Source organism: Malania oleifera, chromosome 5 (genome assembly GCF_029873635.1).
Source record: "Malania oleifera isolate guangnan ecotype guangnan chromosome 5, ASM2987363v1, whole genome shotgun sequence".
In the NCBI taxonomy this organism is placed as follows: domain Eukaryota; kingdom Viridiplantae; phylum Streptophyta; class Magnoliopsida; order Santalales; family Ximeniaceae; genus Malania; species Malania oleifera.
The window spans coordinates 110867696-110939784 of record NC_080421.1 but is presented as its reverse complement, the minus strand read 5'-3'; the positions used below and the strand labels follow the sequence as shown (position 1 = coordinate 110939784).

The following is a 72089-nucleotide window of genomic DNA, read 5'->3' as shown; positions in this document are numbered from 1 at the left end:
AATCATACTAATATTTCTAATCAATCTTTATTTTTCTAATCCCCACCCGCATGCTTGCTAAGCCTGATTTCTGACATGTCCTTAAGAGTTATCTGAAATAAAATATGATTGGGGTGAGACGACGTTCAGTAAGTAAATAAGATTATTATTAGTGTGTGGCTAAAATGAGCTTTTAAAGAATTTCATAAAATAATATTTAATACTATAATTTCAAGATTGCTTTTAGAATAGAAATAAAAAAATTTTTGCATAAAACTTTTGTCATCAATTTCAATAGTAAATTTTATAATCATATATTATAACTGCTAAATTAAACTTTTAACTTTAAAACTGTAAAAATATTTAATGATAGATATACATATACTTTTCCTTATACGTTTTCCTTAGATCGTCATTTAAGCACCAGAATGATCATTTTCATGTAAACTTATACTTTTCCTTCAAATCATCACTAACTTGTATACGTAATTAAATATGCATAAATATATATTATAAAAACCACCCTTAGGCCTGTTTGCCGTAAGTCATGTTTACCCCCATGACTGGGTTGTGTGGTCCGAAGACTGGACTTAACTGGTTGGCCGACCAAACTAAATCAACGTACATAAACTTTAAGTAAGATTTTCCTTATTAAGTCCTGATCCGGAACCAGGTGTGCACTCAGAAAAAATCCACTAACATAAATAACCACTCTGTAAACAGTGTGGGTGCACTCTGATCCGTATAAACTTTAAGCTGCGGTACCGAGCATCTGTAACTTTGAACTTTTGTTGCCATAAGGGATTTTAAAATCATTTTATTATAATTTATGCAATTTAATATAATATCGTGAAAATCTCATCTTTACTTATATTTTCATAAAAAATGTAACGTAAAAATAAACTCATGCCACACAATTTTTGTGTTAAAAATATATATAATTTTATTTTTGAATAGAAAGAAATGCTGAAAATTTACCCGAGGGGATTAAAACATTTCTTAACCCAAAAATAGGTGCAAGTCTATTAAAGATAGAACTGATATAATTAAATATGTGTAAAAATAAACTCATGGAAATTTTGTGGAACTAAATAACATAATTAAAATTTACATACAAAATAAAATCGGGTATGAATTTAAAATAAAAAGAAACTAATATAATCCAAATTTACTTACCTTCTTTTACCGCGTGCTACGAACACAATAACTATCTTTAAGAAATGAGATCGGAAAGAGTGGGTGATTGAGAATTTATTTAAAAATTCTCTCCCCACCACAATTTCTTTCACTTACTAATCTTTCTCTTCTTTGGAAAATTGTTGTGAAAAATGAAGGTTGAGAGCTCCCTATTTATAGGAAAATTTTGGGGAAAAAAAATAAAATTTATAAAAGTGTGGGGAGATGGGTGAAATTATAATTTTTAAAAATTAAAGAATGGGCAAGGTATGGGTTGAGTATGGGATGGGGATGGAGACCATGTGGGAGTGCTTGCCACCATTCCCATTAAATAATTTTTTTTTAATTAATTACTTACCTAATTAATCAATTAGTTAATTAATTATTTTACTATTTCATTATTTTTCTTAATCATTATTATCAATATTATTATCATTGTTATTACTTTTAAACTATTTTTAGTATTTCTTTATTTTATTTTTTGAATAAGAATTAAATTTGAATTTTAAAAACTCATGTGGGCCCCACATGGTCTTGTGGGCCCCACACAACTTCGAGACCCAAATGGATCCTACGTCACTCGAATAACTCTCATATGATTTTATGCATACTACATAGCTTTGAGACTCGTGTAAACCTCCATACGGCTTCGGGACTCATGTGGGCCCCACACAGTCTTGTGGGTCCCGCATAGGATACCTATATTATTATTATTTTATCATATATTTTTACAAATTATATCAGTCAAAACATTATTTTGTGTGCCTATTTACGTATATAAACAGTGTCTTGTGACTCCGGGACTCATGTGGACTCCACATAGTCTTGTGGGCCCCACATATGATACCTATATTATTATCATCTTATTTTGTATTTCTACAAATTATGTTTGTCAAAACACTATTTTATGTATATATACTTATTTACGTGTACAAACAGTGTCTATCCTGTTTATCCTATGAAATTCCATTTTGACTAGGCCGACCTCCAGGGAGCGACTGAGCCGCAATGGTCTCTGAGCACTCGCTTAAACAAGGTCTTTCTTAGGCATCAAATATGGAATCAAAGATCCTACAGAAAAACACTTATATATTGATATTAACTAAATGACCATTTTTATTATTTTATTATTATTGTACTTTAATCATATATATATATATATATATATATATATTTGGGTCATCACAATTATTATTATTATTATTATTATTATTATTTTGTTTTGATATGTGATGTGTGTGATATGAAGCCGATTGTGATCTATTATGTGACTGTCTTGATGGTTCTATGTTTCAAGTTTTGGATCTGCAGAGTTAGGGTTTCGGGTCACTAGGCTAAGGTTGAAGACGAGTGAACTCATCTCAACTTAGTGGGTGAGTGTCAGGGTTGACTCACATAAGTCAACCCCAGGGGGTGTGCTAACTCAGGTGACCTCGAATGGGTTCCACGTGTCAAGGTCAAACACGTGCAGGGCTAGATTTTTTGCTTTAGGGTAAATGGGCTTGGGGTGAAAGTTAAAATGGGCTTGGGTAATTTTGAAAATGACCATAGGCTTTGGTAATTTTAAAATGCGGGCCCAAGGGTTTTAATTGGAAATGGGCTTTGGGTTTTTGGTTTGAAAATGGGCTTTTGTTTTAAACTCGAAAATGGGCTTTGGGCATTTCAGCATTTGGGCTTGGGTAAGATTTTAAAAGGGGCTGGCCGGGTTAATTTTTACAACAAAATGGGTCGGGTCAATTTTGAAAAACGGGCTTTGGGTGTTTTTGAAAATTGGCTAGTTTAAATTTTCCAAAACAGGCCTAGATGGATTTTGAAAACAAGGCTCGGGTTCTTTAAAAGAAGGTTGGGCCTCGATTAATTTTAAAACAAGCTTGGGCCTTGGGTCTATTTTAAAACAAAATGGGCTTTGGATTGAGTTTTAAAAGAATTGGGCCTTGGGTTTAAAAAAAAACAGGCTGTATTTAATTTTTAAAACACGTGGGCTGGTTTAGTTTTTTAAAAAATGAATTTGGGCTTCGTTGAGTTTTAAATAAAAAGGTGACCCGAGCCAGGGTTTTTTTTTTTTTTGAAATGGGTCTGGGCTTTGGGTAATTTGGAATGAGGTTGGGGCTTTGGTCTAAAGGGTTTGAACCCGAGTTCGGGTTCAAGTTTGGGTCAAAGTCTAAGAGGTTAAATGAGTCACGGGTTTCAAGTGGTTTCTCAAAATAGGTTCAGATTCGGATTTGTATTCGAGTTAGGAGCTCAGGTTTGAAATTGGGACTCATGAGAGGGGGGAGCTCAGGCAAAGCTCAGGTTTGCTACCTCCGGACTTCTTTCTTTCTCCTCTATATTTATCTGGTGTCTGTTCAGTATGAGATTCTAGCGAGTTTTTTTGTAATATGCTTCTGTGCTCCTCTCTTTCTCTACTTCTATGCTCTTTACAATTTGAAAGAGCTTCTCTAACCTCTGAATTTTCTTAGTTTCTGTAGAACCTCGCCCCTCTAACTCTCAATTTTTTTCCTTTCTCTTCTCAATCCCATAGAATTTCTCTGATGCTCCCATTCTCTCTTTTTTTGTAGAGGTTTTCTATTTGAAATTCTCTTTTTCACTCTCAATTTCCCCAGGGTTTTTCCTTATGCGTGATCTACAGTGCGAGCCTCCCTATTTATAGGGAGGCTTAGGGGGTTGATTGGCGTCAATTTCCCTTTTGCCAATAGAATTCTCACTAACAAAATATTTTTATTCTGCGCACATGTAATTTATTTATTTATTTATTTTTGGCATTTTCAGTTATTTTCTAAATTCTCGGCTAACAAATTGATTCCAACGCTCTCTTGTGCGTAGGTGACTTGGGGGAATACCTCTAGTTTGGCCAAGTGGCAACCTAGGAGTGGCGGGCTTAGCATCTCTCTTATTATTCTTTTCTTGCTTTTGTAATATTTGTGTGTAATTTGTATGTACCCCTGTTTCCCATTGAACTGCAACGTTTGTTTGTACAATATTTTGTAGTTGCAGTTTCCTTTTTGTAACTGGCTGCATGGGTCCAAGCCCTTCTTCCTGAATAAAATGTTACCTCATGCTTCTTCAAATTTGACCAACAAAACGAATGTCACAATTGACCAATTTGACCCCATGAACAAATAGTAATAAAGTATGACAAAAAATCCCTGAAAATTAGAATATCGATTTTAACATTTGAAAGACTCAACATTAAAGGACTTATTTAAGAAATTAAGGACTCAAAGAATTCGAAACAAACTCAATTTAAAGAACTCTGATTTTGACTTTTAAGGAGTTCATCTATAATTTTAGAGAAACTCATATTAGACACAAATTTTGAAATTATTGGATTTGATTCACAATTAATTTTGGACTCAAAGGACACTTGACTAAGGTTAGAGAAATTCTTAAAATCAAATGGACTCAATTTTCTTGAAAAACCCGGCTTACATCACAAAACTTGGTTTAATAAAGGAGATTTATGTTGCAGCTAAAAAAAACCATACTAACTAATTTCAAAACCAAAATCAAGAAAACTCAAAATGAGTCACCATTAAAGGAACCAATTGAAAATAACCGGCACCTGGATTTTGAAATAAGGTCTTATTTTGACATTCAGGGCTTGATCGGATTTTTTTTCAAAAAACGGTTTCCCAACTCCAGGAATTTAAAGTCAATTTTATTACACCGGGTCTTCCTAAAAGGGTAGATTATTGTCTTTTTATCAAATCTCAGGTGAGGTCAATGTCTTTTACCTTAACTTTTAAGTTGTTTTTGTATTTCAAAGATGCAATTTTAGCTTTTCTAGAGTTAATTTGTATCTCGAGAGGCATTTCAATCCTATGCCTGGTCAAGATGTTTATGAGAATATTACAAAACTCAGAAAAAGCTTTCTTCTTGTTGGGGGTGCCTCAATCCAAGAATACAAATTGGGAAAGAAAAGTTATAGCATTTTTCTTGCAATGTGTACATATAAAAAGTTAAAATTAATAATTAATCATTTGTGAGAAAGTCAAAATGCATGGAACAAAAGAATTAATCACATATAGAAAGTCCACACTACTAACAAATTGCATGACTTGTTCAAATCAAAGCTGCAGTGCCAGCTGATGGAATGATAACCTTCTTATCTAAAACATTCAATTATTTAATTGTATGTAGAGGATATTTTAAGCTTAAATTTTTCAACTTTTACTCAGAAAAATGTATAATATTTAAAGTCTATTTAATTGTACAATATTATATATAGTTTTCATTCTATCATTTCCAAATTTTCAAAAAATTATTAAAGCAGCTGGCACATTGTTTTGTAATCATTGAATTGACATTTACATGAAAAACTTTAAATAAAATAAAAAAAAATTTCCAAAATTTTAATATGAATATTAAAAAATAAAAAATACAAGAATATTCTCGTAAGGTCTTAACAATTTTTTGATGAAAATCATTAAATTAAATTATCCCCGGGATATATATATATATATATATATATATATATGATTCTAATTCAATTACAACATGGCATTAATTTAATAATTTGTGAAAGTCAATTGAAATATATAGAAGCTGCCCAAATAGAAACTTGGAACATATAAAATACTTAAATATATATAACTAAACGCTTGTTTTTTCAAGTATATATTGAATCTACGTAAATGTACATGCATCCATACGTACATATACGTTCTCATTTATCAAAAACCACACGAAAGCGTGGAGGCAGCAGCCAACCAAGAGGAGAAAGCATATATATATATTTTATAATTTCCATGGCAATAGGATTTGGAGAGAAGAAATCAAAATTGAGACATGTTCAACATTAGAGCTATCAGCTCAGTCATCTCTGCTTACAGCTGCACACGTTTTTGGGTTTCTGAAGTAAAACCAACCCCCCACCTTCCCTCTCTCTCTCTTCAACCTATAAATGCTCCCATACCCACAGAACACAGCACATCCCTTTCTACAGCATACATATATTCAGTGATCACCACAGCCAGCATCACAGCACCCTCCATATAAAAGCTCCTGCATCTTCTTCTTCTTCGTCTGATTCTTCTTGTTCTTCGTCTTCTTCTTCTTAATTGGTTCCAGAAGGAATTTCCCAGCAGTTATCCCACTGCAGCTCTCTTGCTTGTGCATTTTCTCCCTTCTGCTCTCTGCAGCAATGGCTTGGCCTCACCAAAATTTTCAAACCACCTCCCTTCGAGTGGGTTTCTATTCATCAACTTGTCCCCCTGCTGAGGCCATCGTCCGAAAGGCCGTTGATAAATTCGTCTCCCTCAACCCCGGCCTTGCTGCCGGCCTCATTCGCATGCACTTCCATGACTGCTTTGTTCGGGTATGTTTTACTCCATAACTTTTTAATATATAGCTTAAATTTTTAGGTTAAGTGGTGATCTAGATCACGACTCTTATTTATTATTTGTACTTTTGTCTAGGGTTGTGACGCTTCCGTATTACTAGACTCGACACCGGGTAACATAGCCGAGAAAGATAGTCCTGTCAACAACCCGAGCCTACGGGGTTTCGAGGTCATTGATAAGGCGAAATCCCAGCTTGAGGCTATATGCCCGAACAAGGTATCGTGTGCGGACATCCTTGCCTTCGCGGCCCGCGACAGCGCGTCCAAAGTCGGAGGAATCCACTACGATGTGCCCGCCGGCCGTCGGGATGGGCTCGTTTCCCAGGCCGCCGACGTGCTCCTAAACCTCCCGGCCCCATTCTTCACTGCCCAACAAATAACGGACAGTTTTGCCAAGAAAGGGTTGTCCCTCGATGAGATGGTGACCCTCTCCGGAGCTCACTCCATTGGTGTCTCCCATTGTTCTTCCTTCTCAAACCGCCTCTACTCCTTCAATGCCACGAGCCCAATGGACCCCTCCATGGACCCGGCGTACGCGGCCTTTTTGAAAACCAAGTGCCCGCCGCCCAGCCCACCTCGCAACGGGACTGGGCCCGCCGGGTCCATCCCGGATCCAACTGTGCCTCTGGACTCCTTGACCCCCAACCGGTTGGACAATAGGTACTATGTGGGCCTAAAGATGAAGCGTGGGCTTTTAACTTCGGACCAGACTTTGCTTAGTAGCCCATCAACTTCGTGGGCCGCGAGGAACAATGCCATGTACAGCTCTATATGGGCCGCAAAGTTTGCTCGAGCAATGGTGCACATGGGCTCCGTTGAGGTGCTAACCGGCCGAAAGGGTGAGATCAGGAGGAACTGCCACGTCATCAACTAAGCACCATTCTTCAATGCTTCATTTGAATTTGTTCTTTTAGTTTCTATTTTTTTTTTTCTCGCGGCTGTTGGGTTTGTGTTTTCCAATTCAAGTGTAAATCATTTTCAATTATTTTTGAGAATTTGTTATTGTTTTATTCCTAATAAAACACAATTGTGCTGTGTTTTTTATTATAATAAATAGCAATGCCTTCTTTACACTATTTTTTATTGCACAATTTGTGAAAAAGTTATATGTGTGTTACTATTTTTATACATCAAACTATTTTTTATTTATAAATTAAATAATATAAATAATTTATTCAATACTATCGACTTTTAAAATATTAGCTTTGCCTACCCTTAATCAATCACAGGTAAGTCCCCATGTTCAAATTCAGCTTCTCCCTGAAAAATATGGTAAACCCATAACTGTCATTGCCTATATTGACACTGGTTCTTATAAAACCACGGTTGATCCAAAGGTCCTTCCCTCAGACTACTTACAATGAGTAAATTTGTTAAGCTTTCATTGTTCTTGTACGCACAAAGTTGAGATAAGAGAGTTAAAAGAATGGGTAGCTTGAAAGTACAGAATTCATTCTTTTTTTTTTTTTTTTAGAAAAAGAGAATGAAAATAGATTTTTAAAAGTGGAACTAGAAAAAACTAGTTTTTTTTTTTTAAATGAAAACCAAAACATCAAAATAAAAACTAAAAACCAGAAACCAGCAATCTGTTTGTTTAGTATTTATAAAAGTAAAATAAACTAAAAAACTGAATTAAAAGTTCTCACTTTTGTCTTTAAGTACTATAATGCAAACAACATTTATTATAATTATTTTACTTAATTGTTATACTTTTAAATTTTACTTTATAACAAAAATTTATTGGACATGACAATTGAAAATAGTAAAAATATTTTGTAACTAGCTTTGTTATTATTTTTCAAAATTTATGTATATTTTATTTTAATTATATTTAAATTCATGTGATTGTTTTATTTTAATTGTAGCTAAAAAGTGTATAAAATGAATAGTTCAATTCAAAAAAGCTATTTTTGGATATTAAAATTTTTAATAATAGGTTGTCAAAACAATTGAAAATCATAAAATTTCATTTTCAATTTTTTCATAAACAGCTAAAAGTTGATAACAAGAATAAAAAACTAACACAAACAAACGTACTTTTTCACTGTATAAAACACACAAACAAAAAGTAGAAAATATCGGCAAACTCATAGGCAGTGGCTTGGTTTAGTGAACCCGCTGGAGCCGTAGCAAAAACGAGTCTTCATATGACAATTGTCATCGCTTATAAACCCGGACTTGGGCGATCTATACATGACCAGGATGAAGCTTAACAACCATATCAAACAAACTTTTAGTTACACACAAAATGATACTTATAAGATTGATCATTTTCCATAAACAATTAGGTGAAAAGAAAGAATTTTAGTTGCAAACACACTTTTCTTCCTTCAATCACTAGTGCAATTCATTCGGCTTAAGAGTCCATCATGAAAAGACTTGGAGAGAGGGGGTGAAGGATTTATGATAGAATTACTTAGTTGGTTGGCTTTGCATTTTTTGATAAAATGCTTTGAAATTTTGTGCGAGAGAAATAGAGAGATCTTTATATATATATATATATCGAATTATTAAAAATTTATGAATTCTAAAGTTATTTTGAAATTGCTTTGCGGGGAAACTAATATTTTAGCTCTTCAAATAATTGAGGCTTTAAAATTATTTTATTCATTGTAATTTTCATCCTAAAATGTGTAATTAAAGTTTAGAAAACTCAATTGTGTAATCTAAGGGAGTCTGGTTCAAGTGGTGCGATTCAAGATAAGTTATGTTAATAGATGATACATTTTTTTAGTCATGGAGTATTTTGACAAGCACGAAAACAAAATTATAAGCTATTTCTTGACGTCATTCTGTGACTTAAGAACTAAGTTTTTATAAGGGTAGATTTATATTGACAAAAAACATTTAAGATTATCAAAGGGTCAAAATATTATTAGACACCTTGAACTACTTGTATCCTATAGATATATATATAAATTGATGGATCCACTAATTAATGTGATGGAACTCACACAAAGTCATATCTTCTACTTGTATGAGTTCAAATGTTAACTTGACATATTGTGATTAGAGATCTGAAATCTAATGTGAGGGAACCATTCTTTACAAGACTTTTGCGCTTGTTAAATTGATTTAACTTTTTTTTTTCTTTATTTCCCTGCTATTATAAAAAAAAATGAGAAGTTGACGAAATTTAGAGGTTCGTCGACGAAGGAAAGCCGAGAGATGGAAAATGGGAAATATCAGACTTCGTCCATAAGGCCTCCGATTGCTCGACGAAATGTCAGATTTTTCGTTGATGAAGACACCTTTTCGTCGACAAAATCCCTCGGGTCAAAGGTCTATAAAAGGATCTTTTGGGTTTCTTCATTGCTAAGTTATGGATTATCTCTCTCTCTCTCTCTCTCTCTCTCTCTCTTTCTCCGATTCCTTCTTCGTTTGTCGCCGGATTCACTAATCCAAAGTTATTACGAGGATCAGTGAAGGATTCTCTATGTTTCTACTAGATCGGAATCTCGTTTCGAAGGATTTTGGGTTTCGGGCCAAAATCGAGGTAAGGCTCGATTTTCATTTCTGATTCGGCATATGTATAGTAGTATGGATTGTAAGTATGTTATGCACTGTGGTTTGTAGATTTCGGAGTCTCGATTCGTAGTTTTGAGGACCGTAGAGTTCGTAGTTGGATTTCGGGTTAAGGTAAAGGGATTCTGTTTATATTAGTCCATTTTTGAAATCAGGATCGGTGAGCTTATAGGCTATGATCATATGTATGTTTTGACTACTTATTTGAGGAAATCTATTGGGTAAAATGCGGGTTACAGTTTTCAGGAAAAATTGAGAATTTCGGGTATCATCTCTATTTTGTTTGGAAAACTGTTGGATGTCTTTTAACTGTATTATTGAGGTGACCGTGATCCATATTTGCATAAATTGTATACTTGAATTCGTAAACGATAGGATTTGTCGTAAACCAAATAAGTGTGGTACGTATGGATGTATGTATGTGTTCCAGGTATTTGTAAAACAAGTATGTGGCAACTAATTACCGTATGCTAAAATGTATAGGAACATGAGTTCCAAAATGATTCCAGGTTTTGTGAAATCGGCTTGGGGCAGCTAATTACCGTACGCCGAGAGTGGCCGGCTCTATATCCGGGGTGTGAAATATCACCAGTATGATTCGGCTGGTCACCGAAGGTGTGATCTACACCGTTTGTAGCAATGGATTCACAGTGGGCCTAGGTCATCGCAGCGTAGTTTGCACGTGGTAATGTAATCGGGGTTAGACCAGGTGACCTTGTGTAGTTGCGTATGTAGCAATGGATTCACTATTGGGCCTGAGTCATAGATCTTCGTAGTTTCATGTGTTGGAACGTAACCGCTGTGAGACTAGGTGACCTTGTGTAGTTGCGTATGAAGCAATGGATTCACCATTGGGCCTCAGTCGTCGCAGTGTAGTTGCGTGTGTAGCAATGTAATCGCTGTGAGTTTATGGTGACCTGGTGTAGTTGCGAATTAGTGTGACGACACTAACCGTATGTATGTATGTATGTATGTTGGGTATCGTATGAACTGGAATGGTTTTTGTGAAAATACTGGAACTGTATGGAAATGTATGGAAATTTTTTTGAAACTATACGAATTGTTTCAAACCGTATCATATGTATAGTGTTATGATGTATGTAAATGACACTGGTATGCCACACACTGATATAACCTATTTTCTCCCTTACTGAGAGGTGTCTTACCCCGAATATATATAAATGTTTTTTTTTAGGTCCTTCGGGTAGCCGAAACTAGCATCCTAGCATTCAGAAGCGGGGGTGTGGTTTAGCTACTACTAGTACCTGATAGATACGAGTTTTGTAACCGGGTTGTTGTGATGGATTTTGTAGATACCCGTAGTATGTATGGTATTTGTAGGGATGTATAACCTTGTATGGTATAGACTCTGGTATGGTACAGTTTTATGTATAGAAAGATCGTATTCCGCTACGTATTTTGATGAGTATGGAGGATTGTATGTATGTATGTAGGGCTTCCGTTCACCCGACCCTCTTATTTGTATTGTATCATGTATGTTTAATTGATATAAAGACAGGTTAGGTCACTCGAATTCACCCCCGGGTCCTATTTCTGGGTTCGGGGCGTGATAGCTTGGTATTAGAGCTAACCAGGTTTCTAGGTCTTGTAGACTTGGTTAGGAGTATTGATGTGTACATACCAGAGTATAGGATGTGGGAAATGGGTAGTGTTGGTCGAGGGTTGTTCTGTTACTAGATCGGGACCGGCGGTATTCCGTGTTTTTCCTAGAATGACGATTCTAGAAAAGGCAGGGCAGACCATTGATGGATTCATGTTGGTGTGACGAGACAGGCTTAGACCTGTGAGAGTGATAGTTGACATGATTAGGTCTATGATTGTGTTAATTGCGTATGATATAGGGATTCTGAACGATTCCTATTCTGTTTTCAGTATGGAGCCCAAGGATAATAACTTGGAGAGTGGCTTCGAGGAGACGGCAAGTGATGAGTCTCCTTCTGTGTCTCGTGGTTTGGCGAGACAGGTGATCCAAGAGATTGAGTAGAGTGTTAGGAGACACGAGAGTTCTCCTACTGATGCGGGGTGTACCATCAAGAGGTTCACACATATGCACCCTCCGACATTTACGGGAGGACCTAATCCAATAGTGGCGGAGGACTAGATTGAGAAGACTGAGAGGATTTTGGGAGTCCTCCACTGCACTGAGAAGTAGAAGGTCTTGTACGCTACCTTCCAGTTGACTGGGGAGGTAGGGCGATGGTGGACAGCAATGAGTCTACTTGAGAGGCAGAGAGCTGGTCCATTTAGTATGACGTGGAGCCGCTTCAAGGTGGTATTCTTCGAGAGATACTTTTCGGTCTCCACTCGGGATGCAAAGGCTGATGAGTTTTCGGGCTTGACGTAGGGAAATTCGACGATGCATAGGTATGCTTCTAGATACATCGAGTTATCTCGATTTGCACCGTATTTGGTTCCGAATAAGCATGAGAAGGCTCGGAGGTTTGAGAAGGGTCTGAGGAAAGACACCCGCTATCTTGTGGGGATGCTGCAGATCCGTGAGTTCTCTGTTTTGGTGGATAAGGCCACCATAGTTGAGACCGATCTTCGGGCAGATGAAGTAGTGCAGGTTCAGGGGAAGAGGCCAGTATCTTCTGGTCCTCAGAGTGGTCAGCGGCAGAGTCTGTAGAAGAAGAAGAAGAATTACAGCTCCGGGTATCAGCAAAACACCGAGCGGCTGAGTTCTCAAAGGGATCCATCCTCCGCACCGTGTGCGAAGTGCCGTAAATGGCACGATGGCGAATGTCAGCTATTCTGGGGTGTCTGCTTCAACTGTGGCCAGTCAGGCCATATGGCAAAGTACTGTCCGGAACAGAGGAGGATTATGCCTACATAGAGTCAAAACCGTGGGAGTAATCAGATGCCTCAGGGGAATTACCAGGCAACCAAGGCTCCGGCAACGGCTCCGGCGAGAGTTTATTCACTTGCTCTAGCATATGCGGAACACACTAGGAACGTGGTGATAGGTACCATGTTATTGCTTTCGAATAGAGCTGTTGTTTTGTTTGATTCGGGGGCAACCCATTCGTTTATATCTGCTAATTTTGCGAAATTGTGTGGGGTTGAAACCCAAATTTTGGAGGAATGTTTGGCTGTGGCTACGCCAACTGGAAGTATAACGATTTGTAGTAAGATGTTAGGGCACTACCCAGTTGTGATTCAGGAGAGACTGCTACCTGCGAATCTTGTAGTATACGACATGTCAGGTTTCGACGTCATACTGGGAGTGGATTGGTTGTTCTCCAGTTATGTAGTAATTGACTGTCGGAAGAAGGTAGTAGTGTTCAGACCTCTTGGGAAGCAGGAGTATGAGTTCGTGGGATCGTGTGTGCGTCCAGCATCACAGATTCTATCGGCACTACAGGCGAGGAGGCTACTCTTGGACGGATGTCAGGGGTACTTAGCTTGTGTGCAGGAACCGCCGTAGAATGAGTTGAGACTCGAGGACATTCGGGTTGTCAGCGAGTTCCCGGATGTGTTTCTAGATGATTTATCTGGTTTACCTCCGGATCATGAGGTGGAGTTTGCAATAGAGTTATTTCCTGGCAAGGCACCGATCTCTAAAGCTTCATACCGGATGGCTCCAGCAGAACTTTGAGAGTTGAAGGAGCAGTTGCAGGAATTACTGGACTAGGGTTTTATTCGACCGAGTGTTTCGCCCTGGGGAGCTTCAGTATTATTTGTGAAGAAGAAGGATGGGTTGATGCGTATGTGCATTGACTACCATAAGATCAACAAAGTGACGGTGAAGAATCGTTATCCTTTGCCTCATATAGATGATCTTTTTTACCAATTGCAGGGGACACAGGTCTTTTCGAAGATCGACCTACGGTCAGGGTATCATCAAGTGAGGGTTAGATCTGAGGATGTAGCAAAGACCGCTTTCCGAACTAGATACGGCCACTATGAATTCTTGGTTATGCCGTTTGGGTTAACCAATGCGCTGGTAGTGTTCATGGATTTGATGAATAGGGTATTTCATGAGTACTTGGATCAGTTCGTAGTGGTGTTCATCGACGATATTTTGGTATATTCGAAGAGTTTAGAAGAGCATGAGTGCCATTTGAGGTTGGTACTATAGATTCTGCGGGAGAAGAAATTGTTTGCTAAGCTGAAAAAGTGTGAGTTTTGGTTGAATCAGGTCGCGTTCTTAGGTCATGTGGTGTCTGAGGACAGTATCTCTATTGATCCTAGCAAGACCGAAGCTGTGGTCGACTGGGCTAGACCGAAGAGTGTGCAGGAGGTTTGGAGTTTTCTCAAACTGGCGAGTTACTATCGTCGGTTCGTGGAGGCATTCTCTAAATTGTCTTGACCTCTAACACGATTGACTAAGAAGGGAGTGAAGTTTGAGTGGACCAGTGATTGTGAGCAGTGCTTTCAGGAGTTGAAGCACCGTCTGGTTACGGTTCCCGTTTTGACCATTCCTTTAGGAGTTGGAGATTTTGTGATCTATAGCGATGCATCCCTGAGAGGTTTGGGTTGTGTGTTTATGCAACAAGGTAAGGTGGTAGCTTATGCTTCTTGTCAACTTAAGGAGTATAAGAAGAATTATCCTACGCATGATTTGGAATTAACTGCGGTTGTTTATGCCTTAAAGATTTGGCGACACTATTTGTACGGTGTTCAGTGTGAGATTTTTACTAACCACAAAAGCCTCAGGTACTTTTTCACATAGAAGGAACTGAATATGAGGCAAAGGTGGTGGCTAGAGTTGATTAAGGACTACGATTGCACGATCAGTTATCACCCGGGAAAGGCCAATATGGTAGCTGATGCGTTGAGTCGAAAGTCAGAATGTGTAGCGGTATCTACAGTTGTAGCTCAGCATCATGTCATATGAGATCTGGAAAGCCTTGGCGTAGAGTTGGTGTCTGGTGATCATCAGGCTTTCATTGCTAGCTTGGTGATCAGCCGACTTTGTTTGAGCGTATTAATGCCGCGCAAGCTAGTGATGCAGAGTTGGTTGAAATTGTGGAAAAAGTGCACCAGGGTTTGGCTGTGGATTTTAACATCTCTGAAAGAGGTGTGTTGAGGTTTGGTACCAGACTATGTGTTCCAAATGATGATGAGATTAGAAAGACGATTCTGGAGGAAGTGCATTGTTCTTTGTATACGGTACATCCAGGTAGTACGAAGATGTATCGAGATTTGCTCGATCCTTCTGGTGGTTTGGTATGAAGAGGTAGATTGCTTAGTTTGTGGAGCAATGTCTGACGTGTCAGCAAGTGAAAACTGAACATCAGAGGCCGGCAGGGCCATTGCAGCCTTTTCCTATTTCGGTATGGAAATGGGAGCATATTTCCATAGATTTTGTGATCGGTTTGCCACCAGCGCTTCATGGGCAGAATGCTATTTAGGTAATTGTGGATAGGTTGATGAAATTTGCTCACTTCATACCGATGAAGGTTAGCTATCCTTTGAGTAGGCTGGTTGATATGTACGTGCATGAGATTGTGAGAATACACAGAGTACCGGCATCCATTGTTTCCGATCAGGATCCGAGGTTTACTTCTCGATTTTGGAAGAGCTTGCAGGAAGCATTTGGGACGAAGCTTACTTTCAATATAGCGTTCCACCCCCAGATTGATGGATAGTCGAAGAGGAAAATACAGATCTTGGAAGATATGTTACAGGCTTGTGTATTGGATTTCGGTGGTAGTTGAATTCAGTTTCTGCCACTAGTGGAGTTTGCCTATAACAACAACTTCCAGGCTAGTATAGGGATGGCACCGTTTGAGGCTTTTTATGGTTGGAGGTGTTGATCTCCTTTGTACTGGGTTGAGGTCAGTGAATGTCAGGTTTTAGGACCTAAACTTGTGCAGCAGGCGTCTGAGAAGGTAGGTTTAATCCGGGAGAGGATTAGAACAGCTCAGCGTCGGCAGAAAAGTTACGCGGATGTTTGCCGCCGTGAGTTGGAGTTTGAGGTGGGGGGTAAGGTATTCCTTAGAATCGCTCTGATGAAGGGAGTAATGAGATTCGGAAGGAAGGGCAAGTTGAGCCCGAAGTATATTGGACCATTTGAGATACTTAAGCGAGTGGGTCCGGTAGCCTATAGAGTTGCACTACCCCCAGCACTCTCGAGGGTCCATGATGTATTTTACGTATCTATGCTGAGAAGGTACTTGTTGGATCCATCACATGTTATCAGTTACGAGTCCTTGGGGCTTGAGGATACTTTAGCGTATGAGGAGATACCTATTCAGGTTTTGGACTATAAAGTTCAGAAGCTTCATACCAAAGATATACCGTTAGTAAAGGTATTGTGGCAGAACCACGAAGTTGAGGAAGCTTCTTGGGAACTAGAAATGGAAATACACCGGAAGATCCACAGTTGTTTTGAGTAGTATTTGGATAACAGGGTGGTAAGTAAGTATGTATGTATGTAATCCTCTGTTATCATATTGTATTAGCGGTTAGCCTCTAGGAGAGTCCTGTTGTATGTAAGCTCTTGAGGCTATGTATGTATATAACCACGATGTTCCTCCACCAAAAGTGTGGGAATGTATGTATGTATTGTAATGGGGCTGCGTATAAATGGTCGTCGTATTCTCTAGAGGATGTAAGTATGTATTGTAACGGGGTTGCGTATAAATGGCTGCCGTATTCTCTAGAGTATGTATGTATGTATTGTAACGGGGCTACGTATAAATGGTCGCCGTATTCTCTAGAGGATGTATGTATGTATTGTAATGGGGCTGCGTATAAATGGCCATCGTATTCTCTAGAGTATGTATGTATGTATTGTAATGGGACTACGTATAAATGGCCATCGTATTCTCTAGGGTGTGTATGTATGTATTGTAGAGGGACTGCGTATAAATAGTCACTGTTTCACCTTAGAGTATGTGTGTATGTAGTAGTATGAATGTGATTGTAAAGAGAGATTGCAAAATTTCGAGGACGAAATTTTTGTAAGGAGGGGAGATTGTAAGAACTCGTACCGTGGGATGTGGAATCATATTGTAAAAGAGGGGTAAAAATGGAAATTCTGCAGGTTTCGTCTACGAAGCCAGAATTCGTCAATGAAGGTAGTAGGATTTTCGTCGACGAAATTCAGAGGTTCGTTGACGAAGGAAAGCCGAGAGGCGAAAAATGGGAAATATCAGACTTCGTCGACAAGGCCTCTGATTGCTCGACGAAATATCAGATTTTTCGTTGACAAAGACACCTTTTCGTCGACGAAATCCCTCGGGTCAAAGGTCTATAAAAGGATCTTCTGGTTTCTTCATTGCTAAGTTATGGATTATCTCTCTCTCTCTCTCTCTCTCTCTCTCCCTCTCTCTCTCTCTCTCTCTCTCTCTCTCTCTCTCTCTCTCTCTCTCTCTCTTCGATTCCTTCTCCGTTTGTCACCGGATTCACTAATTCAAAGTTACTGCGAGGATCGGTGAAGGATTCTCTACGCTTCTATTGGATCGGAATCTCGTTTTGAAGGATTTCGGGTTTCGGGGCAAAATCGAGGTAAGGCTCGGTTTTCATTTCTGATTCAGTATATGTATAGTAGTATGGATTGTAAGTATGTTATGCACTGTGTTTTGTAGATTTCGGAGTCTTGGTTCGTAGTTTTGAGGATCGTAGAGTTTGTAGTTGGATTTCGGGTTAAGGTAAGGGGATTCTGTTTATATCAGTCCATTTTTGAAATCAGGATCGGTGAGCTTGTAGGCTACGATCCTATGTATGTTTTGACTACTTATTTGGGGAAATCTATCGAGTAAAATACGGGATTTTCGGGTTACAGTTTTCGAGAAAAATTAGGGATTTCGGGTATCATCTCTATTTTGTTTGGAAAATTGTTGGATGTCTTTAAACTGTATTATTGAGGTGACCGTAATCCATATTTGCATAAACTGTATATTTGAATTTGTAAATGATAGGATTTGTCATAAACCAAATAAGTGTGGTACGTATGGATGTATGTATGTGTTCCAGGTATTTGTAAAACAGTTATGTGGCAGCTAATTACCGTACGCTGAAACGTATAGGAACAATAAGTTCCAAAATGATTCCAAGTTTTGTGAAATCGGCTAGGGGCGGCTAATTACCGTACGCCGAGAGTGACCGGCTCTATATCTGCGGTGTGAAATATCACCAGTAGGATTCGGCTGGTCACCGAAGGTGTGATCTACACCGTATGTAGCAATGGATTCACAGTGGGCCTAGGTTGTCGCAGCGTAGTTTGCACGTGGTAATGTAATCGGGGTTAGACCAGGTGACCTTGTGTAGTTGCGTATGTAGCAATGGATTCACTATTGGGCCTGAGTCATAGATCTTCGTAGTTTCATGTGTTGGAACGTAACCGCTGTGAGACTAGGTGACCTTGTGTAGTTGCGTATGAAGCAATGGATTCACCATTGGGCCTCAATCGTCGCAGTGTAGTTGCGTGTGTAGCAATGTAATCGCTGTGAGTCTGTGGTGACCTGGTGTAGTTGCGAACTAGTGTGACGACACTGATCATATGTATGTATGTATGTATGTTGGGTATCATATGAACTGGAATGGTTTTTGTGAAAATACTGGAACTGTATGGAAATGTATGGAAATTTTTTTGAAACTGTACAATTGTTTCAAACCGTATCGTATGTATAGTGTTATGATGTATGTAAATGACACCCGTATGCCACACACTGATATAACCTGTTTTCTCCCTTACTGAGAGGTGTCTCGCCCCGAATATATATAAATGTTTTTTTTTCAGGTCCTTCAGGTAGCTGAAACTAGCATCCTAGTATTCGGAAGCGGGGGTGTGGTTTAGCTACTACTAGTACCTGATAGGTACGAGTTTTGTAATCGGGTTGTCGTGATGGATTTTGTAGACACCCGTAGTATGTATGGTATTTGTAGGGATGTATAACCTTATATGGTATAGACTTTGGTATGGTACAGTTTTATGTATAGAAAAACCGTTTTCCGCTGCGTATTTTGATGAGTATGGAGGATTATATGTATGTATGTAGGGCTTCCGTTCACCCGACCCTCTTATTTGTATTGTATCATGTATGTTTAATTGATACAGAGACAGGTTAGGTCACTCGAATTCACCCTCGGGTCCTATTTTCGGGTTCGAGGCATGTCATTTCCCACAAAATCCAACTATCCCTACTAAAACTTACCCTTCAAAGAGGGCAAACAAACAACACCAGATCAGTGGGGCTTTTCTTGCTCTCCTATCTAGGGCTCCTTAAAATTAATAAAATTTTGGGATGAGACACCTCTCAGTAAGGGAAATAAACTAATACCAGTGTGTGGCAACATGAGTATTGTGTGTTATACATATACCATACAGAACATATTCAGTAACTGTTATGTCAAATATGGGAAAACATATAACAAAACATGGTAGAACATACTGCATTTTCATAAACATATTTCATCTTATATAATAATAATACAAAAGCATTTCTGGTAGGTTAGCTAACTGTTCTCATGTATTACCCCCACATGACTGGGTTGTGTGGCCCGAAGGTGGGACCTAACAATGGTTGGCTGACCACTACCAAGTCAAAAGTATAGTCTGTAAGTCTGATAGGTCTGCCAGACGTAGTTTGTACACCAGGGGCGCTCACACACTTCTTAAAAACCACATTGACCATCCAATCTCACACCACTCCGTACAGCGGCGTTAACACAAATATCATGATCATGAAGACCATAGACACATAGCAACGGTACTGTGCAAGTGCTAACCTAGACAAAGCCAACCAGGTTTTGATACCATATAACATATATTGAAACTATGATACATGGATATTTCATATCATTAATTTTCAAATCAATCATATCATTTTGCATATATATATGTATATCATGAAAATCATCGGCCCCGTACGCCGATATTTCACATTTTATCATAGCTCGTCCCATACGCCGGCAAATCATATCCATAGCTCAGCCCATACGCTGGCAAATCATATCCATAGCTCGGCCCGTATGTCGGCAAATCATATACATAGCTCAGCCCGTACACCGGCAAATCATTTCCATAGCTCGGCCCATACGCCGGCAAATCATATACATAGTTCGGCTCGTACACCGGCAAACATATCAAAATCTCGGCCCATACGCTGGTTTTCCATTATAAAAATATGTATCATTAACACATTCCTAGAAACAGTATTTCATTTTAATTTCTACTCATGTCACACTAAACAGGTTTTTCGTATATTTAACATATCATCACTTTCAACAACATTTTCCCAAATATAAATCATATATAAATATATTTATTTTCTTGAAATCAAATGCTCTAACAATATACATATTTTAAATAAAATGCTAGCTTAGTTTATCCCTTTAAAATGAAAACTCCCAGTACTAGACTTCAGTATTTTCATGTGAATATCATTTCCTATAACTACAGTAGGACCAAATTCGGCATAAAAAGTCTTATCTCAATTGAAGGATGATTTTCAACGGAGTTCCATCAACGATCTGTTCCAGCAAATACGTAGAGAACTTCTCCAGGAGTGTCGTGGTAGCTTCAGATTGTCGATCTGGCGAGCGACGGAGCCGAAATCGAAGAGAGAAGGGAGAGAAACCGAATAAAGAGAGAGAGTGAGTGAGATTTTTCTAATTTTTGACGTTTAAATTGGGTTTTTGAAATTTATAGGACTGGATTCGTCGACAAGACACATCACCTCGTCGACGAGTCCTGTAGAAAGTTCGTAGACGAACCTGCACCTTCATCGATGAATTTCAGACTTCCCCAAAACCCTCTCTCGATATCTTCTTGTCGATGAAATTTGGCTTCGTCGACGAGGCCCTCTTACATCCTCATCGATGAATCCCCTATATTCGTCGACGAGGCCCTGATAATTTTCATCGGTTATTCATTCCAAAATGTAATGTTGTCGATTGCCTCATTCTGTTACTATTTCCATTTCCCTTCCTCTTTATTAAATTATATTATTATTATTCGGGTCATTATATTCTCCCCTCCTTATAAAATTTCGTCCTCGAAATTTACTATCCATATAATTCATCATCCCTTAATAAGCAAAATGGTCTACTTATTTTATTACTTACCCTCACTTATGGCGGAGGAATACCGTGGTTACATTCCAAGTCCTGGGAGATTGCATAAATCAAAAGAAAATTTCCCCTAAAACTAAAATACCACTTACTACTAGAATACTACATGTACCTGCAAAAGAAATACTACCTATTTACTTACATCTTTTAATTATATCTGAACTTCTTGGAATAGTTGTGGGTATTTTTGTCTGATCTATTCTTCAAGTTTCCAAGAAGCCTCTTCTAGTGCGTGATTCCTCCATAGAACTTTTATCAAAGGAACCTTCTTGTTACGTAACTCTTGTACTTTCCTATCCAAAATCTGTACTGGTACCTCCTCATACACCAGTGAATCACTAAGCTCTAATTCATCATAACAGATGATATGAGAAGGATCTGGAACGTATTTCCTCAACATAGCAACATGGAATACATCGTGGATCCTAGACAACACAGGTGGTAAAGCTAGCCTGTAAGCTACCGATCCCACTTTATCTAGAATCTCAAATGGACCGATAAACCTAGGACTAAATTTACCCTTCTTCCCAAATCGCATAACCCCTTTCATCAGAGCTATCTTCAAAAACACATGATTACCCACATCAAATTTCAGATTCCTGCGGTGATTATCAACATAACTTTTCTATCTGCTCTGAGCTGCACTGATCCTGTTTTTGATAAGCCGAACCTTATCATGCGCTTGCTGTACAAGCTCTAGCCCCACTACTCGCTGCTCACCCACTTCATCCCAAAATAAAGGAGAATGACATCTCCTACCGTATAAAGCCTCAAACGGTGCCATGCCAATGCTGGCTTGATAACTGTTATTATACGCAAACTCTACTAGTGGCATGAATTGAGTCCAACTACCCCCAAAATCCAATATGCACGCACAGAGCATATCCTCTAATGTCTGTATTGTCCTCTCAGTCTGCCCTCTGACTGAGGATGGAATGTCGTGCTAAATGACAATAAAGACCCTAGTGCTTCCTGCAGACTCTTCCAAATACGCGGGTCTCAATCTGACACAATCGATACTGGCATCCCATGAGAATGAACTATCTCCTGAATGTAGATCTCCGCTAAACGGTTGAGGGAGTAGCTGATCTTGATAGGTATAAAGTGGGCGGTCTTAGTCAAACGGTCAATAATCACCCAGATGGCATCCTAACCATGTAATGCCGTCGGCAGTCCTAACACGAAGTCCATAGATATATGATCCCACTTCCACTCTGGGATAAATAACGACTGCAATTGCCCTACCGACCTCTGGTGTTCAGCCTTTACCTACTGGCACATCAAACATTGTGCTACATACTCGGCAATCTCTCTCTTCATACCACTTTCACAATACGGCTCTCGTAGATCCCTATACATCTTCGTACTACCAGGATGAACTGTATACAAAAATCTGTGAGCCTCCTCTAAAATAGTCTTCCTGATCTCAGTATCGGCAGTAACGCATAATCTGGAACAGAACCGTAAAGTTCCGTCATCTGCAACATTGAATGTGACGACCTGCTTAATTTCCCCATATATTTTTTTTTATATTACAAACTCAAAAATCTCAATTGAGCAGATCATAATCCACCTGGACCTGTGGGTACTAAGGATACATCAGAACACATAACGGAAACCTAAGCAGCAGGAAACATACAATCACAATATTATAAATACAAAAACATCCATCACATTACCATAAATACCAGAGTCACTATATCCACTGTATTCTAGTATATACATCCCAAAAATAATATCTAGGGACATTTCCCACAAAATCTAACTATCCCTACTAAAATTTACCCTTCAAAGAGGGCAGACAAATAGCACTAGATCAGCGGGGCTTTTCCCGCTCTCCATCTGGGGCTCCTGAAAAGTTTATAAAATTTTGGGGTGAGACACCTCTCAGTAAGGGAAATAAACTAATACTAGTGTGTGGCAATATGAGTATTCCATGTTATACTTATATCATATAGAAACATATTTAACAACTGTTATGTCATATCTGGGAAAACATATATATCATCATAACATGGCGAAACATACTGCATTTTCATAATCATATTTCATCTCATAAAATATAGTACAAAAACATTCATGGTAGGTTAGCTGGCTGTTGTCATGTATTACCCCCACATGACTGGGTTGTGTGGTCTGAAGGCGGGATCTAATAATAGTTGGCCAACCACTGCCAAGTCAAAAGTACAGTCTGTAAGTCCGATGAGTCTGCCTGATCTGGTCCGTACATCAAGGGCCCTCACACACTTCTTAAAACCACATCAACCATCCAATCTCACACCACTCCGTACAGCGGCGTTAACACAAATATTGTGATCATGAAGACCATGTACACATAGCAACGGTACCGTACAAGTGCTAGCCTAGACTAAGCCAACTAGGTTCTGATATCATATAACATATATTAAAACTGTGATACATGGATATTTCATATCATTAATTATCATATCAATCATATCATTTTCCATATTTACGTATATAATGAAAAATCATCGACCTAAACGCTGGTATTTCACATTTTACCATAGCTCGGCCCGTACGCCGGCAAATCATAGCACAATCCATACGCTAGCAAATCATTTCCATAGCTTGGCCCGTACGCTGGAAAACATATCCATAGTTCAGCCCGTACGCTAGTAAATCATACACATAGCTCAGCCCCGTACGCTAGTAAATCATACACATAGCTCTGCCCGTACACCGGCAAATCATACACATAGCTCGGCCCATATGCCGACAAACATATATAAAAATCTTGACCCATATGCCGGTTTTCCATTATGAAAATCCGTATCATAATCACATTTCCAGAAAACAGTATTTCATAACAATTTTACTCATGCCACACTAACGGGTTTTTTGCATATTCAACATACCATCATTTCCAACAATATATATATATATATATTTATTTATTTATTTCCTGAAATCAAATGCTATAACAATATACATATTTTCATAAAATACTAACTTAGTTTATCCCCTTACCTGATTCTTGAAAAACCCCTAAGAAAATTTGTCCTGCATCCACAGGGTTCCTCGTTCAACACCCTAAAAATGGAATTTCCCAGAACTAAAGTTCAGTATTCCTACGCGTACTACGCTTTCTTCAACTGTCAAAAATCCAAATATTGAGTAGAAAACCTTACCCTGGATTTGAGATGGTTGCCACCTCATTCCCATCAACGATCCGCTCTGGCAAACTTGCAGAGAACTTTCCTAGGAGCATCATGGTGGCTTCAGATCGTCGAACTAGTGGACATTCGGCCCCAAATCTTAGTGAGAAGGAGAAGAAACCGTATGAGGAGAGAGATAGAGATTTGGCGTAGGAAAATGATTGAAAATTCTCATTTAACCCTATTTATACTGCGGGATTTGTTGATGAGTCACGTCACCTCGTCGACGAGTCTTATATAAAGTTCATCGACGAACTTCAACCCTCGTCGATGAATTTTAGGTTTCCACAAATTCTCTCTCGGTATCTTCTCGTTGACGAATCCTGTCCTCGTCGACGAGCTCCTCCTATACCCTCATCGACGAGTCCCCTGTGTTCGTCAATGAAGAGCTGAAAAATTCCTCTGAATTATGCCATCCAAAATGCAATGTCATCAACGAACGCGAAGCATTCTTCGATGAAGTCGACTGCCTCCTTCTATTCCTGTTTCCATTTCCGTTTCTTTTATTATTTAAATACCATTATTCTTCATATCGTTACACTGAATTCCTCCCCCTGACCACTCTGCACTCTGTCCATCACCTTTACTAATTTTGGGTTTTCTTCCTGAGCAACTTAATCCTCTCCTGCAGAATAGGCTACACCACTAAACTGGCAATGTGAGTTTGAGAACCACTTTCGACCAACTCAATGCCAAAACTCTCCAGATCCCTCATGATCGGATACCGAATCTCCATTGTCGCCAATGTTGATTCCCTAGACTTCCTCCTTAATGCATCAGCTACCACGTTTGCTTTCCCTAGGTGATAATTGATGATACAGCCAAAAGTCTTTAATAAGTTCCAACCATCTTCTCTGCCTCATATTTAGCTCCTTCTGCATGAAAACGTACTTTAAACTCTAATGGTCGGAAAAGATCTCACACTGCTCGCCATACAGGTAATGCCTCCAAATCTTCAATGCGTGTACAACTGCAGCCAACTCAAGATCATTGGTAGGGTAGTTCTTTTCATATTCTTTCAAATGTTTGGAAGCATAGGCCACTACCCTGCCATGTTGCATCAATACGCAGCCAAGTCCCTTCAAGGATGCATCACTGTAAATGACATACCCCTTACCCCCTGATGGGATGACCAGTACTGGTGCTGTGACTAATCTTTACTTTAGTTTTTGAAAACTCTGCTCACAACTGTCATCTGACTCAAATTTAATATTCTTCTTAATCAGTCATGTCAAAGGTCCTAACAAAGCTGAGAATCCCTCAACAAAATGACGATAATATCCAGCTAGCCCCAAGAAACTCCTTATCTCTTGGACATTCCTCGGTTTAGCCCAATTCACTACAGCCTCAACCTTACTAGGATCCACAGAAATACTGTCTCCAGATACAAGATACCCCAAGAACACGACCTTTTCAAGCCAGAATTCACATTTACTGAATTTGGCATACAACTTCTTTTCCCAAAGCGTCTGCAAAGCCTGCCTTAATTGTATCTTGTGCTCCTCATAGCTCCTTGAATAGACCAGTACAACAACAAACTGGTTTAGATATTGGTGGAAGACTCTATTCATCAAGTCCATAAATACCGCAGGAGCATTCGTCAAACCAAACAGCATAACAAGAAACTCGTAATGCCCGTACCTAGTCCTGAAGGTCGTCTTCGAGACGTCTTCTGCTTTCACTTTCACTTGATGATAGCCGGATCTGAGGTCAATCTTCGAATACACCCGTGTACCCTGGAGCTGGTCAAACAAATCATCTATACGGGGTAGAGGATATTTATTCTTGATTGTCACTTTATTAATCTCCCTATAGTCTATTCACATCCTCATTGTACCGTCTTTCTTCCTCAAAAATAATACCGGAGCTCCCCACAGAGATTCACTGGGTCGTATGAAGCCCTTATTAAGTAGATCTTACAACTGATTCTTCAATTCTGCCAACTGTGCTGGTGTCATCTGGTATGGTACTTTAGAAATCGACGCTATACCTGGAAGTAGATCAATAGAGAAATCTACCTCACGATCGGGTGGCAAGCCTGGTAACTCATCTGGAAAAACATCTGTAAATTCCTGTACTACAGGCATGCTAGAAAATTTCAATTCATTCTCTGACATCTCCTTCACAAAAGCTATAAATCTCAAACAGCCACTCTAGAGCAGCCTCCTCGCTTGAATAGCTGAGACCATCTGAGGTGAAGATTGCACTTGTGACCCTGTAAATCTGAACTTTGGTTTCCCCAGAGGTATGAATATCACTTCTCTTGCACGATAATCTATAATAGCAGAATTAGCTGCTAGCCAATCCATGCCGAAGATGATGTCAAACCTGTGCATATCCAGCACTACCAAATCAGTAGATAAAATTCCCCCCTGAACATCAACTGGACAACCCTGAAGCATCCTACTACATCTTACCGTTGACCCGGTTGGTGTAGCAACTAATAACCCGACATCTAGTGATTGTGTTTCAACCCCACACAATTTAACACACCTCAAGGACACAAATGAGTGTGTGGCACCAGAATCAAAAAGTGCAATAACTTTAAATGAAAACATATTAACCATACCTGTCACCACGTCGTCGGCTGCCTCAACATCACCCGACTTTAGAGCAAAGACCCTGGCTGGGGCCATATTCCGTTGCTGGCCCCCACGTGGCGCCCGATAACCTCCCCGGTATGGTTTGGGAGCTGGAACTGCATCTGGTGGGATAGGGCAGTCTCGCACCATATGCCCCAATCTACCACAACGATAGCACACACCCCTCCTACTCGACACTCTCCCTAGTGCCTCTTACCACAAGTCTGGCACACTGGAGGACCCTGCACTACTTGAACCTCATGTCCTCCAGTCTTTTGTCTCTGTCCTCTCCCGTGATTTCCTCTCCTCCACTGACCCGGTCTATGACCCTGCTGGTAGCCCATAGATGCAGATCTCTTCCTCTGTCCATGCTCCTCTGCATCGAGACGCTCACCAATCTCTACCAAGACTGCCCTGTTGACTAACTCAGCAAAGTCCTGGATCCGCAACACCACCACCTACTTGAATATACTCCGCCTCAAGTTTCTCTCAAATTGTCTCGCTTTCTTCATTTCATTAGGAAAAATATACGAGGCGAAACGAGAGAGTTCGATGAAATGCACCGTACACTGCTGAATTGATAACTGTCCCTGCTTCAAACGCAGGAACTCTTCCACTTTAGCCTCCCTAATAGTAGCTGGAAAAAATCTATCGAAGAACAACTCCTTAAACCGGTCTCATGCCATAGCTATATGAGTTGCCCTCTGCTGCTCCAGCAATCTCACTACAGCCCACCACCTCTCGGCCTCTCCTTTCAGTTTATAAGTGGCAAAGATAACCCTCTGTTCCTCGGTACACTGCAACACAGTCAAAACTTTCTCGGTCTTTTGCATCCAGTTCTTAGCGGTTGCAGGATCGACTCCACTTGAGAATGCCAAAGGATTCATCTTTGTAAATTTCTCTATGGTGCACCCATGGCTTACAGATGGACCACCCTGCTCCCTCAAGCTCCTAGCGATCGTAGCCATAACCTGCTGAGCCACACTACGTAATACCGTGTCAGAGTCGGTCCCAGCTGCACCTGATGGTCCTACTCCATCACTGCCACTCACATGGGCACTATTTCCTCTTGGATCCATCCTGAAAAATAACAATTGCAACTCAATAATCCTATCCTTATAATTTACCCACCTATCCTCACCATTTAGCTCAATATTTCCAACTTATTTCTAATCCCCAGTCCTATATTCTAGGAACACAACCCAACAATAGCTTACTATGATTTTCCCAAAATTGTCACTCTAGGAAAAACACAAAAACTACCACGGAAGTCCTGCCTCTAGACTGTAGAACAAAACCTCAAATCGTTTCCTAAACTCTGGTATTGTTTCCGCTGCATTCTAAAGTCTACAGAACCTAGCAACCTATGTTCTGATACCAAACTGTGACGACCTGCTTAATTTCCACATTTTTTTTTCATATTACAAAATCACAAAACTCAACTCAGCAGATCATAATTCACCTGGACCCATGGGTACCAGGGATACATCAGAACACATAACGGAAGCCTAAGCAGCAGAAAACATACAATCACAATATTATAAATACGAAAACATCCATCACATTACCATAAATACCAGAGTCACTATATCCACTGTATTCTAGTATATACATCCCAAAAACAATATCTAGGGACATTTCCCACAAAATCCAACTGTCCCTACTAAAATTTACCCTTCAAAGAGGGCAGACAAACAGCACTAGATCAGTGGGGCTTTTCCCGCTCTCCTATCTGGGGCTCCTGAAAAGTTTATAAAATTTTGGGGTGAGACACCTCTCAGTAAGGGAAATAAACTAATACTAGTGTGTGGCAATATGAGTATTCCATGTTATACTTATATCGTATAGAAACATATTTAACAACTGTTATGTCATATCTGGGAAAACATATATATCATCATAACATGGCGGAACATACTGCATTTTCATAATCATATTTCATCTCATAAAATATAATACAAAAACATTCATGGTAGGGTAGCTGGATGTTGTCATGTATTACCCCCACATAACTGGATTCTGTGGTTCGAAGGCGGGACCTGACAATGGTTGGCCGACCACTGCCAAGTCAAAAGTATAGTCTGTAAGTCTGATGGGCCTACTAGACCTAGTTCGTACACTAGGGGCGCTCACACACTTCTTAAAAACCACATCAACCATCCAATCTCACACCACTCCATACAGCGGCGTTAACACAAATATCATGATCATGAAGACCATGGACACATAGCAATGGTATCGTGCAAGTGCTAGCCTAGACCAAGCGAAACATGTTCTGATATCATATAACATATATTGAAACTGTGATACAAGGATTTTTCATATCATTAATTTTCAAATCAATCATATCATTTTGCATATATATGTATATCATGAAAATCATCGGCCCGTACGCCGGTATTTCACATTTTATTATAACTTGGCCCTTACGCTGGTAAATCATATCCATAGCTCAGCCCATACGCTGGCAAATCACATCCATAGCTCAGCTCGTTCGCTGGCAAATCATATACATAGCTCAGCTCGTACGCTGGCAAATCATTTCCATAGTTCGGCCCATACACTGGCAAATCATATACATAGCTCAGCCAGTACGTCGACGAACATATCAAAATCTCGGCCGATACGTCGGTTTTCCATTATAAAAATTTGTATCATTAACACATTCTCAGAAACAGTATTTCATATTAATTTCTACTCATGCCACACTATACAGGTTTTTCGTATATTTAATATATCATCACTTTCAACAGCATTTTCCAAAATATAAATCATATATAAATATATTTATTTTCCTGAAATCAAATGCTCTAACAATATACATATTTTTCATAAAATACTAGCTTAGTTTATCCCCTTACCTGGCTACTGAGAAAAGCCTCTATAAATTCTGGTCTCACACCTATAGGATTTCCTAATCAATACCCTGAAAATAAAAACTCCCAGTACTAGACTTCAGTATTTTCACGCGAATATCATATCCTATAACTACTGTAGGACCAAATTCGGTTTAAAATGTCTTACCTCAACTCAGGGATGATTTTCAACGGAGTTCCATCGACGATCCTCTCCGGCAGATATGCAGAGAACTTCTCCAGGAGCGTCGTGGTGGCTTCAGATTGTCGATCCGGCGAGTTACGGAGCCGGAATCGAAGAGAGAAGGGAGAGAAACCGAATGAAAAGAGAGAGAGTGATATTTTTCTAAATTTTGACGTTTAAATCTGGGTTTTTGATATTTATAGGATTGGATTCGTTGACGAGACATGTCACCTCGTCGACGAGTCCTGTAGAAAGTTCGTCGACGAACCTGCACCTTCATCGACGAATTTCAGACTTCCCCAAAACTCTCTCTCGGTATCTTCTCGTTAACGAAATTTGGCTTCGTCGACGAGGCCCTCTTATATCCTTGTCGACGAGTCCCTTGTATTCGTCGACGAGGCCCTAATAATTTTCCTTGGTTATTCCTTCCAAAAATTCAATGTTGTTGACTGCCTCCTTCTGTTACTATTTCCATTTCCCTTCCTCTTTGTTAAATACATTATTATTATTCAGGTCATTACAAACACCATCTGTAATGACTCCAAAAATATATATACAATTAAAGCATACTAATAATAATAAAATAATAAAAATGGTCACAAAGTTAATATCAATAAAGATGTATTTTTCTATAGGATTCTTGCTTTCATGTTTGATGCCTAAGAAATACCTTATCTTAGCGAGTGCTCAGAGACCACTGTAGCTTAGTCGCTCCTTGGAGGTCGGCCTGGTCAAAATGGAATTTCATAGGATAAACAGGATAGACACTATTTGTACACATAAATAAGTACATATACATAAAATCATGTTTTGATTGACATAATTTGTAGATAATAATAATAATAATAATAATAATAATAATAATAATAATAATAATAATAATAATAATAATAATAATAATGCAGGGCCCATATGACTGTGTGCAACACAGTGGAATACCTTATTCATCAGATCTAAGTACATGTGGATCACCCTATTCATTAGATCCATGAATGTTGTAGGTGCATTCGTCAAACCAAACGGCATAACCAAAAATTCATAATGGCCATACCGGCTTCGAAAGACTGTCTTCGATATATCCTCTGACTTCACCTTCAACTGGTGATACCCGGATCATATATTGATCTTAGAGAAAACCTGAGTACCCTTCGGCTGGTCAAATAGGTCGTCAATACGTGGTAATGGGTATTTATTCTTTATGGTTACCTTATTAATCTCTCTGTAGTCAATGCACATCCTCATCGACCCATCTTTCTTCTTCATGAACAACACTAACGCTCCCCAGGGTGATACGCTTGGTCTAATGAAACCATTATCTAGAAGTTCTTGCAGTTGCTCCTTTAGCTCTTTCAGTTCAATCGAAACCATTCGTCACGGAGCCTTGGAGATTGGTGCCATCCCTAGAGTCAAATCAATGGTAAACTCCACTTCACGATCAGGAGGTAAACCCGGTAAGTCTTCGGTAAAAAAATTTAAAAACTCCCAAATTACTGGAATATCCTCCAGCTTCAGTCCTTCCTTTGGTGCTTCTTTCACATACGCAAGGTACTCCTGACAACCCCCCAGGAGTAATCTCCTTGCCTGAATCATTGAAAGGATCGTGGGGCAGAGCACACACACGACCCTATGAATCTAAACACCTACTCCCCTGGAGGTCTGAATACCACCTCCTTCCTGCCACAATCTATGCTTGCGTAGTTGGATGCTAGCCAATCCATCCCTAGTATAATGTCAAATCCATACATATCGAGTGCGACTAGACTAGCAGGTAACCTTCTCCCCTAAATCTCCACTGGGTAGTCTCGAATCACCTTACTGCATATAATAACCGACCCTGCTGGCATGGCCACACTTAACTCAACTCCTAACGACTGAGTCTCTATGTCACATACTTTAACAAATCCCTTTGATATAAATGAGTGGGTTGCACCTGAATCAAAAAGCACAATAACTTTATGGAAAAGCACATAAATAATACTTGAAACTACGTCGCTTGCGTGCTCAGCGTCACCTGGCATCAAATAGTACACCCATGCTTGGGCTGTATTCCCCTGGTGACCCCCTCAAGGTGCCTGATTCCCTCTCCCATACTGCTGTTGCTGAGGTGGGTACTTCAATGTTGCTCGACAGTCCCGCACTTGATGCCCTGTTACTCCGCACCGGTAGCAGACAATTTTTTCGGCCTTGCACTCGCTCAAATGATTCTTATGGCATTTGGGACAAGAGGCACTCGGAGAACTCTCTTGAGAGGCTCGAGGTACTGTCTCCTATCGCTGACCTGTAAAACTACTAGACCACTTCCACGTATTCTGGTTGGAGCTAGACTAAAACCCATGAGACTAGGGCCTCTTCTTCTGGTTCGCCTCTCTCTCCCCTTCTTTAATACTAGCCTCCACCACCATGGCTTTATCCACCAACTTAGTAAAGCTCTTAACCAATAATGCCACCACTTGCACGCGTATATCCTGTCTCAGTCCTCTCTCAAACATCCAAGCCTTCTTTGGCTCATTTGGAACCATATGTGGAGCGAATTGGGACAGCTCCAAAAATCAGGCCGCATGCTGCTATACAACCATGGACCCTTGGGTCAGACGTAGGAACTCCTCAGCCTTTACCTCTCGAGTGGCAATGCGAAAGTACCTGCTGAAGAAGATCTCCTTGAAACAGCTCCAGGAAACAGATACATACCCTGGACGCTGCACCTCCACTAACCTAGCCGATCTCCACCACCTCTTTGCCTCCCCCACTAGTTTAAAGGTGACAAAACAGACCTTCTGCTCCTTTGTGCATTCCAGCACATCCAACAATTCCTTTATCTCCTGAATCCAGTCTTCTGCCGCAATCGGGTTTGGTCCTCCCAAAAATGTCGGCGGATTCGTCCGAGAAAACTTCTGAAACATGCATGCTCTATCAATCACTGACTAACTCTATTCCTGAGAATCTCTCTGAGATTCTTTCTTAGCCTACCATGCTTTACTATGTAGCATGGCCAAAACCTCAATATCATCCTCGCTGGAGGCATTCACATGATTGTACCCTCTAGTCATAACTTCCTTTCCCCTGGGATCCATCCTAAAGATAGATAGAAACTGACTTAGAAATTCCACATTTATAATGGTTGATGCAAATATGGAATGACTAATAGTTGAAACATATAATTTAGTAGTTAAAGGAATCACTTATACATTTCTACTACTAAACTACCAAGGTATCGGTCCCTAATCATAACAATGACACAACGTACATACTTTTCCATCCTATTGTTCTAAACCTAAATTTACAAGCACTAGTCCTTCAACCTAGAACCAATACCATTGATGGATTTACCATGGTTTTCCTGAAATTGTCATTCCAAGAAAAGCACAAAAGACCATCGTCCTAGAGCTTTCAGACTAAACCCCAACCTAACCTACACATTCTTATCCTTAACTTATCTTAACCTATACTTTGGTAATTATCATTGACAAAGTCTACACAACCTAGCAAACTTAGGCTTTGATACCATCTGTAACGTCCCCCCTTTCAGGCGTTGTCACTTTCCTTATGGGCGGCCTATCAGAGCACTCGCTGCAAGTGGGGGATATTAGCTGTCCCAAACCAGCAAGCCCCTAGGCAGAGAGTCCTACTTCACCATAATCATTCATAAGCGAGAGTTCCTTGGGATTGGGAGACATTAGTTGTCCCTTTACTCTGATATCACCCGTAACATCCCGAACCCCTCATGGGCCCGAGGTGCTACTTTAGTGATGTCTATGTCAAAAACTAATGTGTAGTCCCAAAAGGGGGGGGTGAATTGGGTTTTAAAATTTTTTTTTGTTTTTAATGAAGTCTTAACCTTTTATTGATTTGTTCAATACACAAAAAAAACTTAAGTCCACAACCACAATTCAAATAAACAATCAATCAACCACTCAAACCAATCAACAATATAAGTAACCAACCAATATATGCTTTGCAATTCTTTTGGCAATATTCAGCTTGATTGTTTGCAGCCCTTAATTGACCTTTCGATTTGATAATCAATATAACAACCAATCACTCTTTCCAAAGTCTGAATTCAAATAAACCTTTAGTTAATAGGTTTTGGGTTGTTAACCAATAAATGTACTCCCTTTCGGTTTCCGCAAAGTATTGATTAACTAGAGTACTCTTTTTTAATTTCTGCAAGCCCAAAAACAAATTAAACTTTAGTTTATTTAATTTCCAAACCACGTAATGTATATGAATATGAAAATTAAATCATCCACGCAGTTTATAAGTTTGCTGAAAATTAAAGAGAGTGAGGGAAAGAGAGTGACACCACAATTTTTACGAGGTTCGGCTTATCCCCAGCCTACGTCCTCGCCTTTGGTAAACCTCCAAAGGGTTCCACTAAATCAGTTCCTTTGTCGGGTGAAACAACACCGTTACACACTCCTTCAGTAGGGTAGAGCCTGCCTCTCTAAGTGATATCCCCTCACTCAGTCACTCCTTCAATTAGGCTAGAGCCCGCCTCCCTAAGCGATACCCCACGCTTAGCCAACGATCCAAACACCTTGGAATCGTAAAAATCACTACAAGACAAGATAAAAGAAGGTCTACAAGAGATGCTCTCAAAAGAACTTGTAGAGACTCGGTGAATTATATTAATTAAATAGAAAGAGGAGGAGAGGAAAAGAAATTGAAACAGGAAATTCAGCAGGGTCTTGTCGACGAGAAGATACGGAGAAGGTTATTTTTGGACTTGAAATTCGTTGACGAAGAGTAAGCATTTATCGTCGAAATTCCTTCATGGCCTCATCGATGAAGACACATGGCTAAGCATTCTATAAAAGGCCAAGATGACCCTTTCTGTGAGAGAAATATTTTTCTCTCATCTCTCTCTCTCTCTCTCTCTCTCTCTCTCTCTCTCTCTCTCTCTCTCCTGTATGGTTTCCTCCCCTTCTCTCTAGAAATTCGCGCCGATTTTGTTAACCCGATGGGTCATACCTTGTTTTGATTATGACAAATACTCAGGTATTTAATGTTTGCCGAGTTGATATACAGGTTTATCTTAGTAATATCATATGATGACACTTGAAGACCTGGAGGAAAATGAAGACCCTGAAGACCCTAGTTGTAATTTATTTGTTGTGATTTCTATTTGGGTCTGTAATCTTAATTAAGAAAAGGTCTATAATAATCTGCATTTCATGCATGTAGGAACTACAAAGCTTAAATACTATAGAACGACTCTAGGTCCTTACACATCACTTGAAAAGCAAATGACCATAGAAGGACCTTAGGGTCGGTCGACTAACACCGAATTTTTTCGGTGTCTTGAAAAAGGCCTAGAATGACCCCAGGACACTCACACATGCATATATATATGTATGACCATTTTGAATAGGGTGATTGCAAAAATTGAAAAGAACTGAAATATATGAAAATTACATGTTCGGTCGACCGTACTCCCATGTACCGAATGCCACCGGTCGACCGAACCCGGACCAGGCCAACAATTTGACCACAGTCCGGTCAACCGAACTCACTTAGTTCATTTGACCCCAGGCCACCGAACGTCCCTGAAGTCAACATAGTTGACCATCTAGTCGACTGTGCAGAAAATACACACCAACACCCTAGTCAACCGAGTTCCCACGTGTAAGAACTCAACGATCTGGTCAACCGACCGAGGTAGTTCAATATGTCCCCAATCGACAGAACCTCGCAAAAGGGAAAATCACCCTTGGACTTACATGTCCGATCGACCAAACTTGCAGTTCATTTCCTACTCGGTAGACCGAACTTCAAGCAACTCGATCAACCGAACTTCCTTCGATCGACCGGTGCTCTCGGGTCGCTCCAAATATTTTACCGCGGTAAATATTTTTAAACAGGGTTAATTGGGTTGAAATGATTTAAAACAATATTAATAATACCCTACCTGTCCTAATGGCCATAATTTTTCCCATCTCTATATATAGGCTTTCATTTGCAAAAATTAGTAGGAGATGAGCCAAAATAATTAGCAAAAATCCTCTCTATCTCAAAATCTTATTTTGCCCAAAATACTCTCAAATATTTATTCCCTTGATACATCTTGACATTGTGAGAGTTTATTGAGTGTTCTTGTGTTTTCTAGATATTGCTAATACTCCCATTGTTGTTACTTTATTGATTGATTTTAGGGGAGTTTAGTTAAGTTTATTCCACTGATTTCAATATTATAAATCTCGTGTTAGGATAAACTAGCAAGCTTAGGATATTTGCATTGTCATTGCAAGTGTCCCATAGCTTTGATTTTGTTATGTAAAATAATTTCTACAAGCTAAAATATTTTTCAAACTACTTACGTACTTATTTCATTAAAGGAAATCTTTTGAGCTAGTTTGAATACTTGATTAACATCTTTGAAACCCTGATTTTCTATTGAGATTTCATTTAACTTGTTTCAAAGATACAACTTGTTTATAAAACTCTTGTGCTTGACTGATTGTAATTATTATATTAAGTGTAGATTGCACACACACACCACTAAGCTTACAGATCCTATATGTTTGGTGTTGATTGATTATTACTTATGCGTATTGGGTACATATCTGCTTTACATGAAAGTATAATCATTGTACTATTTCATTTTGAACAAATCTGTTGTATTCCAAGCACGGGCCTGAAGAGGGAGACTAGCCTTGGTAAATAGTCCCGGATTGGCTTAGACTCGGTTAGGAAAGCTAGGTGCCCCATCCTGTTAAGGCATGTTGGTTGAGGTTAGCCCCTTGAATTGACTTGGTTGTATTAGGTGTCGCTCCACCTGTTAAGTAAGCCATTAGTGGAATCCTCGGGCTTGCAAGCTAGAGGCGGGGATGTAGGCACAGTTGGCCGAACCCCGATAACATATCTTGTGTGCACTGTTTATCTTTCTACAATTTACATTTCTGCACATGTATGTTATAATTGGTAAATGTTGCGCATGATTTTAATTTCTGCACATTATATTTATTTGTGCATTTGGAACTGTATAGACAGACCCTAGGTTGCGAATACACTGTTGTTAGATTAGCTAAATCTAGGAGAAAATTTTAAAATTCTAATTCACCCCCCCTGGGAATACACCAATTCTAATAGGTTCTTCACCGGTTCGACGATTTGAAACCACCACGCTACTCCTGGGAAGTTTCTCTTCAATTCTACTGGAGTAGATCGTTGGTAGGACCAACTTGGACACCATCCCAGATTCAGAGTAAGTTGGTTATCTTAGGCTTTTTAATAATTATTTGACATTTCTGGAGTTGTAGAAAAGTAGTATTTGGAGAAATACTGAAGTTCTGTTAGGGGAAATATTATTTTTAGGGTGTTGAACTGAGAACCCTGCGGGTGCAGGGCTAGGTGTTTTTGGGGCTTTCTAGTAGTCAGTTAAGGAAATAAACTAAAGTAGTAATTTTTCATGAAAATTATTATTATTTAATTGCGTATTAATTTTCAGAAACCCTGTATTATGTATGGGTATATTTGGGAAAACACTATTGTTGAATAGGAATATTGTTTTTAATGTATAACATTAGAAAATGAAATTTTAGAACAGATTTCATGATTTTATTCATTTTGCGTTGCATGAATATTATTTCACGTATATAGTATTATGTTAAGTCAAATTTACAGTAAATGCATATTTACAGTTATTTTCAAAAAATTCATAGATATTACAGGAAATTATGGTTTCAACACTTATGACAGACAGTACATGTATTCAGTTCAGTATGTATGCAATGCTCAGTGCAAGGCCGTGATTAATAACCGGCGCAAGGCCGTATTTGTATAGGTTATCCGGCGCAAGGCTGTGATTATTATAATATGTTAGAACTTAAAGAAATGTTATCAATCTAGTTTCATGTTAAACTAGTATATGTCTATGTACTATATGTTATCATAACCTGGATGGTATTTTAGATCAGTATTCAGGGCTCGGTACCGTAGCTATTCAGTTCAGACTTGTGTTACCACCCCTGCCAGTAAAGGGGATGGGAGATGGATAGTCGACATGGTTTCAGCGTAGTGTTGTAGATGTCCCCCTGGCAGTCTGGACCAGGGTGGGGTGGGCCCATCATACTTACATACACATTTGACTTGGCAATGGTTGGCCAACCATTGTCAGGTCCCGCCTTCGGGCTGCACAACCCTTCATGGGGGGGGGGGTAATACATGACATCAGCTAATTATCCATCCTAGGTATAATTCAGTATTATCAGTTATAGTAGACGATTTTATAATAACAAATAATCAGTATGATTCAATATGCTTATGATCATATATCTATTACTTAGTTATTATATTACCAATTTTTACCAGGCATGTATCACGTACTGTTATTTATTATAATAAAAAAATATTCATGTTACCACACAATTGTATTTAGTTTATTTCCCTTACTGAGAAGTGTCTCACCCCAACTTAAATATATTTTAGGAAACCCAAACAGATAGGCGGACCGAGTTCTGCACCGTTAGGGGTAGTTTATACTACCCTGCTAGGAGGGTGAGTTTTGAATTAGGATCAGTTCGTTTTTTATGTATGATTTATCTTTTATATTTTTGGGGGATTGTATATATACTTTTACAGAAATATTGTGGATTGTGAATAGCTCTAGTACTGTTATTATGGATGAGTTTTATATTTACCGCTGCTTAGGTGTCCGCTATGCATGACAGGTGTGTTCTCGTTACCCTCGGGTTTGGGTCAACTCCGCTTTATGTGATTGATTATGTTATAAAATAAGCAGGTCGTTATAATTTGGTATTAGAGCAAAGGGACAACTAATGTCTCCCAATCCTCGGGAACTCTCGCTTATGAATGATTATGGCGAAGTAGGACTCTCCGCCTGGGGCTTGCTAATTTTGGGCAGCTAATGTCCACCACTCACAACGAGTGCTCTGATAGGTACCCGTTGTTTCACAAGCGCAAGGCCCATAAGGAAAGTGATAACACCCGAAAGGGGGGACATTACAGAGCTGATTAGTACAAATTCAAAACTATATACTTCAAAGCAATTCAAATATGAAATTCAGATTGAAGCTCAAAAGTGTATCACCAAATGATTCTTTTAATGGATGAAAGAATTAGAATTGTAGCACAAGATTAAAGATTGAGAGTCAGCAAAGTCTCAGCAAATTTCATGCAAGTTGAGAGTGAGAGAGCCTTTGAGAGTTTGAGAACAATTGAGAGAGTATTAGAGCTGTAATTGATTCTTGGTGTATGAATTAATTGATCTTGGGTGTATTTATAGATTTAGAAAAGTATCTAACTTGTTCCCTAAGTTTACTTGAAGGAGGATCTAAGTTTTGAATAGGTTTGAGCCCCAAATAATTGATTTTTCAAAAATATGTCTCTTATAAATTTTAAATTCTGTCGCGTGGCAATAGCCTGAGGGGTTCTCGTCAGTCGCTTGTCAATGAATTACACAGCTAAAATACACAGGCAGTAGGGTGACAGTCGCTCGTTACCTTGGGGTCAGGCACCTGTCACTGAATAGCCTAGTTTTAAAAAGAGGCAGAAGGGTGACAGTAGCCTGATGAAACCTTGTCAGGCTATATAACCGTACCGATTAATCTAACATTGATTATAAAGACCTACTTAATTTACTACATAATCAATCATATTAAATACCATTAACTTAAAACATAACAAAGTCAACCCGAACCTGTGGGTAATGGGGACACACTTGTCTTACACAGTGAAAACCTAAGCAGCAGTAAATATAAATTTCATTCACCCAACCATAGAATAAAATGTACTTGAGTTACTTACATTCCACCATACTACTGTATATATATACAATCCTCAAAACACCAAAAGATAAAACTAGGATCTTACATCAAAACCTACTTACCCTAGTTCAAAAACTCACCCTCCTAGCGGGGTAGTGAAACTGCCTCTAATAGCACGGAGCTCGGTCCGCCTGTTTGTCTGGGTTCCCTAAAATAATTTAAAGTTGGGGTGAGACATCTCTCAGTAAGGGAAATAAACTAAATAGTTGTGTGGCAACATGAATATTTGCATGCTATAATAAATATACAGTACATGTTACATGCTTGAAAACACTGATAAAATCATAACTGAATAAATGTACCATTTCATAATTATACTAAATCATACTGTATTTCACTGTTCATAAAATCATCTGATATAACTAATAATTTTGAAATTTACCCAAGATGAATAGTTAGCTGAGGTCATGTATTACCTCCCATGACGGGTTGTGCATTACGAAGGCAAGACTCGACAATGGCTGGCTGATCACTGCCAAGTAAAAAATATTTGTAAGTATGATGGGCTCACCACACCCTGGTTCGAACTACTAGGTGGACGTCTACAACTCTACACTGAAAACCACATCGAGTATCCATCTCCCACCCCCTCTACTGGCAGGGGTGGTTAGTACAAGTCTGAACTGAACTGAATTGTATAGCTACGGTGCCGTGCTCCTAAAGCTGATATAAACTATCATTTAGGTTCTGATAGCATATAGTACATGATAATATATTGTTTTAACATAAATAGTGTCGCGACGTCCCGGGAGCGCGTGTGCCCTGGGCGGCGAAATAAAAATGAATTTTAATTTTTAATTAAAAATAGGTAATGTCGGAGTCGCCACTAACCTTTTAGTGTGGTTAGAACACATGATTACTACTCCGTTAGGGGTAGAATGGGTCTACGTTACCAAAGTTAGGCTCGGGAGTTCGGTTACGCGAGGGGAAGGTACAAGCATCCCCTACGCGCCCGTTCTTACGAACGGTACCTAATTAATTTGAAATTATCCCTAAGTTAATCTAATAAGTCTTTACATTACTCCTTTTTATGAATTTATAAATACACATGAAAAATAAATAAATAAATAAATAAATAAATAAATATAATTTATATACATATATTCCCTCAGAGCTTAAGGTACGTGATGCCCGAAGGCTCATACCCCCGCAATAAAATCATAGGGATATACACACATGAAAATAATATAATATTATAAAATAATAAATACAATAATACATAATACAAAATATAAATATGCCATAGAAACAAAAAATACTAAGAATATCTACTATGGATATTAATAGGAAATGATAACAATGGTAACAATAATAGAGACATACTACTATAATAACAACCCTATACTAATAATATTACATTAATAATACAACCGGATACTATAATAGCATGTACTTAATAATATCACAACACTACTACATAAATAATAATATTATAATAATTATATAACACGCACTAACAACACATAATCACAATAACACTGCCCTGATGATAATCTCATATTAACAATAATAACACATCAATAATATAATAGTAAGGATACCATAATGATTCAGCACATAATAATAATAATAATAATAATAATAATAATAATAATAATAATAATAAATGACAATAATAGTAATAAGATATGCACAAGACACACATATGTAAACACTTAATTAAGGAAACAAACCGAACTTAGGATTAAAATATGTAAACTAATGAAAAGGGCAAGAAAATGATTGAATTTATGAAAACGAGTTATCTCTAAAATTAATGCGTACCTATTCAATATGACTACCAAAATTAACACACAACCTTAACTATACAAATATTAAATATAAAGTGAGTACAATAATGACCAAAAACCCTAAGTACATAATTTATATGGAAGCAATTTCAACCCTAAAAGTACACAAAGATACTATGAAGTGATCAAAACCCTAATAAATATGAACATGACATAATCCAAACTCTAAAAAAAATACCTAAACCGTGATAATGTGAAATACTTAAAATCCTATTAAATATAAACATTAAATAATCAAGACCCTAACGATACTACTACATGATAATGAACCATAGTATATACAACACAAAATAATAAATCATAATATTATATAGATATGTACAATGACAAACCATAATAGATATGAATATGCATATATGATAACAAAACAATATGAAACAATGAGCCTTAATATGGAAACTAATAAAAACCTTAAAATAATAACATAACATAATTACAACCCTAAATATTAATATGCCAAATATGAAATAAATATTTAATATGAACAATAATAATGACACTACATATGAACATTAATTATGGCAAAAACCCTAAATACTAATATTGAATATGATCCTAATGTGAACATTATGTATGACATACAATAACAAAAGCCCTAACTAGGTAAATATCAAACCATAACGCCCTTTAGTAAATAAGTACAATAATAACAGCTATTCTAAATACATCAATATTAAACATGTAATAATAACAAAAACGATCCTAAATATGACAATTGAACATTAAAATAACTATAATAATAAAAACCTAAAACATGAATAATAGACATATGACCACGTATTATAACATTAAGGATCCTACAATAATAATAATTCAATGAATACAAAAGGTTAAACTTAAAATATTAAGACAAAATCCAACTATAAAAATTTCACAACAATAATAATAAAACAATCAACCTATAGAACAAATACAACAAAAAAATTTACCATGAATATTAAATATTAAAATAAATATAAAAACCCTATAAAACGAATGGTACTCATTTAATATATATAATAAATACAACCTAAGCATGCCACCTGCATTTACAATGAAACCCAAACATTAGAATAAATCAAAACAAAGAAATAAACCAAAGAGGAAAGAAAAAGAAAAAGAAAGAAAGAAAATAAAAAATTAAAAATATAGGTGCACGTGTGTGTACTGATGGTCATGCATGGAGAATTACCGTGGGGGTTGCCGGGACCTGAGGGGCTGCAAAGTCTGCCGGAGTTGAAGGCTGTTCTGGTGTTGGAGCTGGCAGGAACTCAGACAGGGTGACTGGCCAGGTGATGGAGTGGGTCTTCGAGGCTGGATTGCTGGAGCGGGTGGGAGCAGAGCTTCAATATGTGCTGTGAATGGCCGGAGAGAACGTCGGAGATGATGGCAGGGTTCTGACGGAGGCTGGAACAGAGGACTCCCGGTGGTGTAGCTTGCTGAGGGAATGACGCACGGGGCAGAGGAGTTGCAGAGGGGTCTAGTGTGGCTCGTGGCTGTCCGGAGGTTGCTGCTGGTGGCTGGACAGCTGCGGTAGTTGCAGAGTGGAGGGGCTGCAGTGGCTATGGAGGTTCGGGCGTGGAGCAGAGGAGAAGAAGATGGCTACTGCAGGGTGGTGATGGAACAGAGGAATCAGATGAAAGAGACCGAGAGGATGGAAGAAGGAGAAGAAGAAGAAGAAGAAGAAGAAGTTGAAGAGCAGCGGCTGGAGTTGCCGCTGCTACTGTGCGTGTGAACCAGAGAAGCAAAACAGAGTTTTTTTTTTTTCTTTTGGCTGTGCTCTGTGCCCCCCTTCCCCGTGTGTAGCCTGTGCCTATATAGGCAAAATCGAAGGATGAAAGGGCTAGGGTTTCCGCCCCTAGCCTCTCACCCTCTTCTCTTTTTTATTTTTTATTTTTATGTTTCCTTTTTCCTTATATACCTTTATGGTAATAATATATATAAGTATAATACTAATAGGGTATGAATGATATAATAATAATAATAATAATAATAATAATAATAATAATAATAATAATAATAATAAAATAAATAAATAAATAATAGTGATAATAATAAATTTCTTATAACAATATAGGAAAATAAATAATAATAATAATAGTAATAATAATAAATTACTTATATCAATATAGGAAAATAAATAATAATAAATAAATAATAGTGATAATAATAAATTACTTATATCAATATAGGAAAATAAATAATAATAATAAAATAATAGTAATAATAATAAATTACTTATATCAATATAGGAAAATAATTAATAATAATAATAATAGTGAAAATAATAATAATAATAATAATATAAATAATAACAATAAAAATTATAGTAATAATAATGAAATAATAGTGATAATAAAATAATAATAAAAATAAGGTAATAATAATAATAATAATACAATGAGAAAAGAACCCTTGTTCTATTTGGTTAGGGCAAAAATAGGGTATCTACAAATAGATTGATAACATTTCTTGAATTCTGTAATAACATAAATAATCATGGCCTTGCGCCGGATAACATATATAACAGCGGCCTTGCATCAACTATCAATCACGGCCTTGCACTAAACATTTCATAAATACTGAACTGAGCATATGTACTGTTTATCATAGATCCTGAAATCATAATTTCCTATTTTATCATGTTATTCCTGAAAATAACTGTAAACATGCTTTTTCTATAAATCTAACTTTAACATAATATAATATACGTAAACTAATATTCATGCCATAAAAACTAAATAAAATCATGAATTATGTTCTGAAATCACATTTTTTGATATTTCATATTAAAAATATATATTCCTGTGTAACAGCAGTGTTTTCCTAAACATACATTTTCTTAAATATACTCATATATAATACATGCTTTCTGAAAATTAATCTACTCTTAAATAATAGTAATTTTCATGAAAAATTACTGTTTTAGTTTACTCCCTTACCTTACTATTGGAAAGCCCCAAAACCACTAGTCCTACACCCGTAGGATTCCTCGATCAACACCCTGAAAACAACATTGCCCCGAACAAAACTTTATTATTTCTTCAAATACTACCTTTTCTACAGCTATAAGAAAGTCAAATACTAAATAAAAAGCATTACCCTAACCTTGGGATGGAGTCCAAGTTAGCCCCACCAACGATCCACTCCAGGAGACTTGAAGAGAAACTTCCCAGGAGTGTTGTGGCAGTCTCGGATTGTCGAACTAGCAAGAGACTGGCCCAGAATCTTAGAGAGAAGAAGTAAAAACAAAAGAGGAGAGAGAGAGAGAGAGAGAGAGAGAGAGAGAGAGAGAGAGAGAGAGAAGTTGTTCGCATTATTGTTGCAGAGAAAACTATGTTTAGGATATTTATACACCTGCGCTCGTCAACGAGACATGTCACCTCGTCGACGAGGCCATGAAGGGATTTTTTTTACGAACGTTTATTCCTCGTCGACGAAATTCAAAGTTGAAAATAGCCCCTCGGTAACTTCTCATCGACAAGACGCGTGTTCCCATCAACGATCCCATCAAGTGTGTTCATCGACGAACGTGCTGCGTTCATTAATGAGACCCTGTGGAATTCCAAATTACAATTTCCTTTTCCTCTCTTCCCCCTATTATTTAATTAATATAATTCACCGGGTCTCTATATTCTCCTCTTCTTATAAAAATTTCGTCCTCAAAATTTACTATCCATATGGTTCACCATCCCCTAAAAACAAACAATCTACTTATTTTATTACTTACCCTCACTTGTGGCGGTGGAATACCATAGTTACATTCAGAGTTCTGGAAGATTACATATATATAATAAAATTCTCTCAAAACTAAAATATTACTTACTAACTAAACTACTACATGTACTGACTAACCTACAAAAGAAACATTTCATAACCACTTACACTTTCTTGATTATAACTGATTCCCACTGAATAAATGCAGATATTTTTGCCTTATCTGTTCCTCGAGCTCCCAAGAAGCTTCTTCTATTGTGTGATTTCTCCATAGGACTTTTACTAGCGAAATCTTTTTATTACCTAATTCCTACTTTTTCCTGTCCAGAATTTGTACTGGTACCTTCTCATAAACTAGTGAGTCACTGAACTCTAATTCACCATAACTGATTACGTGAGAGGGGTCTGAGACATATTTCCTAATTATACTGAATAATTAGAGGGGTCTAATAAAATCATAACTGAATAAATATACCATTTCATAATTATACTAAATCATACTCCATTTCACTATTCATAAAATCATCTGATATAACTAGTAATTATGAAATTTACCTAGGATGAATAGATAGCTGATGTCATGTATTACCCCCCATGACGGGTTGTGTAGCCCGAAGGCGGGACCCGACAATGGCTGGCCAACCATTGCTGAGTCAAAAATTCCTATAAGCACGATGGGTCTGCCACATCCTAGTCCGGACTACCAAGTGGACGTCTACAACTCTACACTGAAAACAACATCGACTATCCATCTCTCACCCTCTCTACTATTAGGGGTGGTTAGCACAAGTTTGAACTGAACTGAACTATATAGCTACGGTACCGTGCTCCTGAAACTGATATGAACTATCATTTAGATACTGATAACATATAGTACATGATAATATACTATTTTAACATAAATAGATTGATAGCATTTCTTGAATTATGTAATAACATAAACAATCACGGCCTTGCGCCGGAAAACATATATAACTATGGCCTTGTCCCGACTATCAATCAAGACCTTGTGCTAAACACTTCATAAATACTGAACTGAGCATATGTACTATTTATCATAGATTCTGAAATCATAATTTCCTGTTTTATCCTGTTATTCGTGAAAATAATTGTAAATATACTTTTTCTGTAAATCTAACTTTAACATAATATAATATACGTAAAACAATATTCATGCCACACAAACTGAATAAAATCATGAATTCTATTCTGAAATCACATTTCCTGATATTTCATACTAAAAATATATATATTCCCGTGTAACAGTAGTGTTTTCCCTAACATACATTTTCTCAAATATACTCATATATAATACATGTTTTCTGAAAATTAATCTGGTATTAAATAATAATAATTTTCATAAAAAATTACTACTTTAGTTTACTCCCTTACCTGACTACTGGAAAACCCCTAAACCACTAGTCCTACACCCGCAGGGTTTCCCATTCAACACCTTGAAAACAACATTGCCCCGAACAAAACTTCAGTATTTCTTCAAATACTACCTTTTCTACAACTGTAAGAAAGCCAAATACTAAATAAAAAACCTTACCCTGAACTTGGGATGGAGTCTAGGTTAGCCCCACCAATGATCTACTCCAGCAGACTTGAAGAGAAACTTCTCAAGAGTGTTGTGGCGGCCTCAGATCATCGAACCGGCAAGAGACCGGCCCAGAATCTTAGAGAGAAGGAGGAAAAACCGAAGAGGAGGGAGGGAGGGGGAGAGAGAGAGAGAGAGAGAAGTTTTTCGCGTTATTGCTACAGAGAAAATTGAGTTTAGGCTATTTATACACCTGCGCTCATCGATGAGACACGTCACCTCATCGACGAGGCCACGAAAGGAGTTTTTCGACGAACGCTTATTCCTCATCAACGAAATTCAGAGTTGAAAATAGCCCCTTGGTAACTTCTCGTTAACGAGACGCATGTCCCCGTCGACGATCCCATCAAGTGTGTTCGTCGATGAGACCCTGTGGAATTCCAAATTACGATTTCCTTTTCCTCTCCTCCCCCTATTATTTAATTAATATAGTTAACCGGGTCTCTAGACTAATCATCACTGAAAATTTGTGGGTGCTTCTGGTGTATTTTTGTCTCTAACTCCCAAGAAGCCTCCTCGACCGCATGATTACACCACAATACCTTTACTAATGGTATTTCCTTCATACGCAGCTTATATACCCTCTAATCTAGAATCTTAACTAGTACCTCCTCGTAAGTCAAAACATCCCCAATCTCTAAAGGTTCATAGCTGATCACATGCGTAGGACCTAGAACATACTTCCTCAGCACTGATACGTGGAAGACGTTATGAACTCTAGACAATGCTGGTGGTAACGCCACTCGATAAGCAACAAGACCAATCCTTTCTAGGATCTCAAACGGCCAAATGTATCAAGGACTCAACTTGCCTTTCTTTCCAAACCTCATTACTCCCTTCATCGGAGCAATCCTCAAGAATACCATATCCTCGATCTCAAACTCTAGCACTCGTCGACGAGTATCTGCATAACACTTCTGCTGACTCTGTGCTACCTTTATCTTCTCCATGATAAGTTCAACCTTTGCAGAGGTCTGCGGAACTAATTCCAATGCCAACACCTGTCGTTTACCTATCTCATCCCAGTATAACGGAGATCGACACCGGCAACCATACAAGGCTTCATATGGTGCCATCTCAATATTGGCCTAATAACTATTGTTATACACGAACTCGACTAACGGTAGTTATCTAATTTAACTACCACTGAAATCCAGTACACATGCCCACAACATGTCCTCCAAAATCTGTATGGTCCTCTTGGACTGTCCGTCCGTCTGCGCGTGAAATGCAGTACTGAAGGTGAGTTGAGTTCCTAAGGCGTCATGCAAAATATTCCAGAAACAAGAGTTGAATCGTGGATCTCGATCTAAAACTATTAAAACCAAGAGGCCATGAAGTCGTACTATCTCCTGCACATAAAGCTCTACCAGTTTATCCATGAAATAACTAACCTGATCGAAATGAAGTGCACAGTCTTCGTCAGCCGATCCACTATAACCTAGATGGCATTCTGCCCATGCACCGCTGAAGGCAATCCTGACACAAAATCCATTGAGATATGCTCCCACTTCCACTTTGGGATGTCAAGTGGTTGTAGTGGTCCTTCTTGCTTCTAGTGCTCGGCCTTCACATGTTGACTCATCATGCACTACTCTACGAAATGGGCTATCTCTCTTTTCATATTAGACCACCAAAAAGAACTTAGCAAATCCATGTACATCTTTGTGCTTCCTGGATGTACCATATATAAAGAGCGATGTGCCTTCTCCAAGATGGTTCGTTTAATTTCATCATCATTCAACACACAAATCCTAGTGTGAAATCTCAACACCTCGTCATCTGAGACATGGAAATTTGCATTTAACACATCTTGTATCCCACTCACAATCTCTGCCAGCTTTACATTTTTCATCTGAGTTGACCTAATCCTCTCCTGTATGGTTGGTTGCACTACCAGGCCAGCAACGAATGCCTATTGTTGATTTCCTTTTACTAACTCTACACTTAACCTCTCCAGGTCCATCCTAATCTCGTGCTGAATCCCAATTGCCGAGACTGATGCATACGCTGACTTCTAACTCAATGCCTCGGCTACCACATTAGCTTTTTTGGGATGGTAACTAATAATACAGTTATAGTCTCTAATCAACTCAAGCCACCTGCATTGCCTTATATTCAATTCCTTCAAGGTGAAGAAGTATTAGAGACTCTTATGATCAGTAAATATATCGCACTTTTCACCGTATAAGTAGTGCCTCCAGATCTTTAGTGCAAATACCACTGCTGCCAGCTCTAAGTCATGTGTAGGGTAATTCTTCCCGTAGTTCTTGAGTTGACAAGAAGCATACGCAATAACCTTACCCTGTTGCATCAAAACAAACCGGAGCCCTTTATGGGATGTGTCACTGTAGATCACGAAACCACCATCCTTTGATGAAATGGTTAACACTGGGGCTGTGACTAGATGCTACTTCAACTCCTAGAAACTCTGCTCGCACTCACCAGTCCAGTCAAACCTACTGTTCTTCCTCGTGAGCTGTGTCAACTAACCTGACAGCTTAGAAAAACCCTCGATGAATCGATGATAATACCCTACCAGACCCAAGAAACTTCTGATCTCATGTATGTTCGTTGGTCTCGCCTAATTTACTACTACCTCTACTTTGCCTGGGTCTACTGCAATTCCTTCCTTGGACACCACATGTCCTAGAAATACAACCTGTTCTAGCCCGAATTCGCATTTCTTGAATTTAGCAAACATTTTTTTCTCCCCGAGTACCTGAAGTACTAGCCTCAAATGAGCTTCATGCACCGCAGAACTCCTCAAATAGATCAGGATGTCGTTAATGAATACCACCACGAACTGATCTAAGTACGCGTGGAACACCCTATTCATTAGATCCATTAATGCTATAGGTGCATTCGTTAAACCAAACGGCATAACCAAAAATTCATAATGGTCATACCAGGTTCGAAAGGCTATCTTCGATATATCCTCTAACTTCACCTTCAACTGGTGATACCCAAATCGCAAATCGATCTTAGAGAAAACCTGAGTATCCTTCGGCTGGTCAAACAAATCGTCAATACGTGGTAACAGGTATTTATTCCTTATGGTTACCTTGTTAATCTCTCTGTAGTCGATGCATATTTTCATCAACCCATCTTTCTTCCTCACGAACAACACCGATGCTCCCCAGGGTGATATGTTCAATCTAATGAAACCATTATCCAAAAGTTCCTATAGTTGCTCCTTTAGCTCTTTTAGTTCAGTCGAAGCCATATGATATGGAGCCTTGGAGGTTGGAGTCGTCCCTGTAGTCAACTCAATGGCGAATTCTACTTCACGATCAGGAGGTAACCCTGGTAAGTCTTCGGGAAAAACATCTAAAAACTCCTGAATTATTGGAATATCCTCCAGCTTCAGTCATTCCTTTGGTGCTTCTTTCACATACACAAGGTGCCCCTAACAACCCTTAGGAGTAATTTCCTTGCCTAAATTGTCGAAAGGATCTGCGGTGCAAAGTGTACACACGACCCTATGAATCTAAACTCCTGTTCCCTTGGAGGTTCAAATATCGCCTCCTTCCTACGACAATCTATGCTTGTGTAGCTAGATGCTAGCCAATCCATCCCTAGTATAACGTCAAATCAATGCATATCGAACGCGACTAGACTAGCAGGCATCCTTCTCCCATGAATCTCCATTGGTTAGTCTCTAACCACCTTACTGCATACAATAACTGACTCTGCCGGCGTGGCCATACTTAACTCAACTCCTAACGGCTGAGTCTCTATGTCACATACTTTAAAAAATCCCTTTGATATAAATGAGTGGGTGGCACCTGAATCAAAAAGCACAATAGTTTTATGGAAAAGCACATAAATAATACATGTACCTATATCTCCTGCGTGCTCAGTGTCACTTGGCATCATAGAGTACACACTTGCCTGAGCTGTATTCCCCTGGTGACCCCCTCGAGGTGCCTGATTCCCTCTCCCACACTGCTGCTACTATTGTGGGTACTTCAGTATTGCCCGACAGTCTCGCACCTGATGCCCTGCTACTCCGCACCAGTAGCAAACAGTTGTTCCGGCCCTGCACTCGCCCAAATGATTCTTATGGCATCTAGGACAAGCGACACTCGGAGAACTCCCCTGAAAGGCTCGAGGTCCTGTCTCATATCACTGATGCAAATATGGAATGACTAATAGTTGAAACATATAAGTTTGCAGTTAAAGGAATCACTTATACATTTCTACTACAAAACTATCAAGGTATCGGTCCTTAATCATAACGATGACACAACGTACATACTTTTCCATCCTATCGTTCTCAACCTAAATTTTCAAGCCCCAGTCCTTCAACCTAGAACCAATACCATCGATGGATTTACCATGGTTTTCTTGAATTCATCATTTCAGGAAAAGCACAGAAGACCGTCGAAAGATTATCGTCCTAGAACTTCCAAACTAAACCCCAAACTAACCTACCCATTCTTATCCTTAACTTATCTTAACCTATACTCTGGTAATTATCACTGACAAAGTCTGCAGAACCTAGCAAACATAGGCTTTAATACCACCTACAACGTCCCCCTTTTCGGGCATTGTCACTTTCCTTATGGGCCTTGCGCCCGTGGCAACAACGGGTACCTATCAGAGCACTCGCTGCGAGTGGGGAACATTAGCTACCCCAAACCAGCAAGGCCCCGGGTCGAGATTCCTACTTTGCCACAATCATTCATAAGCGAGAGTTCCTAGGGATTGGGAGACATTAGCTGTCCCTTTGCTCTGATACCACCTGTAACGTCCCGAACCCCTCGTGGGCCCACGGTGCTACTTTAGTGATGTCTGTGTACTTGATACCATAACCATTAAACATAGATGCAGCGGAAGTATTGAAACAATCACCAAACATACATTACTGGAGTTCTAAATCCTTTCATACATATAAGTTTTCAAACATCCATATTACAATCCGACCAAAATCGAACAACTTGTTTGGTCCATACGACCATAATACAAGCCCAGAGGCATACAACATAGCTACTCACTTCCAAGTTCTTACAAACACTCTAAAAAAGAAACTATTCTATTTTCCACCCCCTGATCCTGCTAAGCATGATACCTATTATTTCATGAAAAGATGATTTGTATATTGGGGTGAGACACTTCTCAGTAAAGGTGATCAAGTTAACATCAGTGTGTGGGCAGCATGCATTAGTGTTTACAGAAAACATCATTCTTTATATAACCGAAAATAGTTGTCTTTACATCCTACATACTTATACAGTTGGAAATACTCATTTCATTTTCCTAACATAAACAGTTCATTTATTTCATAACATCATTTACATAAATATGCAAATATGCATGAAAGACACCTCTGGGACTAACGCCATGTATAAACCCCTATGGTCAAGGTTGTGCTACCCAAAGGCTGGACTAAGCTTGGGGTGATCAACCCAGACAAAGTCAACATTCATCCGCGTCATAACTTCGACTACGCAGGCATCTGCAACTTACTTGCGTGCCCCGATTGCCCTACCGCATCCTAAAAGTTCAGGCCTCCAGGTATGGTACACCCTCTACCGAGGCTAATTGGCATAAACCACCACACCACTCTTGCAGTATAGTGTCACGCACATGGTCACATATATGGATCCTAGCAATGATACTGTGCTCCTGACATAATGATCCATAAGGGTTCCTAAAGCATATCGTGCAATTTAAGTAATAAAACCATATTTCATATTCATTTCATATAAAACCTGACATATAAACTTCTGGCCCTTGGCCATCATATCATACTCAGTTTACAGCTGTTTAACATAAATCTGGCCCTCACAGTCGTAAACGTATTCTGTGTATATATAAGTCTCCTCAGAGGTTTCCCCCCGAAACCCAAACAAAATAACGTCCAAACAATTCAAAATTCAAAATCTGTGCAGTCTGTACCGAGCCAAACCGTCGACGATGTTCTTGAAACCATCGACAATTTCATATACCAAGAGCAAACTCTTTGAAATTCAGCCAAATCGTTGACAGTTTTTATTAAACCTTCGACGGTTTCCCTCTACTCTGCTGCACCTTGATTTCTTTCATGTTTTCCTTTAGTATGTGAGACATAATTCACAACAACACTTCGATTCACGAGTAGCTTTGATCTTTATATATTCAACTCCCCATTTTCCTTTATATATCTTCGTACATTTTTATTTTTTTATTTTTTCTAAAATAAATTTGATTATTATCATTAAAAATACCATCAGCTAGTATTATATAGTTTTGACATGCATGTAGATCACTTAAGTTGCTAACTACTTTCATTCTTTCCTTAATTATTGAGGATATAGACCTTCTGGGTAGTTTCTTCAAACTCACAAATAACTTTATACTCTTTAAAATTTTATAAAAAAAAATGAAATCAAAGTAACAAATTGATTAGCGGGTGGCGGTGCATGCATGGACATATATAAGTACTTTGGATTGGTAGCATGTCATCCAATTCTCATTATTGCCTAAACAATCCATTTTGGTAATGAAGACCAAAAACATCATCTCTCTCTCTCTTTCTCTCTATCTCTCTCTCTCTCTCTTTATCGAGTGTCCATATTATTTAATTCTTACTATTAAAAATTAAAAAAAAAGAAGATTGGTCATGAGTATTATATAGTTCTGATATGTAGATCACTTAAGCTGCTAATTAGTTTAAATTTTTCATAATTATTGAAGGTATAAAAACCTTTCAGCTAGGCAATTTTTTCGAACTCACAAATTGTCATGCCCCCAATCCCGATCGGGTCTAGGGTGCGATTTTCTATAAATATTCTATAAATGACGCCATAAATATAAAGTAGCGGAAGTAATTGAAACCGCGAGTATTTTATACCAGAATACTAAACAACTATATTATAGGGGTATCTCCAATAACAACATTTGCATTCTGTGAAATATATATATATATATATAAATATTCAACTAGTAATGTACAAATATTTATTCTAAACTGCATTCTCTAATCCTGCCCAGATGCTTGTTATGTCTGACTCCCAGTACGTCCTGTATAGCTATCTACAACGTGGAAAAATAATTGGGGTGAAACGACGCTCAGTAAGTAGGAAAAATTATTATTAGTGTGTAGCATAATTAAGATGAGTTTTACAGTATTAAAATTCATTTAATAATTAATATTTAATATTATAACTGTTAAAAATCACATTTGAACAACTGTAAAACATATATAAATTATTTTCATCCAAATAACTGTATAAATATATGTATATACTTCCCTTTAGGCTTTTTCTGTAAATCATCACTTGGGCCTTCTAAACAGGGTCTGTTCACACACACACAAATATATATTTTATATATATATATACTTTCCTTTTCTGTAAATTATCCGCAAGCCCTTTAAATGTGGTCCTATATAAATATATACAATATATTTACTTACTTTATAAAACATCCCGTAATCATGTCAACTGTAAGTCATGTTTACCCCCATGATTGGGTTGTGTAGTCCAAAAACTGGACTTAACTGGCAAGCCAACTAAATTAAATCAAATTGTACTTTATCTATAAGTGAGATTTTTCCTATTAAGTCCTGTTCTGTAACTAGGCCTGCACTTAAGAGAAATCCACTATTTTGTAAAACCACTCTATAAACAGTGTGGGTTCACTTTATAAACTATAAACTATAAGATACGGTACCGAATATCTGTAATTTGTAATCTCTAAGTCATAAGGGTTTTTAAAACATACCATTATAATTTATGGAATAAAATAGTATCATAAAAATTTCATCATTTCTTATTGTAAAACATGCAATAAAATTCCATCATTATTCATTATAAAACCTGTAATAAATATAACATCATAAAAATCTCATCATCTCTCATTTATAAAACATATACTAAAATAGCATTATAAAAATCTCATCATTATTCATTTATAAAAATTAGCTCATGTAACACGATCTGCATGCTAATAATTATTTTATTATTGATAGAATATTATAATGTTGTAAATTACTTGAGAGAATTATAATATTTCTTTAACAAAATAAACTCAGGTATATTTATAAAGAAGTTGATATAATCAAATACACGTACTTTAATTTAACTCAAGTTTATTAAATAAAAAGCGGATATAATCAAATCCACGTACTTTAATTTAATTCAGTCATATTTAAATAAAAAGTTGATATAATCACATCCACGTACTTTAATTTAACTCAGGTATATTTAAATAAAAAGACTAACATAATTCAACCCACTTACCTTGATCTATTCCTCTAGAGCGGTTAAATATAAACTTTTAACATGAGTTTAGAAAGAGTGGAAGAGTGAAAATTTTAAGTATATAAAAATTATTCATCCATTACTAAATATTTTTCTCACTTTTTCCTTCACTTCCTCTTTGAAAATTTTCTATGGAAATGAATTGAGAAGTGATCCTATTTATAAATTATTGGGAAATGGTATTTTTGTAATTTGTAGGAATACGCAAGCTTGCATGCGGAAAGGGGGAGAGAAAAGATTTGCATGCATGAGGGGGCGGGGGAGATAGGATTGAATTTAAAATTTGGGGAACGGCACGCATGGGAGAAAGAAAGAAGGAGAGTTCAAATTAAATTTAAACTCTCCATTTATATCTTATTTATTAATTTATTATTGTTATTATTATTATTTTATTTCTTTAAGAAAATAAACTCAGGTACATTTATAAAAAAAATGATATAATCAAATATAGGTACTTTAATTATACTTAGGTATAATAAATAAAAAACAGATATAATCAAATTCATGTATTTTAATTTAATTCAAGTATATTTAAATAAAAAAATGATATAATCAAATCCATATACTTTAATTTAATTTACGTAAATTTAAATGAAAAGACTGACATAGTCCAACACACTTACTCTGATCTATTCCTCATGAACGGTTAAAGATAGAACTTTTAAAATGAGTTTGAAAAGAGTGGAAGAGTGAGAATTTTAAATGTATATTCTCAGTCGACCACTTAATCTTTTTCTTATTTTTTTCCTTCACTTCCTCTTTGAAAATTTTCTATGAAAATGAATTGAAAACTTATCCTATTTATAAATAGTTTATAAGTAGTTGGGAGAAGGGATTTTTTTAATTTGTAGAGAATACTCAAGCTTGCATGCGGAAAGGTGGGAAAGATAAAAATACGTTGGGGAGGGGGAGTTTATCTTACATGGGGGAAAGAAAGAAGGAGAGTTCAAATTAAATTTGAGCTCTCCATGTATATATATATATATATTATTTATTATTATTTTATTTATTATTTTTTAAAAAAAATAAATTCAAGTATATTTTTAAAAAATTGATATAATCGAATATACATAGTTTAATTTAACTCAAGTATATTAAATAAAAAAAATATATAATCAAATTCATGTATTTTAATTTAACTCAAGTATATTTAAATAAAAAATGGATATAATCAAATCCAAGTACTTTAATTTCACTCAAGCATAATTAAATAAAAAGACTGACATAATTTAACCGACTTACCTTGATTCATTCCTCTAGAGCGGTTAAAGATGAACTTTTAAAATAAGTTTGAAAATAGTGGAAGGGTGAGAATTTTAAGTGTATAAAAATTTTTCATACACCATTAAATTTTTTTCTTACTTTTTCCTTCACATCTTCTTTGAAAATTTTTTATGATCTTATTTATAAACAGTTGGGAGAAGGGTATTTTTGTAATTTGCAGGGAATATGCAAGCCATAAACCGATAGTTACTTGAATCAAATCGATATATATATATATATATATATATATGTATATATATATATATTTATATATATATATATATTATACAATAATATATAGTATCTAAAAGTAATATTATATATTATTTAATTTATTCTTTAAATCGGGATAACAATTAATTAAGATATTCATCATGTAGCAACAAATTAGCTAACAATTTATCTTGCAATAAATTAATATATAATAAATAAAATAATTTAAAAATTAAAATAAGCCTAACTACACACATTTTACCCATTTAAACAATAAATTAAAGAGAATAATGCATGTATGTGCAAGTTATTTACTTATTATTATTTATTAGTTAAAGTGAAAAAATAAACTTATTAGTCCCAAAACAAAGTTCATAAAAGCTTTGATTTCGTGAACAGGTTGTTTTTTCTAAAAAGAGACAAAAAATTTACCCCTAAAACTAGATATATTAGTTCAGTGGAAAGAAAAAGGTAGTGAGAAAGGATGAGAATCCAAAAGCAATTGAATAATTAGTGATGTTACCCAACCAAAAAGAGTGTGCGATGTGTGACGTGTAGATAATGAATTCTTATTGTACTAAAACAAATGGAAAGGATATCCTAAGCCATTTCGAATGAGTGGACTTTAAAAATTGACCATAGGTAGTTTAAATTTATTTTCATAACTTTAGAAACAATTAATTAGGAATACCCCGTAAAAGTGCAGACTGTCAAATATTCATATTCCTATTCATTAATTGAGAATTTTAATTAGATTGATTAATTTTTTGGCCCAATCAGCACTGCACTCATTATTCTTATCTTTTTGGGCACAAAATTGAGGTTCACTGGAACTACTACGGCTGTTTGTCTTGATTTCATCTTTCCTGCTGCCGTTACACTTAGGTGAGTGACATTTCTACAATTAGGAGAAAGTTCTACCAAAGCTTCAATTGATTTTCCAAAATTTCAATGGAAGTCTCTAATTTTTTCTTTTCCAAAATGAAACCGGGCTTCAATTTCTTATTTTGCAACATTTTGGCCAAAGTTTAGCCCAAATTCTAGAAATTTCAAGTATTTCATCTAAAATTTCATAAATTTAAAATAAAATTTGAAAATGAGTAAAATTTTGAGGTTCTTATTTTGTTTCTAAATTATTCAGGATTACATAATTTTAATATTTTCCGAAGTTTTATTGATAATTTCCATAATTAATTATGAGGTTCCAATGTTTCTTACCAAACATTCTATGAAAAAAAATTTGTCACTATAATTTTCCACTAATCAATAGGCCTATGAAATTTTCATTTCAATACAATGAAATAATCAACTCTTTCATCTCTCAAGGTGCTCTCTAGGTTCTTTTATTCAAATTCATTCTCCATATGGATATTTCTTGTAGAGCCAGCCAGCTACAGGTTTCAAACTAACGGTGAGCATAAGTAAATTCAAATTATTTTCTTTTTAATTTCCCGTTTAGTTTCTTTCTCTTAAATCTTGCAGTCATCCTTATTTCATTACTATTTTTATTATATATATCTGTGTGTGTGTATGTGAATAAGGCCCCCTATAGAAGGAAGTATATACATATATTTATATGGTTATTTGGATAAAAATAATTTATATATGTTTTATAGCTTTTCAAATGTGTTTTTTTAACGTTTACAATATTAAATATTAATTATTAAATAAATTTTGATATTGTAAAGCTTATCTTAAGCTACACATTGATAATAATCTTTCATATTTATTGAACGTTGTCTCACCTCAATTATTATTTCACCTTATGGATAGTTATGCAGGACGTATTGGGAATCAATGTAAATGTTATTATTGGAGATACCCTTGTAATACCGTTGTTTAGTACTCTGACATAAAATATTCGAGATTTCAATTACTTCTGTTGATTTATATTTATTGCGTCATTTATAGAATATCTATAGAAAGTCACGCCCTAGACCCGACCGGGTTTAGGGGCGTGATAGTTAAATAATAATAATAATAATAATAAATAAATAAATAAATAATATATATATACATATATATATATATATATATATATAATAAGATATAGATGAAAAGTTCAAATTCAATTTGAACTCCCTTTTTTTCTTTCCCCCACGCAAGACAAAACACCCCCTCCCCCCAACGTATTTTAAATTCAATCCTATCTTCCCCCCCTCCCCCTCCCCCTCCCCCTCCCATCCACCCAAAATGCATGCATATATTTTCTCCCCCTCCTTCCGCATGCAAGCATGTGTATTTCCTACAAATTATAAAAATAACCTTCTCCCAACTGTTTATAAATAGGATCAATTCTCAATTCATTTTTTTCAAAGAAGAAGTGAAAGAAAAAGTAAGAAAATGATTTAGTGATGGACGGAGAATTTTTATATACATAAAATTCTTACCCTTCTACTATTTCTAAACTCATTTTAAAAGTTCATATTTAACCACTCTTGAGGAATAGATCAAAGTAAGTGAGTTAAATTATGTTAGTCTTTTTATTTAAATATACATAAGTTAAATTAAAGTACGTGGATTTGATTATATCCGTTTTTATTTAAATATAATTTAGTTAACTTAAAGTATGTGAATTTGATTATATCTGCTTTTTATTTAATATACCTAAGTTAAATTAAAGTACGTGTATTTGATTATATCAATTTTTTATAACTATACTTGATTTTATTTTGTTAAAGAAATATAATAATAATAATAATAATAATAATAATAATAATAATAAGAGTATACTTACTATATCTTACAAAATTCCTCTAGGATTTAAAAATTTTTTTTTTACGAAAGTAATGTATCAAGTAAACTGAAAAAAATACTAAAAATTGCACTAGACACCAAAAACTTTTTTAAAAAAAATTGAAATCAAAGTAACAAATTGATTAACGGGCGTCTATATTTAAAGAACGAATATTCAGGGATGTTTTAATTTAATGTGATGGAGACAACATGTATAGTGGAAATTAAACGAACACACTAATACAGGATGGGTGATGGTGTATGGACATATATAAGTTCTTTGGATTGGTGGCGTGTCATCCAATTCTCATCATTGGCTAAACAATCCATTTTGGTAATGAAGAAGGTGTTGTGAAAAATAAGGATGGCCTCTCCCAACAATGTGCAGTGGAATGAACATTGTATAAAAGATCACACATACATACTTGCAACAAAAAAAAATGGTGATAAAGAGAAAACATTCCACAGCCATAGCAAGATAAAGAAAATAAAGATAAGTGCAACGATACTAGAAATTACGTGGTTTGGCAAAACCTACATCTACTGGAGCAATCAGTAAGAGATTTCACTATGAAAATCAAAGATATACACTCAATGATCTTCTTTTCCTCTCTCACCCCTCTTTCACTCTTTTACATGTTGAAATATGCCTAGAATGACATATATAACAACCCCTCAGAAGTTTCCCCCCGAATACCCAACCACTCCAACGTTCAAATTCAAAATTTAAAATTCTTTCTTGCAGCCCAGCGACCACTCGTCGACGAGAGAGAAGGTCACTTGATGAGTCCCTAAAATACATGATTTTAGACCCTCATTTACCTTTGTTTATCCTCATTTTATTATGTATTTACTCAAAATTATCATTATTCAGAGTTATGCAAAGTTTGTTTATATTTTTAGAAAAAAAAAGGTTAAAATCATGGAGTTAGGCATTACAGGAAGTTAAGGAGAATTTGGAGGATTCAAAACTTGAATTCAAATGTTCAGTCAAGCTCCAGAAGCTTCAAATCATAAATACACCAAATATTTTCGGTGTCCTAAAAAGGACCTAGAATGACCCTAGGACACTCATACATGCATATATATATATATGGTTATATGGAAAGGGTGATCACATAAGTAAAAAGAACCGAAATGCACTTAAAGTGCATGTTCGATCGACCGTACTTCACAAGTACAAATAGGTTGGTCGACCGAATCGGTCACCGGGTCAACTGTTTGACCACTGCCCGGTCGACCGAACACGGCTCAGTTCATTTCACCTAGTTGACCAAACTTCCTCTGAGTCAACCATTTGACCATACGATTGACCGAGCCCAAATCTTAAGCCAACGCCTCTAGTCGACCGATCCCACACGTGGGAGAATCCAATGGTCTAGTCAACCGAACTACCTATTTCAAAACCTCACGGTCGACCGAACCACGCAGAAAATAAAAATCACCTTGGAACCCTGTTAATGGATCAACTGAACTTCTAGGTCAAATCTTAGCCGGTCGACAGAACTTGAAACACTCGGTCAACCGAACCTCGCCTTCGGTCGACCGGTGCTCTCGGGTTGCCCTATTATTTTTATCGTGGTTAAAATATTTAAATAGGGTTAATTGTCTTAAAATGTTTTTAAAATAATAATAATAATAATACCATATATCTCCCCAACAACTATAATCCTTCTCACTTCTATATATAGCCCCTCATTTGCAAAGATTAAGCATGGATTAGGATTTGAGATTAGGAAAAATTCTTTGAAAATATTTTTGTCCAAAATATCTACATTTTCATATCCCTTCAATCCTATTGCAAAAATCTACCTCCTATACTCATCCAGTTATTTATCTTGAAAGAAGGTAGTATTCTTTATACTCTTTGCATAAGCTAAACTCTCCCTAGTTTTTATTTGATTGTGTATTGATTTTTGGAGAGTTGCTTAAGGATTTTTTCCATAATATTTCATTCGTAAATATTTGATTGGGAAAAACCCTTGTGTGGCTTAAGATCTTGCATCCTCATTGTATGTATCATAAGCTTGATTTGTGCTTTGACGATAACATTTTTAGCAAGCTTATAAACCACATTATCTACTATACTTAATATTTGAGAAATATTTTTATGATATCTGTTTAGGGTTGTTGAGATTATTTGATTGTTCCCATAAGAAGCATATTAGCTTGATATCAAAAGTCTCACTCTCACACACATACATTGATATACATTTGATTAAGAGTTAAGACTTGAGTTAACAAAATCTCACTTGAGCTTAATATCCTATCATATGTGAGTGCATTATTTGATTGAGCATATCGGTGCAAACCTGCTTAGTGTAAGAAGCACTTTACTTGTACGCAAAGTTTTATATCATTCGTTGTATTCCAGGCATGGGCCTGAAAAGGGAGACTAGCCCTGTTAAGTAGTCTCGGATTCGCTTAGACTCGGTTAGGAAAGTTAGGTGGGCCATCCTAGTAAGGCATGTTGGTTGATGTCAGCCCCTTTAATTAACCTGATTGTAACCGGTGCCGTTTCACCCATTAAGTGAGCATTAGCGGAATCCTTGGGCTTGTGAGCTAGAGGCGGGGACTTAGGCACAGTTGGCCGAACCCTAATAACATATCGTATGTGCATTTTATTTCACCCCCCCCCTCTTGGGAATACACCAAAGCTAACAACGGTGGTAGGCTATTAGTGACGGAAAAAAAAAATCGTCACTAATACTCCACTATTAGTGACAGTTTGTATTATTCATCACTAATAAGTATTTGTCACCGCAGATATGGTAACTAATTTAAGATCGTCACTAATACTTCTTAAACCGTGACTAATATTATTTATGAAGGCTTTTTGATTATTAGTAAACCATCATTAATAGTCCTGTTTTTTGTAGTGTTCTGAGCCCACATACTATAATTCGAGCCATCCAATATCACATCAATAGGATGGACAATCGAATCAAGATTTGATGCAAATTGAGACATATTGAAGCTTCAAACGCAAAAACAGACAGCAAAAATAAAATTAGGATGAAAGATTGAGTAGAAAACACACGAATCTCAAAAGTCAATGTTGGTCAATGGTCAAAGTCAACGATCAACTCAGTCAAAGTCAATGGTCAACTATCAATGCTGGTAGAAGTCAACGGTTATGGTCCACTAGGCAACAGTCGGTGCTAACGTGGCGGCGGACATTGTAGCTAGGGCTGGCATGTCACGTGTGGAATGAGACACGTGGCGACATGTGAAGACCTGGGGGCATACAACAGCAGGTCAGCGCATGAGCGGGTGAGTGCCACACTAGAATCTTCAGGCGGTGCGTGGGGGCACATGTGGCGTCGGATGGCTCCAATTTTGGCGGCATTCTATGAATGGGCTTTCCAACGATGGTGACACCTTGGTGGAATAGTGATCGAAATAGTGCGAAGCCGAGGAAGGCAAAGAGAAGCAGCAGCGCGTGAAGTCCCATACCTTACAAATTTGTTTCTAGACTTTTTGTTCCAGATTGGATTGCAAAAAGGCTAAAAAGAACTCTAAACAGCGGCTACCCTCACAAGAAAGAGCACTGAAAATTCGTTGGAAATTTGTTGGAAGAACACTAAAAAAAATCCTACAAGCCACAAGTTTGTAGCTCTAATACCATGAAGAAAGAAAGAAAGAAAGAAATTGTGGAAAGAAATTTTTTATATTTCTGTGTGTATAAATTACGCAATAGAGGGCCTATTTATGTAACGACCTACTTAATAAATTGATTTTTTTTTCCATAATAGCAAATAACATACTCTGATACCATGGTATTAACCTAAGCAGCAGGAAGCAGAAATCATACAAACATAACCATAAACCATTATATACTATACCAAAGCCAATACGAGAGTGTAACCGTGTTTTCCCAAAATATACACATATAGCTGTTTTTCAAAAATTTCCTCAACTATACTAGGATATACAAAAACACTTCTAAAAAATATACTCACTCTCTGACAGGGCACTACAGACGCTCCTCTATCTGGGAGCCTAATCTGCTCTCCTACCTAGATCACCTGAAAAATGTTTCAACACTGGGATGAGCCAACGCTCAGTAAGAAGAAATATGCTATTACTAGTGTGTGGCAAATGAGCTAAGAATATTATGCAAAGTCTGATTTCATATAAACATGTATAACTGGATATGTTAAGTATAGTATAAGTAAGAAAATGCATCCCCTTTCCATGTTACTTAACATAATAGTATTGTAGGTTATAATTTCAAAATACTTCTAGTGTACATAAGTAGGGTCCCCGAATCTGTAAATCCATACGTATGTAATAGTAACTAAAATTGTTCCCTGTGGCTATCTGTGTCATGACATGCCCCCTCATGACAAGGTTGTGTGGCCCGTAGACTGGATTTACCCTAGTTAGCCAACTAGAAATAAATCACTGAACTCCGTCAGTCGACCTGCCCACCTCAACCCATATCTGGATTGGGAGCCTAACCTCTTCAAGGGCCTAAGTGGTTGACCTTACCACGTATGATCTGAATAGGTGGTTGCACTCATAAAGTAACATAGTATCTGTAGCAACGGTACCGTACTCTGTAGCTACAAGTCCAACAGGGTCTGATATCATATAATATATTTCTATACATATCTATCTGATTTACCATGATTCTGAAGTAATCATAATAACCATGATGCTGTAAAACGTACTGAAATCTGAATAATCATAACATGGAATTGCATATTCGTAATACTGAAATTCGTATAATCATGGTACTGAGATTCGTATAATCATGGTACTAAAATCTGTAAATTTATGGTACTAAAGTTCACATAATCATAGTACTTAAATCCGTAAAATCATGGTACTGAAATTCACATAATCATAGTACTGAAATTCATAAAAATCATGAAACTACAATTCGTAAAACATGACCCCGTACTACATACATATTCACAAGCCACACCATACTTTAATACATAATTTTTGTAAATAAATATACTGTATAATATTTAGAAATTTCCTAACATAACATATTTCCGTTACCTTAACTTTGAAAAGACCCTACTATACTCTAACCCAATACCCGCAGGCCCTCCTACAAAACACCCTCAAACCAACATATGCCAGAACTAAACATCAGTATTTTTCTGTCTATATCATTTCCTATAACTACCATAAGGCCAAAAGGAGACTAAAAGGTCTTACCCTGAATTTGGGATGAAATCCAACTCTGTTTTCCCGACGATCCACTCCAGCAGACTTGTGGAGAACTCCGCCAGGAGCGTTATGGTAACCTCGGATCATCGATCTGGCGACTGGTGGGGCCGAAAACGAAGAAAGAAGGGAGAGAGAGTTGTAGAAGAGAGAGAGGAGAGAGAGAGAGCGACGAGAGAAATGAGAAATATCCCGGTTTTCCTCCTTATATACTACCAGATTCGTCAACGAGGCCCGTCACTTTGTCGATGAATCCTTCAGTAAATTCGTCGATGAAATTCAGACCGCCCCAGAACCTCTCTCGGTATTTTCTCATCGACGAAGCTCTATGTTCGTCGACGAAATTCTTAAGGCTTCGTCGACGAAGCTTGGCAATTGCCTGAATTTATGATTATTTAATATTATCTCCAAAATGTAATGTCGTCGACAAACGCCTTCTTCTGTTTCTGTATCTATTTTCTCTCCCTCTTTATTATTAAAATGCTATTATTCTTCGAGTCACTACAATTTATATGTGAATGAGGCCAAACAATAAAAGAAAGATAATAAATACCAAGAATCAAATCAGAATAAAATAAGCATAAAATCAGTCAAATTCAATACTAAATACAAATTGAGCTGAAATTCAAAATTTCTCAACTTAAAAAATTCCAATGTCTTCTTTTTAGATATGCCTGAAAGACATTGATAAATATTTACATTATGCATATTGTAAGGGGGAGCCTTGCCAGACTAAGCTCATTTTGCTCCCGTATTTGTCATCATCAAAAAGGAGAAGATTGTTAACTTTTTGAGTCCTATCTCATTTTGATAATAACAAATCATAAGCATCTCATTTGTGTGTTTAGTATATGAACATATTTATGTTTCAGAAGACACAAACGGTCAATGCAATATGGAAGCCATGAGACACTTAAAACAATACCATGTGGTCCATTCCATGGCAAATTGAAGAGCAAAGAGTGAAGACATGCAATTTTTCAGTTGTAATGTATTTAGATTTAATTGTATGTGCATGTATCATTTAATTCTTGACAACTATTTCTTGAAAAACCCGAACTTTCTTCAAAAAATTTGGTTTAATAAAGGAGATTTATTTTGCAACTAAAGAAAACCATACTAACTAATTTCAAAACTAAAATCAAGAAAACTCAAAATGAGTCACCATTAAAGGAGCCAATTGAAAATAATCGGCACCTGGATTTTGAAATAATAGGGTCTCATTTTGACATTTGGGACATGATCGGATTTTTTTTCAAAAAAGGGTTTCCCAACTCGAGGGATTTAAAGTCAATTTTATTACACTGAGACTTCCTAGAAGGGGTTGGTTAAAATTGGAGTGTCTATAGTACCTTGTAATTGAATTACATTATAAATATCAAGGCAAAAGACATTCATCTTGCCTAAAATTTGACAAAAAAATAGATACTTCTCCTGATATTTCAAAAATGTTACTGACCTTCTCTGAGGTTTCAAGAATGTCATGTACCTCTCTTGAGGTATGCCAAAAAAACACATACTTCCATTAAAAAAAAATTGTTTTTTTTTATACAAAATATAAGGGAAGATTTATGTTTTTTTGACAAACCTTCGGGAGGTCCTAGGAATTGTTGAAACATCATGAGAGGTTCTCGAAAATTTTAAAATCTTAAGAGTGGATTATTGTCTTTTTATCAAATCTCAGGTGAGGTCAATGTCTTTTACCTTAACTTTTAAGTTGTTTTTGTATTTCAAAGATGCAATTTTAGCTTTTCTAGAGTTAATTTGTATCTCGAGAGGCATTTCAATCCTATGCCTGGTCAAGATGTTTATGAGAATATTACAAAACTCAGAAAAAGCTTTCTTCTTGTTGGGGGTGCCTCAATCCAAGAATACAAATTGGGAAAGAAAAGTTATAGCATTTTTCTTGCAATGTGTACATATAAAAAGTTAAAATTAATAATTAATCATTTGTGAGAAAGTCAAAATGCATGGAACAAAAGAATTAATCACATATAGAAAGTCCACACTACTAACAAATTGCATGACTTGTTCAAATCAAAGCTGCAGTGCCAGCTGATGGAATGATAACCTTCTTATCTAAAACATTCAATTATTTAATTGTATGTAGAGGATATTTTAAGCTTAAATTTTTCAACTTTTACTCAGAAAAATGTATAATATTTAAAGTCTATTTAATTGTACAATATTATATATAGTTTTCATTCTATCATTTCCAAATTTTCAAAAAATTATTAAAGCAGCTGGCACATTGTTTTGTAATCATTGAATTGACATTTACATGAAAAACTTTAAATAAAATAAAAAAAAATTTCCAAAATTTTATTATGAATATTAAAAAATATAAAATACAAGAATATTCTCGTAAGGTCTTAACAATTTTTTGATGAAAATCATTAAATTAAATTATCCCCGGGATATATATATATATATATATATATATATATATATATATATATATATATATATATATGATTCTAATTCAATTACAACATGGCATTAATTTAATAATTTGTGAAAGTCAATTGAAATATATAGAAGCTGCCCAAATAGAAACTTGGAACATATAAAATACTTAAATATATATAACTAAACGCTTGTTTTTTCAAGTATATATTGAATCTACGTAAATGTACATGCATCCATACGTACATATACGTTCTCATTTATCAAAAACCACACGAAAGCGTGGAGGCAGCAGCCAACCAAGAGGAGAAAGCATATATATATATATTTTATAATTTCCATGGCAATAGGATTTGGAGAGAAGAAATCAAAAATTGAGACATGTTCAACATTAGAGCTATCAGCTCAGTCATCTCTGCTTACAGCTGCACACGTTTTTGGGTTTCTGAAGTAAAACCAACCCCCCACCTTCCCTCTCTCTCTCTTCAACCTATAAATGCTCCCATACCCACAGAACACAGCACATCCCTTTCTACAGCATACATATATTCAGTGATCACCACAGCCAGCATCACAGCACCCTCCATATACAAGCTCCTGCATCTTCTTCTTCTTCTTCTTCTTCTTCTTCTTCTTCTTCTTCTTAATGGGTTCCAGAAGGAATTTCCCAGCAGTTATCCCACTGCAGCTCTCTTGCTTGTGCATTTTCTCCCTTCTGCTCTCTGCAGCAATGGCTTGGCCTCACCAAAATTTTCAAACCACCTCCCTTCGAGTGGGTTTCTATTCATCAACTTGTCCCCCTGCTGAGGCCATCGTCCGAAAGGCCGTTGATAAATTCGTCTCCCTCAACCCCGGCCTTGCTGCCGGCCTCATTCGCATGCACTTCCATGACTGCTTTGTTCGGGTATGTTTTACTCCATAACTTTTTAATATATAGCTTAAATTTTTAGGTTAAGTGGTGATCTAGATCACGACTCTTATTTATTATTTGTACTTTTGTCTAGGGTTGTGACGCTTCCGTATTACTAGACTCGACACCGGGTAACATAGCCGAGAAAGATAGTCCTGTCAACAACCCGAGCCTACGGGGTTTCGAGGTCATTGATAAGGCGAAATCCCAGCTTGAGGCTATATGCCCGAACAAGGTATCGTGTGCGGACATCCTTGCCTTCGCGGCCCGCGACAGCGCGTCCAAAGTCGGAGGAATCCACTACGATGTGCCCGCCGGCCGTCGGGATGGGCTCGTTTCCCAGGCCGCCGACGTGCTCCTAAACCTCCCGGCCCCATTCTTCACTGCCCAACAAATAACGGACAGTTTTGCCAAGAAAGGGTTGTCCCTCGATGAGATGGTGACCCTCTCCGGAGCTCACTCCATTGGTGTCTCCCATTGTTCTTCCTTCTCAAACCGCCTCTACTCCTTCAATGCCACGAGCCCAATGGACCCCTCCATGGACCCGGCGTACGCGGCCTTTTTGAAAACCAAGTGCCCGCCGCCCAGCCCACCTCGCAACGGGACTGGGCCCGCCGGGTCCATCCCGGATCCAACTGTGCCTCTGGACTCCTTGACCCCCAACCGGTTGGACAATAGGTACTATGTGGGCCTAAAGATGAAGCGTGGGCTTTTAACTTCGGACCAGACTTTGCTTAGTAGCCCATCAACTTCGTGGGCCGCGAGGAACAATGCCATGTACAGCTCTATATGGGCCGCAAAGTTTGCTCGAGCAATGGTGCACATGGGCTCCGTTGAGGTGCTAACCGGCCGAAAGGGTGAGATCAGGAGGAACTGCCACGTCATCAACTAAGCACCATTCTTCAATGCTTCATTTGAATTTGTTCTTTTAGTTTCTATTTTTTTTTTTCTCGCGGCTGTTGGGTTTGTGTTTTCCAATTCAAGTGTAAATCATTTTCAATTATTTTTGAGAATTTGTTATTGTTTTATTCCTAATAAAACACAATTGTGCTGTGTTTTTTATTATAATAAATAGCAATGCCTTCTTTACACTATTTTTTATTGCACAATTTGTGAAAAAGTTATATGTGTGTTACTATTTTTATACATCAAACTATTTTTTATTTATAAATTAAATAATATAAATAATTTATTCAATACTATCGACTTTTAAAATATTAGCTTTGCCTACCCTTAATCAATCACAGGTAAGTCCCCATGTTCAAATTCAGCTTCTCCCTGAAAAATATGGTAAACCCATAACTGTCATTGCCTATATTGACACTGGTTCTTATAAAACCACGGTTGATCCAAAGGTCCTTCCCTCAGACTACTTACAATGAGTAAATTTGTTAAGCTTTCATTGTTCTTGTACGCACAAAGTTGAGATAAGAGAGTTAAAAGAATGGGTAGCTTGAAAGTACAGAATTCATTCTTTTTTTTTTTTTTTTAGAAAAAGAGAATGAAAATAGATTTTTAAAAGTGGAACTAGAAAAAACTAGTTTTTTTTTTTAAATGAAAACCAAAACATCAAAATAAAAACTAAAAACTAGAAACCAGCAATCTGTTTGTTTAGTATTTATAAAAGTAAAATAAACTAAAAAACTGAATTAAAAGTTCTCACTTTTGTCTTTAAGTACTATAATGCAAACAACATTTATTATAATTATTTTACTTAATTGTTATACTTTTAAATTTTACTTTATAACAAAAATTTATTGGACATGACAATTGAAAATAGTAAAAATATTTTGTAACTAGCTTTGTTATTATTTTTCAAAATTTATGTATATTTTATTTTAATTATATTTAAATTCATGTGATTGTTTTATTTTAATTGTAGCTAAAAAGTGTATAAAATGAATAGTTCAATTCAAAAAAGCTATTTTTGGATATTAAAATTTTTAATAATAGGTTGTCAAAACAATTGAAAATTATAAAATTTCATTTTCAATTTTTTCATAAACAGCTAAAAGTTGATAACAAGAATAAAAAACTAACACAAACAAACGTACTTTTTCACTGTATAAAACACACAAACAAAAAGTAGAAAATATCGGCAAACTCATAGGCAGTGGCTTGGTTTAGTGAACCCGCTGGAGCCGTAGCAAAAACGAGTCTTCATATGACAATTGTCATCGCTTATAAACCCGGACTTGGGCGATCTATACATGACCAGGATGAAGCTTAACAACCATATCAAACAAACTTTTAGTTACACACAAAATGATACTTATAAGATTGATCATTTTCCATAAACAATTAGGTGAAAAGAAAGAATTTTAGTTGCAAACACACTTTTCTTCCTTCAATCACTAGTGCAATTCATTCGGCTTAAGAGTCCATCATGAAAAGACTTGGAGAGAGGGGGTGAAGGATTTATGATAGAATTACTTAGTTGGTTGGCTTTGCATTTTTTGATAAAATGCTTTGAAATTTTGTGCGAGAGAAATAGAGAGATCTTTATATATATATATATATATATATATATATATATATATATATATATATCGAATTATTAAAAATTTATGAATTCTAAAGTTATTTTGAAATTGCTTTGCGGGGAAACTTATATTTTAGCTCTTCAAATAATTGAGGCTTTAAAATTATTTTATTCATTGTAATTTTCATCCTAAAATGTGTAATTAAAGTTTAGAAAACTCAATTGTGTAATCTAAGGGAGTCTGGTTCAAGTGGTGCGATTCAAGATAAGTTATGTTAATAGATGATACATTTTTTTAGTCATGGAGTATTTTGACAAGCACAAAAACAAAATTATAAGCTATTTCTTGACGTCATTCTGTGACTTAAGAACTAAGTTTTTATAAGGGTAGATTTATATTGACAAAAAACATTTAAGATTATCAAAGGGTCAAAATATTATTAGACACCTTGAACTACTCGAATCCTATAGATATATATATATATATATATATATATATATATATATATATATATATATAAATTGATGGATCCACTAATTAATGTGATGGAACTCACACAAAGTCATATCTTCTACTTGTATGAGTTCAAATGTTAACTTGACATATTGTGATTAGAGATCTGAAATCTAATGTGAGGGAACCGTTCTTTACAAGACTTTTGCGCTTGTTAAATTGATTTAACTTTTTTTTTCTTTATTTCCCTGCTATTATAAAAAAAATGAGAAGTTGAAAGCAAAGACGAAAGGGTGACAATGCATGTAATACCCGCCACTCGCACCCCGCCCCCCAAATCCTCCTTTCTCCTGGGATGGGGGTTGGTGGCAAGGAGTGAGTCCTTGTAGACATGCCATGTGAACCAACACTATGACGACCTACTTAATTTCCACATTTTTTTTTCCATATTACAAAACCACAAAACTCAACTCAGCAAATCATAATTCACCTGGACCCGTGAGTACTAGGGATACATCAGAACACATAACGGAAGCCTAAGCAGCAGGAAACATACAATCACAATATTATAAATACGAAAACATCCATCACATTACCATAAATACCATAGTCATTATATCCACTGTATTACAGTATATACATCCCAAAAATAAAATTTAGGGACATTTCCTATAAGAACCCGTACCGTAGGATGTGGAATCATATTGTAAAAGAGGGATAAAAATCGAAATTCTGCTGGCTTCGTTGACGAAGCCAGAATTCGTCGACAAAGGTAGTAGGATTTTCGTTGACGAAATTTAGAGGTTCGTCGACGAAGGAAAGCCGAGTGGTGGAAAATGGGAAATATCAGACTTCGTCCATGAGGCCTTCGATTGCTCGACGAAATGTCAAATTTTTCGTTGATGAAGACACCTTTTCGTCGAAAAAATCCCTCGGGTCAAAGGTCTATAAAAGGATCTTTTGGGTTTCTTCATTGCTAAGTTATGGATTATCTCTCTCTCTCTCTCTCTCTCTCTCTCTCTCTCTCTCTTCGATTCCTTCGTCGTTTGTCGTCGGATTCACTAATCCAAAGTTATTACGAGGATCAGTGAAGGATTCTCTATGTTTCTACTAGATCAGAATCTCGTTTCGAAGGATTTTAGGTTTTGGGCCAAAATCGAGATAAGGCTCGGTTTTCATTTCTGATTCGGCATATGTATAGTAGTATGGATTGTAAGTATGTTATGCACTGTGGTTTGTAGATTTCGGAGTCTCGATTCGTAGTTTTGAGGACCGTAGAGTTCGTAGTTGGATTTCGGGTTAAGGTAAAGGGATTCTGTTTATATTAGTCCATTTTTGAAATCAGGATCGGTGAGCTTATAGGCTATGATCATATGAATGTTTTGACTACTTATTTGAGGAAATCTATTGGGTAAAATGCGGGTTACAGTTTTCAGGAAAAATTGGAAATTTCGGGTATCATC

At 37.0% G+C, this 72089-nt stretch overlaps 2 protein-coding genes across 2 annotated transcripts; both read left to right on the top strand.

The window, feature by feature from the left end:
* Nucleotides 1-6231: 6231 nt before the first annotated feature.
* Nucleotides 6232-7370, top strand: LOC131155596 (peroxidase 5-like). Its single transcript, XM_058108838.1, has 2 exons — nt 6232-6472; nt 6573-7370. The coding sequence occupies exons 1-2, from the start codon at nt 6299-6301 to the stop codon at nt 7368-7370; spliced, it is 972 nt and encodes a 323-aa protein (XP_057964821.1). The 5' UTR covers nt 6232-6298.
* A 60073-nt stretch (nt 7371-67443) lies between these two features.
* On the top strand, nt 67444-68582 carry LOC131155591 (peroxidase 5-like). The gene is made up of 2 exons (XM_058108830.1): nt 67444-67684; nt 67785-68582. The coding sequence occupies exons 1-2, from the start codon at nt 67511-67513 to the stop codon at nt 68580-68582; spliced, it is 972 nt and encodes a 323-aa protein (XP_057964813.1). The 5' UTR covers nt 67444-67510.
* Nucleotides 68583-72089: the final 3507 nt, after the last annotated feature.

What these genes read in the sequence shown, in the direction of transcription:
- LOC131155591 (XM_058108830.1), top strand. Translation starts at nt 67,511, where the DNA reads ATGGCTTGGCCTCACCAAAATTTTCAAACCACCTCCCTTCGAGTGGGT. An exon ending in TCCATGACTGCTTTGTTCGG is followed by an intron (nt 67,685 to 67,784) that starts GTATGTTTTACT and finishes ACTTTTGTCTAG; the next exon opens with GGTTGTGACGCTTCCGTATT.
- LOC131155596 (XM_058108838.1), top strand. Translation starts at nt 6,299, where the DNA reads ATGGCTTGGCCTCACCAAAATTTTCAAACCACCTCCCTTCGAGTGGGT. An exon ending in TCCATGACTGCTTTGTTCGG is followed by an intron (nt 6,473 to 6,572) that starts GTATGTTTTACT and finishes ACTTTTGTCTAG; the next exon opens with GGTTGTGACGCTTCCGTATT.